The sequence below is a fragment of the Pholcus phalangioides genome, unplaced genomic scaffold (assembly GCF_987345545.1).
Source record: "Pholcus phalangioides strain wild (caught in Gottingen) unplaced genomic scaffold, Ppha-v1.0 ptg000001l_1, whole genome shotgun sequence".
In the NCBI taxonomy this organism is placed as follows: domain Eukaryota; kingdom Metazoa; phylum Arthropoda; class Arachnida; order Araneae; family Pholcidae; genus Pholcus; species Pholcus phalangioides.
The window spans coordinates 7,769,581-7,841,669 of record NW_028301594.1 but is presented as its reverse complement, the minus strand read 5'-3'; the positions used below and the strand labels follow the sequence as shown (position 1 = coordinate 7,841,669).

At 35.0% G+C, this 72,089-nt stretch overlaps 2 protein-coding genes and 1 non-coding gene across 3 annotated transcripts; 1 reads left to right on the top strand and 2 right to left on the bottom strand.

Moving 5' to 3' along the window:
- Positions 1-2,178: 2,178 nt before the first annotated feature.
- TRNAT-UGU (transfer RNA threonine (anticodon UGU)) lies at positions 2,179-2,251 on the bottom strand. Its single transcript has one exon. It is a non-coding gene; the product is annotated as a tRNA-Thr (tRNA).
- A 24,749-nt stretch (positions 2,252-27,000) lies between these two features.
- Ski6 (exosome complex component Ski6) lies at positions 27,001-34,425 on the bottom strand. Its single transcript, XM_089248091.1, has 3 exons — positions 34,216-34,425; positions 32,470-32,676; positions 27,001-27,404 (listed from the first exon to the last, which is right to left on the bottom strand). The coding sequence occupies exons 1-3, from the start codon at positions 34,384-34,386 to the stop codon at positions 27,027-27,029; spliced, it is 756 nt and encodes a 251-aa protein (XP_089104217.1). The 5' UTR covers positions 34,387-34,425; the 3' UTR covers positions 27,001-27,026.
- Positions 34,426-34,857: 432 nt separating this feature from the next.
- RhoGAP1A (Rho GTPase activating protein at 1A) lies at positions 34,858-71,385 on the top strand. Its single transcript, XM_089248026.1, has 23 exons — positions 34,858-36,489; positions 37,886-37,965; positions 39,542-39,655; positions 40,081-40,266; positions 40,685-40,792; positions 42,258-42,303; positions 42,513-42,565; positions 43,271-43,390; positions 43,503-43,636; positions 48,185-48,252; positions 51,500-51,606; positions 51,752-51,808; positions 51,948-52,086; positions 52,200-52,264; positions 54,346-54,385; positions 55,678-55,752; positions 55,875-55,972; positions 57,931-58,089; positions 59,917-60,026; positions 63,963-64,102; positions 64,261-64,395; positions 65,905-66,010; positions 67,150-71,385. Exons 1-23 carry the CDS (start codon positions 35,157-35,159, stop codon positions 67,367-67,369), a joined length of 3,693 nt encoding a protein of 1,230 aa, XP_089104152.1. The 5' UTR covers positions 34,858-35,156; the 3' UTR covers positions 67,370-71,385.
- Positions 71,386-72,089: the final 704 nt, after the last annotated feature.

The window sequence follows — 72,089 nt, the reverse complement described above, 5'->3', positions numbered from 1 at the left end:
TCATTTCGATTATTCTCATTAGTATTTGTATACCTATTAGCTTGCGTCGTTCAACCATTTAAACATTTAAGATAAGAAATTTTGCATTTGCTTACGAGATATCTTGTACTAACAATATTTATATATCTCAGATATATTTCAGTTAAATCATGTGTGTTAGTTAACTTTTATTGGGTTGATCGAAAACCAACTGGAGATAGATAATTTCTCAATTATCTTCTGAACTTTCTAGAATGTTAATTATTTTTTTGTTTTCATTTCAACTATAGGTGTATCTTTTTAGAAGTCATTACTTCGTTATTAACAATACAACTGCAAAATAAAAACGTGAGGAGCAAATATTAAAAAAATCTTAATATAAAATGTTCGAAGTTGTTATCATTATTTCGAGTACTAATATCAAAAGACATTATAACTCACCGAGTATTTCTTGGATTTGATCCATTTCTTAGCTTATAGCTCATAAAAAGATTATAAAAACACCGCACATGCACACCAGCTACTCTAAAACAACACTATAACGAGAAATGTCTCATTTAAAACAGCAAAATAAGCAACTAAAATTTAAAATAAGGTACGTCAATATTAGCATGTTTTGTGTGCTGATGCCGTTCGCTAAAAAAAAGAATCATGACCATGACGTCACACAGCAGCTCCGTGACCACGCCCACTGAGCCAAGGTGGCAAGCGTGACTTCAAAGAGATGAGACAGCCATTACTATATAACCCTGGACAAAATCACAGCTGCGAGTTTTCGGGATCGTTTTACTGTTGAGACTTATACGTCGAATAGATGTCAAAACAATGGCTAACACGGCTGAGAGTTTCGTCTGGAGCCCCGCCTGCTACAAGCATATATTTGTTAGACAATGCTCACTGAATGCCGAGAGCATATCGGTGGAAATACTCATGGTCTATCGGTGGGATATAGTGTTTCACAGTATTTCGATCCATTATGTTACATTATGAAATTTATCTAATACGTATGGGATATAGTGTGTCGTGGAACAAAAATTAATGCATCAGTTGTAAACACCAAAAGCGTTTGAAACTACGTGGTTAGCGCCAGAAGCGTTAAACGTATTCCAAAGCATCATTATACGCAACTAACGATAAGTCATTCACGATCGGTGCTTCATATGAAAACCCTTCATATACAGTACTTAGCGAATCGATCTTCCATCGGAATACTATATGGTCTATACGCATGAAATTTTGCTTTATCACTCAAATGTAAAACATGGATTAATTAATCAAAAGATACGAGAGTCACTGACACAACATGAATAGATGCAACCTACATACACTGAATAATTCAATAACTGCGCTACGTTTATTGATGGTTATCCGGCGTTGCTCAAGTATTTCTGAAAGATCGATGAAAACAAACTTCATCATCAAACATTTCCTGTCTACAACTCAATCGATATCTAGATATTATTCGGATTCATGGCCTTTATCCGAAAATGGTATATAATATTTCTTTACCAAACAAATAATATAACAACGTTAATAGAGGGGGAAAAACTCAAATTTTTCATCTTTTTTATTACAGTATTATGTATTACCATTGCTGACTTAACAAACCATGAAATATAGATCTGTAACTCTAATCACGTACACATCGTACCCTCCAGGTATTACCATTAACTCGATTTCTTTCCAATCGCTGAAAGTTTGTTAAAGTAAATTGCTGATCTTAATTTTTCTTGAAACAGTAGAGAAAAAAAATCGAATATATCTTATTACCCCGAAATATTTTTGTAACAATCATGATATAATAGAATATAAGCTCTTTTTTATTGGTATTATTATTTTTAATACTGAAAAGATAGAGATTTTCTACAATTTCTGTGAAATCGAGCCATTCAAGTTAGGAACAACGAACGATTTTAAGATTTTATTCCAATAAAATTGGAAAGACCATATGAAAATATTAAAAATTAATCACTATTAAACAATTTTAAAATTTCCAATAAATTCTTCGATATTAATTGATTCGTTTGTTTGTAAAGGGTTTATTTCCAGCTTTTAAATAGTTGAACTGTTGTATTTCATATATAATATATAATATTCGAGAAGAATTTACAAAATTCAAAATTTCATTGACTTCGACTTATGTTGCTTTCTGTGACTACTTCACCAAACACCAACTCTGGCCAAAAAATTTGAGGAGATAGCCACCAGTGAGGATCGAACTCACGACCCCTGATTTACAAGACCAGTGCTCTAACCACTGAGCTATGATGGCGACGCTTTCTGAGACTGGCACAATATATATTTTGCTGCCCAAGAATATCACCGTTTTTTCCTGCGTATAATCTCATCTACGGATTAAACGTTACAAAAAGCATCACATCACATCAATCGACAAAACATTTTTTTTACTGTGGGGTATTTAGGTTCTATAACACTGGGTAAAATCTGTAGTTTTCTTTTCCCGAAAGAATAAAAACAAATGTTTTTGCAAATTAAAAACTAAAAAAAAAATACATTTTAAATATTTAAATAGATGGTGGACGCAGATGAAAATTCAAGAACGACGACATTTTTTCCTACAAAATGTTGATCAACAACACTCCCTTGTGTATTCTTTAATACAGTCGAATACACTTATAACATATCCTGGACGTAACATATATTAATAACATAATAACGTAACATACATTAATAACATAATAACGTAACATACATTAATAACATAATAACGTAACATACATTAATAACATAATAACGTAACATACATTAATAATTAAAATATGTTATAACACCGTGCGTATAACATACGGTTTGTAATCCCCGGTTTTTGACCCATTCACTTCTCCATACTTTTACCTCTATTACTACATACCCCGCTTGAAACATACACTGTGGATAGTAATTCGGTTAAACAATACACTATAAGGAAATAATTCGGATATAATATAACTCTAAACAAACACCTGAAAAAAAAGTGAATAAAAAAACACTTATTTATGCAATATTTATTGTATGCAGGGGATATCTTGGTATGTGTGTGTGTGTGTGTTCACAGAAAGTCATGGAAATTTTCACAATGACGAAAGATTTATTGTCGAACGAAATTTTTTTTTCACTGTATTGATTTACAACAGGGGTCTTCAACGCAGCTGTTTGATAGCATGTGCATAAGTGGCCCGCGAGCCTCATAAAAATGTCAAATATGGTCTGTGAACGATTGAAGACCCTGGGCTACAGCCAAAAAGGATTGGATTAGTAAAATCTTGTGTTATTAAAAAAACTTCTCTCTTTCTATGCATTTCTGTGAAAACTTTATGACAGGCATATTATACTCTTCAAATTATATTGAATGTTTGCTTTTTCGGTTACTTTTGGGTAACATTTGGGTGGATAGCTGTGATATAAAGATTCTTGTGATCGGGAAAAGCTAAAATCCACACTGTTTTGAAAGTACCAAATCCTACAAGTGTTGAAAGACGGTTGAAAAGCCCGTTGATTAATTTTAGGTAAAAATCCCGAATATATTAGTTGCTTTGTTTATTTTATTTATTTTTTATTTATGGTACAAATGTGACCACTTTGAATGAAAAACCAACCGCATATAAATTCGAATAATACCAATATCATAAATCAATTAAATTAAGAAAAAATGTGTGCATGTTCTATACATATCTGATATTCTTAATGTGTTGTATAATCCAATAAATTTTCAAAATTCTTCAAGAGATATCAACCAAAAACTATAATCAAGCTATATTAAATTTGAATTACGTGCTGCACAAGCTTATTTTGTCCTGGACAATGTCAACAATGCACCTATGCATAAATTCAACTGCTATATAAGTTAATTTCAAGACGTTGCTTATAACATACTCTTCTCGAATCACTGGGGGGGGGGGAGGAGTATGTTTAATTCGAACTCAACTGTATTTCATTATTGGGGAAGAAGTTCGCATATGCGGATTATATGTCACTGCAAAACATAGGAGGACAACTATCTCTTAAAGTAAAGAAATTCACATTTACGGATTACGCGCAGAAAATCAAAGTAGACTGGAACTAACAATATTCAGAGTAGATTCTGAAAGGTTTGACAAAAGAAGCGAATTTTCGAATTCGAATCCAGGCCTTAAAAAGAGCAAACGCTTAATTTATGAATTATTAAAAAACCAAAATGATCAAATATGCAGAGAAAGATGTGCTCTCCGCTTGTTAATACAAGATATAATAAGAACTAACCGTTTCTATGTGCAAAGATAGTTTTTTTCCCGAAAATCAGTTTCTCTATATAAACAGCCAGTTTTCACTATATTTTGCCAAATGATCAACTTGCCTGTATTTCCTGGAAACTACCATATATTGAAACTTTTTTTACCATTCCACCTGTATAGTACATAGTCTTCAATTGTAAAATTACATAGTAAATATTTCGATGGGATTTATTTCAAATCACTGTTAGTATTAATGTATTTTAGATGTTCCCTCCTATCAATTTCTGTAATATGAGAAAATATGAATGTAATATGAGAAAATATGAATGTAATATGTGTTCAATAAATTCCTCTAAAATTTGTCGTGACCTAATCTCCGATATTTTTTTGCTCTAAAGTTCATCACTCTGTTGTTGAAAAACCGATCCAATATTATCCATCCTCCTTTTGCTTTTCCTAAAACAACTGAAGTTGGTTCCGATTTCACTGCCATCTTTTGGGCAATTCTCAAACTATAAAGTTATAATATTTTTTTGTGATAGAGAGACGGCGTTTTTCTGCAATTATTCTCTTATCATAGCTCAACCAGAGTCGGGTTTGCCTTGGAGAACTAGACAGTTTTCTAGGCGGTGGGAATCCGTGTAACTCTAACATAAAATTGCGTTACATAAATGAGAGATAAAATTAAATTTCATTACATGATACGGTACAAAAAACAATAGCTAAATTTGATATCAACTATGACAGTCTTTCAAGTTCAGCTCAGAGTTGAAATGATCAGGTTATCAAAATGATAATTCATTAGTTTAGGTTTCTAATAAGCTTCTTGCTGAAATCCTGTGATATCGCTATTTAGTAACACGTCGAGGTCAAGTTCAGTTTTTGAAGTCGAAGATATTCAGTAGTCAAAAATCTAGAATGATATAATTTATCGTTGGCATGTCTCAGTTTCCTCTGACGTATTTTTCGAGATTATTTTTGCAAATCGAATATTTTAGGCCGGGTTCGCACTGGCGCGATACCGCAAGCGTCGAGTTGAATGCTGCATTTGTTTGCCGTGTTGCACCAGTATAAACACGGCCTTTGAGCGATTTTCCCATTTTTACATCATCAACGTACCATTTAAATTAATAATTCTCTTTATATTTCAAGTGTTATGAATGTTAACGAACAATTTTTTTCGTTCTCCGCTATGAGTGTTTGTCATACTTTTATTATTGCGAAGTATTGTAATTTACAGTAACTTTACCGAAATTTCGTGGGGGGAAAAAAGACACTTCAAATAAATGAGCCGATAAATCCTTATCTTTGTCCTTCGGGCAAAATTTCATAAGTCAAAATTCTCAGATTTTTTTTGTGCCACCAGAAGATTCTTCACATAATGTTACCATGTTCTGTAAAAGCTGTTTATTTGTCTTTCTTTTGGTTATCCAAATGGAATAAAAAATCTACGGTTGATTCTAAAATTAAGCAATCCAAAGAAAGTGAGTAAAATTTATGCGCCTCTGTATTGTATTAAAGCGAATCGAAATCTCACCTTTTAGATAAGAGTCAAAGATTCAGTTAAAAGATATTTCGAGTGGTCATAGTGACGGACTCGCATTGCGAGGATCCGGGTTCGAACCCCACCGGCGTCACAGTGGTGGTCGGTTGAAGTTTGTTTTCTGTGGTTTCCAACTTCAAGGCGCAAATGCGAACCGATCTCCTCGTTAAAAAGGCTCGCCACAGACAGCAACAGGCCTACAACGTTACAAATATTCCATCATTACACTTCACTCACAATTTGCAGTATAGATGGCAGCACTGAAATAGCAAACACAACACTAGCTACACACTCAGACTGTTAAGGTGCACTCACTTTGTCCCAGACTCTGCCCCGAAGTTGGGCTGGAAGAGATCTCGGCAAACGGGATAAGTCCGGTGGCAGAGCCCCTGGCGTTCATTCAATTAAAAGATATTATTAGAGGTTAAACTACTGATTGTTGCCACTTTCGGTGTATTTTCAAACTTCGAAAATTTTCCAGCGGAGGACAGCGGAGAGTGACATCGTCCTCGAAGGTATGAATATTCTTTGAAAACTATTCAAAAGAAATGGTTTTGCGATATAGTTGGATAGTTGGATATAGATGGCATTGGATGTAGGTGGATATAGAGGGCAGCACTAAAAAATCTAACACAACACTACGTATGCACTCAAAAGACTGATAGGTATACACACACACAGTTACACTTCCGGCACAACTCACTAGGTAGTAAATCGCCCATAAACGGTGATAGCCCTGAGTTGTGCTTCGTTTGAAAGAAAGAGGAATGCGTACACGAAGTATATGTACGGTTAAGTAGTGGTGGTGGTTGTATTTTGATTCTCCCTCTCTCTCGTCATCAACTTCACATCGGAACCGATAACTATGAGAACGAAAATTAATCTCAATTACAGAGCAGAATTCTGTATGGATTTTTTGTTCTTTCAAATATATTATATTTGAATTTTGATAGGGAAATGATATGGTATTTCTTACCATTACAACTGTTATCATTTTCCAAAAAAATTTCAGGGAAGGTACTCTCTGAAGCTTAACATAGACTCATCACCCTCAGGTACTTTAATATTTTATACACACATGCAGATTCTATGGGTACCCCTGAAATTTTTTTGGAAAATTATAACAGTTTTAATGGTAAAAAATACCATGGAATGGTATGGGAAGAGAAAATGAAGATATACCGGTCTGTTTCAACGGGAAAACTATTATTTCACAATTTCTACGTTGCAGCTCTAATACAAATACAAATACAACGCCACAACAGGCAAATTGCCCAACGAGGTGACTGACTAAAGAACATCATGGATCCCCGACCATTTTTTGGAGGCCCTACCTACTACTGCGACACCACACATGGTCGACGGGGGCCATGGAACAGTCCGGCAGAAGTGATTGGACCAGAACCGTCCTTCAATCTCTTCTGTGTCCGAAATGTTCGTAAAGCTGAGGTAAAACAATCTTCACCAATAGGGCTTTATCCACCAAAAGTCAAGATCACAATGGAAACCTCACGTAAGCGCCAAAAACAGGAAAATTCAGAAATAAGCTCTTAATCGTTTTTTTTTCACCAAAAAATATTCCTCTTTGCGAAAATAGTTTTTTTTTCAAACCTCATTAAAATGTACCAATTCCTTCAAATTTCCAGAATTTTTAAACTATTTACGAATTTATGGGACACCCTGTATGTGCGTCATCCGTCAGATTCCGTTAGACATAAGAAAAAATCCAGAAAATAGACCACATTTACTATCAGGCATTTCATCTCGGACTTTCTCGATTCTTTGCGGAGGTCAATGTACTCTACAAAAGTAAAAACAGGGTGAACGGCGTGTTCTCATCAGACCTATTTTGTTTCGATAACTACCAACTTTCTGTCGTGATTGGAAATCCGGGAGGTTAAAAAAAGAATCGAGAGGGGGGTCTAAGGAAAGAAGAAAAAAATAATTCGAGAGAGGGAATAAGATTACTTCTTTTCTTTATTTCTGGATAACATTAAGAGGATTAAATAAATAAAAATCCGAAAAGAAATGAGAATCTACCTTCTTATCTAACAGAAGAAGACATGGAGGACAAAGTCACCTTTTTCTTATCCAAGTTTTTTTTTTTTTTTTTGCTCTCTCTCTCCAGAAGGGACAAACGAAATTCCTTTCTGGTAGAAGATCAGTGCCCTGTTACGTGTGCTATTCATGTATTGTATTCTCACAGAGACGGCAAAATTGTGATTTCTCTTTTTGTTTTTTTTTGGCTTCATTAGGTACCAAATTTACCGAACTTGCACTGGAAAAATTCCTTTTAGGCAAAAAACATATATGTATACTGTCAGTATTATTCTTTGCTCTTTGTGTCTTATATCGATAGACGAATTAGCAGACTCTGAACTATCCGGCCTAATGTCGTGGAAGGGCAGGACGGATAACACAAAAGCCGGGTAGGCCGGTGTTCCGCAGATGCTCACTTCCTACCCCTCTCATACCATCAAAAAACACCCTTTTTATTTCAAAACCCACTCTTATTCGCATATTCTGACCTCTAAGTATAGGCCAGTACTTTATAAATGTTATGTACTGTACGTTTTAAAAATTTAATTCAGGAAAAGGATGTCTACGTATAAAAATATGGTACGAATTTCATTATGAATTTCATAATGTCTAAATTAATTGCGGGAAACATAAAATCATGTACATTGCTCAGTATGAATACGTAAATATTTTTAAAATAAACAGAATACAGTGAAACCCTCTACAAAGATGCTCGATATAACGATAAATCCCTCTACAACGGTATTTTTTCAAATCTTGTTTGAAATAACCTGTAGCTTCCGATGCAACGATATTCTTTACTACACTAAACCCCTTTATAACAATATTTATTTGAAGAGATTTCAAGTCACAACAATATTTTTCAGTATTTCTCTCGAAATATACTTCGATTTATTTTTAAATTCGTCATATATTTTAGTTCTTCCGAGGACATCAAAAAATACCGGTATTTGGCACAACCGAAAGTATGCATGATGTTTTCGGTATCGCTACTCTTTGTGTGACACACCAAAGTGTATGGCAATGAACTTTTTTACAAGGGCAATACATCCAATTGAATTTTGTTTATTAACTAATCATTTAAAATTTTTCGTGATGAATAAATGCAGTACTCACAAGTGCATTTTTTGGTGATAATAACTATGCCGATTTAGATTAGATGCCAACAGAAGCATAAATTTGATGGCACGAGACGATAATGTTGTCTCTTTTTATAACGATAACTCCTAAATATCCTCAGCAATGTTTCTTCTTGATCCGCTGAATATCGTTATATCGAGGTTTCGCTGTATTAATGTAGGCTTAATTCTTACAAAAATTATTTAAACTTATATTTCACTGTTCATTGATAAATGATTGCACAAATTGATTACACTTGGAACACCTTGGCAAAGTAAATTATTCCTCATTTTTGTCATAAAGAATTGTTATTAATTGTTACCTAGTTAGACCGGATAGTCACGAGCCGGATATGAGGAAGAATGGAAATCTATATGGTTATAAAAATCTAAAAAAATATGAATCATACCGACATTTTCACACCTCAATTTTTAGCTTTTCTTCCCACCAAAATATGTCCTGTGAAATTCACGTTGCAATTTTCCTTTTCATCCAAAATATTTTATAGTTTGTTTACATTCGTGACGTGTTATTAGCATGCTGCGCTCAGATTTGACGCTGCGTAAGCATGACTCAGAAGAAACGTCAAAAAATTCACCAAATGCTAAAAAAACGGTTTTTTTTTTTTTTTTTTTGCTGCAATCAATGATGAGAGAAGAACAATTCATTCAAGCTTTTCATTTCGAATTTCAAAAAACTTGAAAAAAATAACTTTTAGTTTAGTTCTTGAGTTAATTTTCAAAAAAAGTCAGCATTAACTATTAATTATAGATCAAAATTAATTAAAGGATTATTAATGTAATTTAACTACAAAAAACTAAATTTAATAATAAATAGTAACGTTATGTTTGTTCTCTCCCTCTCTTGTGGTCCCTTTAAGGTGTCACCATATTTACTTAACTTATTTAGCCATGGCACATTACGCTACTGCTCGTAGAATCAGCAGAGTGAATATGGAGAGGGTCTCGACAAGTAATTGCTACTCGTTGGAACTTCTGTATCACTAATCATCGTTGGAACTTCTGTATCACTAATCATCGTTGGAACTTCTGTATCACTAATCATCGTTGGAACTTCTGTATCACTAATCATCGTTGGAACTTCTGTATCACTAATCATCGTTGGAACTTCTGTATCACTAATCATCGTTGGAACTTCTGTATCACTAATCATCGTTGGAACTTTTGTATCACTAATCAAGGTTTTCAGGTAAATAGAAAACACATTGTCGAAGGGTTGCGGGAAGGTTAATCGCATTGCACTGGGGGTGCGGGATGGAAAAAAGGTTAAGAACCACTGCTGTAGACTAAAATATCAGCGTAATTCAGAACATATACTTTTCTGATCGACAAAACCACTCTTACTTGATTATAACTTAATAATAGCTACCAATTTGTCAATTATCATGTGATTATACTTGAATTTTGGGAAATGTGCATTTTTCACAAAAAATCGCGTAACTCCGAGTTCGCATAAGTCGGGGTATTACTGTAAATAGATTGAATGTTACTGAGAAGTGATTATTTGTCAGGCATGGGTGCAGATCGTTTCTAGTGAAAATTCAGAATTCTAATATTTCACTAAATTAAGTTTTTCCTTCTCTCTCTCAACAATCATCTTTTTTTTTCTATAAAAACTTTCAAAGTCGTTTCACGATGCCATCTTTCAGCTGATGGACATTTTTATAAAACCATCTTTTCAACCTGCATAAATCTTCTCGAAAGCTTTCAAAAAAAAAAGTCTGATCAATTTACCAAACTTCTGCGGTAGACAGACAGTACAAGTAGAAAAAACAAGCAAGAAAGGAAATAGTTTTTTGTATTGTGTGTGTGTGCTTGCGATTGTGTGTTTACGGTTCAGTTCAATCGAACTCGATTTCTCACTCAACTGAAGAAATGGAACTTGCTTGAAACTTTCCGTAAAAAAGGAATTGTTTTTTTAACAAAAAAAAAAGTTGAATATATTTTTGAATGAAATTCTCAACGCGATCAGGAACAAAAAACAAAATCATGTTTAATGGACACATTCACGTAAGTGTCATGTTCAGCATGGTCGTTGTTCTTGGGTCCAAAAAAATTAAAAATTAAATTATCAATTAGGAAGAATTAATTAAATTCTCTAATCTGATTAAATTGCATTTTCGGATGCAACAAACTACGGTATTTCGATACAAACCAAATATAAAGAGTATTTTGCTATTTTTATGTTCTAAATTACAGTAAAAGATACGCGGGGGCATCTCTAGCAGTTCATTATAAGGGCAGAAAGATGCACATGCACAGTCCCTCTAGAAAATTCCAAGAAATTCAATTGATATTCATAAAAAAAAATTGTTTATACCATCACCAAGTGTTATATCAGCGCGCCGGGCCACCGAAGGGCCACATCTCCATCATTGGGATCAGAATGATCTTAACAAATAAGCGTTGCCTTTTGCATTGCATAGGCATTGTATTTTTTGTTTAATTAAAAGAGCAAGTAAAAAAATTTTTAGAAAGAAAACTTCAAAAAATATATTTACTATTAATCTATAATTTCCTCTTAACATTTTTTTTTTTCTTGTGCAGATGTGTTCAGTACTACTTGTACTAAAACGAGACATGTTTTCAGTTTAAATCAATGATTCCCAATCTTTTTCAGACCATGCCCTACCAAAGCATCTCTGAAATCCTGATGCCCATCCCACCGTACTTTTGTGATGGGGGGTACCCGCCCCCTCCGATGAAAAATTTCATAATCCCATAACTACGTTTTTTTTTTATGAGAGAACCATTCTTTTTTGATTTGCCTTCTTAAATTTTAAGGTGCGTGGGGGCTTCCATTTCTGTCTACTTATTCAAAAGCAGCGATTCGTAATCAGGAGTCCTGGTGGACACTTCGCTTTGTCCTTGAGCATGGATAAGAACACAAACTCTCTTTCATTGCGTCTAATTGAGAATAAGGACTTATCGGTCTGTTAGGTCGTAGTCAGCTATTTCTTTCAAATGTTTCTTCCGCAGCTGTGATAGGCGTCTTCACAGGTGAGTCTGGTACTATCGAGTGCCGACGACACCAATCTATATCAAGTGAAGTCAAAGAAGTTCATAAGATGGGCATCTCGTCGGCACTCAGCAGTGCAAGACTCACCTCTGAAGACGCCACCACAGCTGCGAGTGAAACATCGGGAAAAAATAGCAGACCTCGGCTTAATAGCCCGGTATAACTCCTTATTCTCAATTAACTCATTCTTTGCACATTGCTATATACAGAATACTATTTTGTAAAGGAGTTCGTGGGGTTCATTTTATGGGCATAGGAGGGCTTGACAAAGCATTAAGAATCCTTATAGTCACACCTCCTCCACTAAAAGAGAGAAATAAAAGAAAAAAATTATATAAAAATTAAAAATTGGAACTGATATAAAAAATGAAGGGAGTTTGGAAAATTCCAAAAGCAACTGAAATTGCCCCCCATGTTCGTTGGGCCATGCTGTGGAGGATCGGAGGTGTCGGACGCTCGCAAGAAGCCCCTAGTTGCTCGCGGGCACCCCGCTCCCTCAGGTACCCTCAGTTTCTCTCACAGAGTTAGAATAATAATTATATCTTTAGTCTATGGTTTCCACTGCAAATCAGTCTTCATACTCCCACTCTCTGAGGTTGCCCTTCTCTGCTCCCTTCTGGTGGTCTTGTTGAATCATTTATATATACACCCGCTATCCGACTCCTAGTACTGACACCCCGGGACCCCGATCAACACCTGGAACGACGCATGCGCATCACTCTAAGCAAGCGCAGCCAGGGCAACCGCCTCAGCGGTCCAGGGCACCGTCAGCCTTATTCAAAATTTGAAGGAAATTACAGGGGCTGGCAGCGCCTCTGAAGAAGTGCACGTGTGATCTACTGCTAAACAATCATGGATCTGCAATTTAAAAATCTGGTAAAGGAATCGTGAATCTAAAAGAAAATCTGCTATTGAAAATATGATGCAAAAACTGAGATTCAGTTTGATACAGGGAGCAAGAACGGTGTGGGGTACGAACAATATTGAAGTCATGATGCAAAAAAAAAAATTTAAGAATATACGTTGGGAAAACTGTGCTTGATGAATGAAGAATCGAAGACATGATGCTAAAATTAATACAGATCGACAAATAAAAGATGCAGAGCTGTGTGGGATGCATACAATGTTGTCATCATGATGCAAAAGAAAAATTGAGGAATACGGTGCGGGGTTCCTACAAGTTATAATCGTAATGCAAAAATAAAAATTATAAAAAACTAAACACATTGCGAAAACGTGCTGGGTATATATAGAATTGAAAACCTGATGCAAAATGAATGCAAATCGGTATGATACTAGGTGCAGAATGGTGTTGGACGCATACAATCTGAGATCATGATGCAAGAGAAAATGCCGGTGAAGAACAAGATGCTGCGCCATCTGTCTTCCACATTCTGAAGTGAAGATGGCAAGTGCCTCAACTTACCATGTTATGCAAGTATCCAAAAATTAAGTATTAAAATTAAGTATAGTATCCTGTTGAGGTCTGCCTGCACTCTGCGGAGAGGCTTTCAAATGGGAGACCGGATCAGGTTAGAGACATACTACTACTACTACTTCACCGTTCAGGATGAGAGTCCAGCTCGATGCTAACATGATCCGACGGGTTAGACATACTGCTCACATTATTCGCGTCTGAATTACAAGTTTTAATATGTTTTCTACGGGTTACAGACGTCAATATTAAAATAATTAGAATAACAATACGCATAAGCATTCTAATTGGTTGCAAGTTGGAATGAAAATCATTTTTACGTACCCCAAGACTTTGGACATATATACACAATACAACATAGCATGAATATAATAAAATACCAGAAATGCTCTTGCTCAAAAAGCTGATATAAGTTGATGAGCAAAAACCTTGAGGAAATCGCATTTGCACCATGAACGAAGTGATCTCCGGAGAGCATCAAAATTGGTATACACGATGGAAACGGAATCGAGCCATCCTCAGAATCATTCTTTCGTAATTGTTTTACCAAAGTAACGGTATACTCTGTACGCACAAAATTCATTCTCTTATCACGTAATATTCCTGGTATTACCTCCGGGAAATTTGCTGCTTTTCGTACACATGCATTTATTTCGCTCACAACTCTCGGTCGTCGTCGCTGTCGTATCCCAAGAGTTCTACTCCAGTGATTTCGACTCCGTATGTTGTATGTCTTCGGCATCTCTCATCTCATCGTTACCATTATTATATCCCGTACAGTTCCGTTTTATTGTTATCAACATTTCCGTTGCATCTTCATCTTATTGTACCAAGGAAGAATCTCTCACAAAACTTTATTTGTTTCGTATAACTTTCCGATGAAAATTAACTTTAGAGCCAAAAAGTTAAAATCCGAAACCCAAAGACTGCGATCACGTTTCATTCATATCGGACTGGGATGTCTCTTGACTTTACCATGTACAGGATGGCCATAATAAGACTAGCACTACCCAAAAGCTACCTGTAGCTGGATCTAATGACAGAAATTTTCCGCATTAATGGTGGTGGGATATAAAAAACATGGGAAGGATTCTGAAAAAAAATATTCGTTTCGAAATTCACCAACAGAGTGAGCATATGAAAATCTTACCTCCATGTACAGTTTTTTTTTTCCAATCTATAGTAATTAGCGCAAATGTTCTCTCACCTTCGCTGACTCGATAGAAAAATGATTGTAAGTCAATTGCCCTCACCGCAATATGTGAGAAAATCCACAATCATACATACACATCCCACTGCCCGCGGGCCAAATGTGGCCCTCTGTGCCATCTAATGTGGTCCGTGACATCATACTTAACTTTGTAAAAATGAACGAAGCGGTGCATTTCCAGATCACTTGGGTGACCCGCAGCACACATCTCAGATCACTTTAGGGACCCGCGGCATATTTACAGACCACTTGAGTGACCGGCGGTGCAGTTGCACATCACTTAAGTGGTTGGCGATACACTTTCAGATCACTTAAAAGGCCCACGGCATATTTGCTGGTCACTTGAGCAACCCACTACCCAGTTATAGATCATTCAAGTGACCCATGATTGAGTTCCATATGACAAGTACACTCGCGCTATATTTCCATATGACATCACCTATGTGACCTGCGGTGCTGTTTCAGATCTCTTAATCCTTTGAAGGGCGTCAGGACAGATGGTGTCCCACCTGTTTACATCCTTTTCTGTGGGTTTTGGAAAAATGCCTGCCTTTCAAAGAGCTAAGTGATGACCAATAACACACATTTTGAAACCTATGTAGTGGCCCGTACTCTTTTAAAGGTTGAGCTTCCTTGCTCTATATCTAAATTATTATTAGGTGGATTATCCTTACTCTGACAGCAAGAGAAACTCCCTCCCCCTTTTTCCTGTTATAATATTCGATAGATGATGAGGGTACAAAGAGGGAGTTACACGAGTCCTCAAGTTTCATCCAAGACCTTTTTACTCATTTCTCAGACTGTTTTTTTTATTCTGCTTCATTTCGGTGGACATGGAGTTTGTTTCCAATAAGAAAAAAAATTGATTCTTTATGTTAATTATAAATTTTATGAAAATATCGCAAAACGCAAAATGTCTCAAATCGAGACGCACAAATAAAAAGTCCACACTAGTGAAAATGGTACAATTCCAATTCGGAATCAGCTCAATAAGCACACAATATACAATAATACTAAAACAAAAGTAGAAGGGAAAAAAAAGTATTTTTGAGAAATCATCCAAGTAAAACTTAAGGCTCCTCGTCATTCCGAAATTTCCAGATCCTGAAACGTTCGTATATAAAAATCGTATCGGTCAAAATCTTTACGTGCCTCGGGCAATCGATTTGTCCAGGCCTTGTTCTTCCATTCAAAACGTAATAAAAAAGCACTATGACATACACATTGGCACGGAAATCAAGTTTTTTTTACATCTATCTTCTATCTTATATATAAATGTGAAAGTATGTATGTATGTATGTATGTATGTATGTATGTATGCTCTTTATACAAATCTACAGTTTTAGACCGATCGTCGCCAGATTTTGCATATATACCAAACAGGTCCGGGATTGAACCGTAGGCTACTTTAAAAGTTCGTCAGAGCTGGGCAAATGCCCGAAATGGGCAAAAAACTGTCGGGCAACAATGGTTTTGGGGGCCTCAACAATCACTTTCGGAACGTTTACTTTGGTTACCGTGGTTTCCAACAATGCGTTTCAGACGTGTATATATGCCTTTAGAATGGTTTGTCACGCCTTTAACGCTGCCATCATTACAGTTTATTCCTTTATAATGGTTTGGCTCTTTTCCAATACTCCCAGTAATTGAAGAAAACCCTGGAAGCGCCAGATATTTTTGCTTGCATGCATACAGGGTGTCCTGTATGCATATGTGGCCTTTATCTCATCAACCACCCATCGTTGAGATATAGTTTCAATTTAAAAAGTGCTTAAAAGGAGTTTGAACAATATTCGCTGCAGAAGCTGGACATCTGACGTCACTAACAACGGAGAACAACAACTACGACGATAAAACAGGGAATAAAAATGTTCAACGCCAGCTGATGAACTCAATGCTTGCCTCAAATCATCAGCACTCTACTTCACCAAACACCAACTCTGGCCATATTGCTACATTGCAATTTACTGCCATTAGTGAGATGGGTTGGAAGTGAAGGTTCTGTCTATCGGTGGTCGCCTCGAGTTTGTTAGGACATCAACACTCTGGCACGAAGCTAAAAAATTATTATTATCCACCAACATGCGAGTTCAACTGCAAAATGACTCAGCACTGCTATCGTTTTCACATCAGTTGATCAAACTTGGCAATGGAAGAATTCCCGTAGACCCAAGCACTAGACTGATAACGTTCCCAAATGGATTTTGCCAGTTCTTATATATATAAACTCAGTTCAAGAACTTGCAGACAAAGTCTTCCCAAACATTCAACAAAATCACCGAAACCATGAGTGGCTTTGTGAGAGTGCGATTCTGGCACCGAAAAATGAGTGTGAACAAGATCAACGGAAAAATCCTAAAAATTATTCCGGGAGACTCCACATCTTACAAATCGGTTAACACTGTCACAGACACAGCGCAGACAGTTCTGTATCCTGCAGAATTTTTGAACTCCTTTGGATATTCCGGGTGTGCCACCACACAATTTGACCCTCAAAGTCGGAGCACCTGTCATGCTTTTAATAAATTTGGAGACACCGATACTCTGCTATGCCAACAGACTCTGCGTGAAGAAATTGCACAATTACATCATTCAAGCAACGATTCTAACTGGATGTTACAAAGAAAAAGAAGTCTTCATTCCACGTATCCCACTCATCACCGAAGAAATGCCATTCACTTTCAAGCGGTTACAGTTCCCGATTCGTTTAGCTTTTGCCATGACAATAAACAAAGTGCAAGGCCAGTTGTTAGCAGTGGCAGGTATCAAGCTACTTGAGCCCTCGGACACCTTTTCGTCACCTGTTCGTGTGTTGGTAATAGCAAAAATTTGTACATCTACACACCAGATGGAAAAAGAAAAAATATTGTGTATCCACAAGCGATTGCCTGAAGATTTTAATTAAAATATTTAAAAATAAAAGTAATTTTTTCTTACTTGATGCAGAAATTTTTTTGATTAAGAAGTAATTAATAAGCTATACATATATAAATTTTTTACGGGGCGGGCAACGTCGCCGGGTATCAGCTAGTCTTCTATATATATAAAATTGATTTTCTGTGTGTCTGTGTGTGTGTGTGTGTGTATGTTCTCTATACAAATCTACAATTTTAGATCGATCGTCGCCAAATTTTACATATATACCAAATGGGACCCGACTTGAACGATAGGCTACTTTAAAATTTCGTCAGACCAGGGCAAATGCCCCAAATGGGCAAAAAACTGTCCGGCAACAATGGTTTTTGGGCCTCAACAATCACTTTCCGAACGTTTACTTTGGTTACCGTGGTTCCCTAGCGATGCGTTTCAGACGTGTTTATGGCTTTACAATGGTTTGTCACTTCTTTAATGTTGCCAGTTATGTAAAATAGTTTATGCCTTTATAATGGTTTGCCACATTTTCAATACTCTCAGTAATGAGGCTTTTTGAATAGACGTCATAATCATCACCATCATCCCTTTGAGGGTCAGGAAAAGGGTGATCCTCATAGAAATCACTATTAAAATTGCCGATTTAACTGCATAAATACGGAAATTTAGTGGGGGGGGGGGGTTCCCTGCCATATCAATAATTTTAAAAATTAAATTGAATTCTCTCTGATTCTGAATTCTCTTTGATTTTTGAAATATGGAATTCACTTGGAGATACGAAGCCCAGAAAATTAAAAATATGAATAATTTGCCGGATCTACTTTTGAGTTGGATATCCATGTAATAACATTGATTTCAACTTTTTATTTATATCTTCTCAAGCATGAAAATTAAATTCTCCGTATTGTCTTTTGATATTTATTTGCATAAATTCATATAGTTTAGGATGTTTTTAAAATTAGTTATGGGCCCCGTAAAGTGCATCGAAAAAATTCCACAGCTTTAATTAAGCATTTTTGGAAGCTCAAACAGGCAGAAATAGATAACTTGAAGTTCAGGGGGAGGGAATCGAAATACCTAACACCCATAAAAAAAGGTGGGGGGATTATTCATTTCTACGTTCCTTTAAATTTAGATTTATTTCTTTCATGAGTCGCGCAGGACGTCGCCATATTGGTTAACTTAGACACGGCTTGCATGTCCCTCAAAGAAAGAGGGAGATATCACGTGTTTCTAACAGCCTCATTGAAGAAAACCCGGGCAGCGCCGGGTATTATAGCTAGTTATTTCATAAAAGGCTCATGAAAGCAGAAAACACATCGTATAAACCGATTCTGCACCGTATTTCATAAGTGGGCCCGACTTATCGGAATAATCAAGTATGCTTCAGTTATTAAGAAACTGATTTCTCGGATAAAAAACGATAGAAAATCGAAAAATATGACTGAAAACTATGTGTGTGAAATCAGAAAGTATTATCTAAAGTCAAAGATAGATGACCCTAAAAAACGGAACTACAAATTCATTTTGGCAAGCACAATCACCGAAATTGAATTCAAACAAACAAAATTTGCTCATCAGAATAAAATAACAAAATAATATGAACCAATATTTGACTGTACTGTACTAAATTTTTGTATACAGTGGAAGTCCGATTAACGAGCTTAATTCGTTCCACCAACGAACACTTAATGCAAATCACTCGTATTTATCGAATCACACTTTCCCATAGGAAATAATGGAAACTCGGATAGTTCGTTCCACAATTAATCCACATAAAAATTAGTAATAAAAACTCTGCTCCAACCAATAATACAACACAATATATCAACTTCTGGCCATTTTGTACTAGTTTTTGAATGTTATCCTCATGCACCTCCAGTTCTATGGTCTTCCCCAAGGACACAATCTCTTCGACAAATTTGGCTCCTATTCATGAGCGAGTCCCTCAAAGTCACATTCAATAAGGCAATCAACCCACCGTTTTCTCCGAGCAGAATGAAAAAAAAAAACTTCAAGTGTACCATACGCGTGGTTACAATGCTACATCTAGTTTCGTATCGTAAACAGTCGTGCTCGCACGTGTGTTCTTTTTTCAAGTGAAGCATGCTGACCGGTGGCTGTAGGGGGAGAATATTACCGACAATGTGGAGTGGTTTTTAAATTGCACTCTGTTGCCATGAGTGTTTATTTTAATTTTAATTTTTTAGTTGAATAATTTGTTTTCCATACTAATTTTTTCTAGCATTTGCCAGAATGGGGCATTTTTTTGATTGACTCCCTGGTAAATTTTTTCATTTTTTTTTTTTCTGTACTTTTATATGGTAACAATAAATTTGATTTGAAAAAAAAAAAATCTGTAGTACGTAAAAGAGAGGAAAGCGAAAAACCATCAGCTCGGTTGTGATAACGTGAAAATAATAAACAAAAGGTAAAATTTTTGCTCGTAATGCGAATCATCACGCGTTAACCAAGTCAATATTTGTTCACAACTTTTGCTCGTTATGCGAATTGCTCGTTAACCGAAGTTCCACTGCAATTGAGCTTAGCTATAAAAAATTTCATCAAAATTAAAACCTACAATTTTCATTAATGAAAAAAAATATGTATATATATATAAATATCGCTATAAAATGTGCATTGATTCAGATATTAGTGTTTCAAGTCAACAGCGGACTACGCTAGTAAAAACTTCTTTTTTTTTTGCCACGCGCATTAATCGAAACAAACGATTGAATATGTTTATATATTCGAGAATGATGTCCATCTCCGCTATCCATACGAAGGTTCAGTGAATTTTCTCTTTCCTAAATTCATCTTCGCATCGCGAGCTGTTAAAAACCTACGTATGGATAGTGGACAAGTGGCATCATCCTCGGATAAGTCGTCATCTGGTGGCAGTGTCAGCAATTGTGAGCTTTGGCCTAAATTAGGTATGAACGTCCATGTACAGACCCGTTCAGTGCACACGAGCTTTAAGATTGAGATATTTGTTGCCCTCGTAGTCTAGTGCGCTCACCCGGCAAGTGAGGACGTGGGTTCAATTTTATCCTGTTCCTTAATTAATTTAAATCATCAGCCAGCTGTGAAAAACCGTGCGTTTATATAAAAGCTTAATACCTTTGGTTACACGTTTGCAAAACATTAATATTAGCACCAGTGCCGTCTTAACGCATTGGCCCGGGGGCTTCACAAAAATGAGATATAGTTGAAATTTTTCGAGGTATATGCATATAAATTTGCCTGATAAGGCCTCAGAAAAATTACTTGGCCTGGGGGGGCCCATAGCGCTCTTAAGACGGCTCTGACGAGAACATAGTGTCACAAACCACGTTGAGAAGGTAAAAATCGCGAAAAACGCATGCAGGTTTCGACGTCACGCAGGAACGACAAAAAGTACCATAACTACAAAACGATTTATTTGATTAATTGTTATAAGAGTTGTTGGAAGTGGCGGCCGCTGACGTCATTGCACAGTCTACAACGACGTGAAAACGATTCCCGGACGCGCTGGAAGATACCTGGTATGCTGCGTGTGTAAAGTTAGCGCCGACTTTTATACAAACGATACTCATTGAAACAGCCAACTAACTGCTACACGATACCCAAACACCAGTGGAATAAATTCTAACAAGTCCTCTGTATTTTCTTTCCTGTTCACCATCGCGAAGCTTTATAGTAACCCTATTATCCCGATTATCTATGAAGTTGCTTTTTCTCTTCCTCCCTTCTTTATGTATCTTTCTACGTATGCATGTAAGAGCAAAAAAGAACACGTAGGGTGAGGATGAAAAAGGGAATCTAAAAAAACTTATCTATATGTATTATTTATACTTTTCCTTTTTTTTTTTACAACGTGGTTATTTTAGTACAAGGTTACCATGTTTATCACCCACTCGTTAAATATAGATTATCCAAATTCCTAGCCAAAACTTTGTACTGGAAGCGGTTAACAGAAATCAATTATATAGCACGTAATGGTGTTTTCTCTCCCTATATTCCAATTTTCTAACAAAAAATATTCAAAAATATTTCTAATTTTTGATCTACTTGGTGGGGGGGGGGGGGGACAAATGTTCCCTATGCCCCTCCCTGCGTTTGTAAAAGTTCCAGAACTTTTTACACGTCGTTGAATATTTCGTCAATACTTAATACAATAATTCACTCATGCTTGACCATCATTCTTGAAATGTCAATATGTTCTTATCAAATAGCATCGAATATGATTTCAGCTCCTGCTTGTAGAAAGGGAGAAATTTAATACACCAACGTTCTACTAAGTGGAAAGTAAAAAAACTTTCTCATAACATCACCGCGAGCTTCTAGATCCACAACCCCCGCCCCCCAACCATGATGAAAGGTCTACTTCTTTTTCAAGAACTTCCATTCGTATTTGGCGTGGAATCGCATAAGCCTGACCTAATAGCTTTGTCCAACTATATAGATGGCTTTTCAATTGAGAACAATGGAAAGGAAAAAACAATTTTGTGCAGCTTTCAAAACGGAACAAAAGTTTCGCCGTTTTCTTTCCTTATACATTGATGGTAATAACTTTTGTCATGAAGTCGAATCGCTATACTACTCTACCATTATGGCTAGAGCGCGCTTCAGAGCTCCGGGTAATAAGATCTTCAAAAGACATTTTCCTTTTTCTCCCTTTCCTCCGTGATCCATTTTTGTGACTTCCATGGTAGCAAAACTTAGTTATACTGCATCATACGTTCGGGTAATCAACTTCGGAAAATTGACCGCAAAAGAACTTGCGCGTTCACATTTTTTTTTTTTTTTTTTCTTCCAGATTCTATAGCACGAAAGTCTTTTTCAAAATATAAAACCAACTTTTACACATTATACACAATGTTCACTTCTGCGGAAAATTACAGTGAATGACATGACACTTGAATAGACACTATGATTCGCGAGGCCTCAAGGAAATCATTTAAATGACGATTAACAAAAACTGTATTTTTAACTCTCCCAAACTGTGCTCCGCCAACATTTAAGGTTTGAGGTTGGGAGATTTTTTCCAGAGAAATGACAGTTGCACACCGACAAAAATCATTTCATATTAATATAAATTGATTGAGATAACACACAAAGGCATTCTTTTTTTATTATTTAATTTTCTAACAAAAATATTTTTGGGTTTTTTATGTATTTTAATTTTTTGTGTTCCTCCATGTGTATACCTCTGTGTTCACACTTAATGATATTACTTAATGATCCTACACTTACAGGAACTCTTGAAACCTTATCAGTTAGCGTGTGAAAAGTTAGTGTTTGGTTCAATCAAGATACAATTTATTGCTTCGAATACGTCATACAAATATAAACTATAAATAAAAGAATTGAGAGTATTATGAGAATATTATTGAAAAAAACAATTCTTATAACAAACATGTCTATGACGCCTATAAACAGCCTTGTAGGTTCCCCGCGAGCCCGCAGAAGTGCCGCAATACGATGTGGCATGGACTCGGCTAATGTCTGAAGTAGTGCTGGAGGTAATTGACACCATGAATCCTGCAGGGCTGTCCATAAATCCGTAGGAGTAAGAGAGGGTGGAGATATCTTCTGAACAGCACGTTGCAAGGCATCCCAGATATGTTCAATAATGTTCATGTCTGGGGATTTTGGTGGCCAGCGGAAGTGTCTAAAGTCAGAAGAGTGTTCCTGGAGCCACTTTGTAGCAATTCTGGACGTGTGGGGTGTCGCATTGTCCTGCTGAAATTGTCCAAGTCCGTTGGAATGCACAATGGACATAAATGGGTGCAGGTGATCAGACAGGATGCTTACGTACCTGTCACCTGTCAGAGTCATATCCAGACGTATCAGGGGTCCCATATCACGCCAACTGCACACGCCCCATACCATCACAGAGCCTCCACCAGCTTGAACAGTCCCCTGTTGACATGTAGGGTCCATGGATTCATGAGGTTGTCTCCATACCCGTACACGTCCATCAGCTCGAAGCAATTGGAACCGAGACTCGTCAGACCAGGCAACGTGTTTCCAGTCCTCAACAGTCCAATGTCGGTGTTGTCGGGCCGAGGCGAGGCGTAAAGCTTTGTGTCGTGCAGTCATCACACGAGTGGGCCTTCGACTCCAAAAGCCCATATCGATTATGTTTCGTACGCTGACACTTGTTGATGGCCCAGCATTGAAATCTGCAGCAATTTGCGTAAGGGTTGCACGTCTGTCACGTTTAATGATTCTCGTCAGTCGTCGTTGGTCCCGTTCTTGCATGATCTTTTTCCGGCCGCAGCGATGTCGTAGATTTAATTTTTTACCGGATTCCCCCATTACACTCGTGAAATGGTCGTACGTGAAAATCCAAATTTCATCGCTACCTCGGAGATGCTATGTCCCATCTCTCGTGCGCCGACTATAACACCACGTTCAAACTCACTTAAATCTCGATAACCTGCCATTGTAGCAGCAGTAACCGATCTAACAACTATGCCAGACACTTGTGTTATATAGGCGTTGCCGACCGCAGCGCCGTACTCTGATTGGTTCCATATCTTTTTATTTGCATACGCATGCCTGTACGTTTTTTTGGCTCTTCAGTTTACATATAGTCTATATAGACTATAATGTAAATTTGTTATAATGAAAATGAAACCCCATCATGAAACAGAAAATGACCATTATATTTCGCCATAATGATCTCATGGGAGATCATTGTGGCAAAAGTTTGAAAAAATTATCTTCTAAAGAGAATCACATGTTTGGACAGGGGGAAAAATACAGGGTGATTCAAAAATAATCATGAGATTTCAAAGTAATATATTTCAAAAAAGTATTGCAGATAGCAAGATGTATAATGCCTTGTTTTTTCCACTAATAAATATTCTATGTGTCCTCCTTTCATTATGTGTTACACATATACATGGTAGCCCAATGCATCTCGATACTCCATATCAGTAGCCTATTGATGTCCATAAAAGCAGTGGTAATTTGATTTTTGAGCTCATTCAGAGTGGCTGGCTGTGGAGACACGTACAAAGCATCTTTAATGAAACCGCAAAGGAAGAAATCACAAACGGTAAAAGATCAAGAGGCCTTAAAGGCTCGTCTCTGATGGGACAGTGACTGTGCTCCTTATTTTCTTCATTCTTCAGTGCTCTCATTGCACTGAAAGGAGCAATGAAGATGTCACACACACATATTCTAAAATGCAAAATACTTTTTTAGTATTGAATGTGAGGGAATAAAAATTTAATCTTTGGTTCTTCATACCCCGTTTACTAATAAACAGTACAATTTATGTGTTTCAAGTTATACTTTTTCAAAAGCTGATTTTTTTTTAATCACCCTGTACATATTATTCATTTTTGTTATAATATAAGCAGTTGCAATGAAAATGTATCAAGTTAGAAAATAATAAAATTTTATTTAGTGTTGACGGAAATCAATATTGTTTTGAATTGACTATGGTTTTTTCAGCCACCTCGTTGGGCATTTTGCCTGTTTTGTAGCACTTGTATTTGAATATTTGTATAAAGATTAAAATTACTTCAGACATTTGAGAATTCATGTAATAGAAGTTTGAATCATCAGGCACTGATCCAGAGAGAGATGTGTATGGAGGACCGACTTATTGGTAGGTTTGTGGAGAATTCTTCCATGTTTTACAGGACAGACCAATTTCTCCCATAGAATCTGGCTATTCGGAAGGACGATTGCCCCCCCCCCCCCCATTGTCTTTTCCTAAATCTGTGCCTGGTTCAACTGCACTTTCTTAGGAAGACATGGGAATATTTCAAAGCAAATGTTTTGCATTTCAGCACGTGTTGAATATTTCTATATACAGTCATCCATTTGTAACAGAGTCGAAAAAAACAGTGAATTTGTTTGTTACATGCAAACTCCCTTCTTTCCGTACCAACTACGAAAATGATGTGTTCAAACAAATTTGAAAGCACATACACTTATTTTTCAAATAATATAAACATTCTAAAAATAGATTAATATATTTTTAAAAATGTAAGCAATTTGATTGAAATCTTGAATGAATGAATACCTGAACAAAAATGTGTTAACCGTTACTAGATTTGTTTTCCTTTAATATGATTGTGGACGTTAAACATCTTGTGTTATCTTTTCCTAATAAACAAGCCAAATGTAAAGTCTTTTTTTAGCAAGGTCCTGGTCAATGAACATTGATCATTTTTGTCACATCACTGTCATTTTTTGCACAAGGGCTAATTAGACCGGGGCCTACAATTTATTGGAGATTCGAAACGGCACCTTTTCCTGTACTCACCAAGAGGTTGGTGTGCTAACTCCTCAGTGTGGGACTCTCTGTGGTAGCAATTTTCTTCTGTGATCACATCGTTGTTTTTGTTGTACCCCTGCATCAGCAAAGTGTCTTACATGGACAAACCAGGTATCAAACTCGTGATGTCTCTAAACATTCTTTGGTTATTTAGGCAAGTATCTTATCAACCTGAGCTACTGTGCCCCTGGTCAATGAAACATACATATGCTCTCGTTTTTTTTCCAAACCATTTAAAAAGATCTGCCTCGGTATCAGCACAATCTTTTTTGGACTAGTTGTCACATAATTAATTTGACCGATAAGAAAATAGCATCCTAATCAAAGTGCCCAAGACCTAGGTGCGTCACACACTTCTCGGCAGGAATGTTTAGGGTAGGGAGGTTCAGCTCTTCCTGACTGAGCTGACCTGGATTACTTTGAAACTCAGTTTAGAATGTAATAAAATAGAATAGAAGAGTTTCCCTGCCACAGGGTGCTCCGAAAGGTAGAGGATCATGGTGGGTTAGTGTTTGCATGAGCGAGTTTTTAGTGGCTTTTAAATAAGTTATCATTTCATCTTGTGTTTGTCAATTTTTATTATTGGAGTAGGTTATAAGTGTAATTTATAATTTTGCCAAATAAATTGTTTAAAATGATTTGGCAGAAGAGTTTAATAATATTTTAAAATATTTTTGAAGTGAATAAATGACTGAAATTAAATGTTTACACAAAACGTAAATTTCTCTAAAATTTCTCTTACTCTGATTTTTAATGTTCATGGCATGACCCCCAACAGAAGTTAGAATCATGATTAAGTAACTTTTCTTTTCTTCCTGATGTTTTCTTCAAGCAAAATTGGATGCAATGGAAAACAGTAAAAAAAATTAAGCAAAGAGGATTTTACAGTAAATACCAAAAACGCCTTAATTGGATGTCTTCCGTGAAAAGAAAGAGTGGACATTATCAGTTGTAGCTGAGTATTGTAGAAAGGTAAACTTTCAGATAAGATTACAAAGAAATTCTTGACAATTTGTGTTTGAAAACCTGTTGAATATTTGTTATCAACATACTTTGCTGAAATCGATGTTGATTGTAAGCAATCAAAATAACTCAAATCTAACAATGAAATAAATTCACGGGACATGGGAAAACTTTTTTATTTGTGAAAATTTGTATAATATCCACATTTATTATTAAGCGAGTCCGGCTGTAGATAAAACAGAAAAAATTGTAACATTCGTGTACAAAACTATAAATCATACAGAATAAAAAAGAAATGTTCCTCAAAGATGCACTAAAAGTTGTGTAAATTTTTATTAAGAACTTCCCTGAGCTGACTTTTTCAAGCACGCTACTTTTTGACTTGCATGCTTTTTGACCGTAGCATTTAATATTGCATAAATGTCTAAGCATCCCTTGATAGCTGCTTCTAATACTTTGACAAAGTGATCCTTATGGAGACGGGCAGTCATTTCTTGTAAGACTATTTCCTCAGAATTTGAGAGAATGGCTACAGTTAGTTCAGTGCCACCTAACGTTTCCTCCAAGTGATTGATATCAACCAGAGGAACTTCATTGACAAAACCGGCATTGCATGCGCAAACATAATTTTTAATCGAAACTCCAGCATCTATAAGTGCTAAAGTTCCAGCATTGATGCACGCAGCACAATTACCACCATCTGACTGCAGTACCTGGAGAAAAATATAATGGGGAAAAGAAATAAATTATTGAAAACACCATAATAAAAATTTCAGTCACATTCAAATAATCATAATTTGTTTTCATCACCTTATTACAAGGGTGCACAACCTCTGGCCTGCGGGCCAAATGCAGCCCGCCAAAGGGGTACTATCAGGCCCACAAAAGATGTTCTGGTAGAAAAGTACTTTTCTTGGATATGAATGTGTGTAATACTTATCACACACATTAAAGATGATAAATATCTAGGCTGACCATATTACTTTCATAAAAATATGGAAATCAAGATCCATTCAGGATATTGCTAATTATCACCAAAACATCAAATATAAGTAAGGTTGTCAACAACCACCAAAAAAATTATTAAAGGAAAGTAAAGTTGCCAATCACAGCCAAAAAAATTTTTCAAAGGTAAGTACAGTTGCCAATTACAGCCACAAAAATTATCAAAGGCTGGTAAAGTTGCAAACTGTTGTTAAAAATGCTGAAAAATCGTGAATGGTGGGAATAGAGGGCTAATGCAAGTCCCAGTGGGTAAAAATATAATTCACTTAAAATATGTATAGGCCTATACTGTATTTGAAAAATATGTGAGATGAATATATTTATAAGATAATAATTAAAATTAATGAAAATAATTTTTGTTTTTTGATCACAAAAATATAAGCAAGTCTTGCTGAAAATGAGAAAGGAAAAAGAACATTTTATAAAACAGTTTGGAGAAATGAAGAATATTACAACATTGTCCCATAAAATACAGGTCACATGGTCACCAGATATATATATGCATAGAATGTTTTTCTGGCCTGTGAGATCATAAATAAAGCAAGTCATAAAAAAAAGAAAAAGTGGCAAAGGCAAAAAATCAACATAGCCCAGTAGTGGGCAAACTTTTTAGGAGCGGGGGAAAAAAACAAAAATGCAAAATTTTGGCAGGTCAGACATATTTGGCCATTTATTCATAATTGGAATTTTTATGCTTAGAAATGAAGTGATGGGATGTTTTCTATACTTTGAAGGCTATCATGGTTTCATTGCAAATGAGACGCACACAATGGTTTATCCTTTACAACTGTGAAAAAATAAATATAAGTACAGCATATTTATTGCATATTATGTTCAATTTTTTGCATGTGTGTGTAAAGATCTTTAAATAAATTTCTATTTAAATTCTCACAACTATAGTTTCCATAAGCAAAAAATAGAACAACACCCTGAATGAATCTCTTAAAAGCACTGAACTGCTAATTTATTTTCAAATTTTCAGCGAGGCGGACAGAACCTTTACACAGGTTCATAGTTAACTCATCACTAGCTTAACCAAAGAAGGAAAACAAATTAAGAACAGAATCAGAATTTATAATTTATTCCGTCATTTCCCAGTTTTAATGAGGCTGTCTGATGATTTATAAACAGTCTTTCTGAGATGTTGTGAAGAAGACAGACAAGTTTGTACATGTATGCGTAAACCATGAGTGTGTGTTTGCTTAGAATAAACAAAAATCAAGTCCAACATCATGTCCAAAATAAAAATGCAGTATACGCTCTAAGAAATCAAAAATAGGGGAAATATTAAACTTGTCAATAAGGAAAACCTGTTGCTGATAAGCAATGTATAAATCCTTTTGTTTTGCCAAGTTAAAGTTTGTTCATTGCACACCCCTCCCCAGCTTCACGAATAAAGGACATAATCTTTATCTTGAAAAGAAAAGGGCATTCAGAGAATACAAAAGTAGAAGAGATCACTTGTCATCATTTACTGAAAAAAAGAAGGGTGTTGAAGAAAGCAATAAGGAACAGCAAGGACATTGAATCTAGGTTGCCAGATAACATTGACTCTGTCCCAAAATCATTTTTCAGGTATGTCAATAATGGATGTAAGGGGACAGTTGGCCCCCTCTCGATAGGAGGGGTCTAGGGTAGAGAGCAATGTAGGTATGTGTAGTGTTTTCAATGTCTTTTTCGTGTCAGTCTTTAATAGTGAAGGCAATATACAAAGTACTAGTGTGATATAGGGAGACAAAGTGCCGCTGTGGTGGTCGAGTGGTTACAGTGCCGGACTCGTGATGCGAGGATCCGTGTTCGAACCCCACAGTGGTGGTCGGCTGAAGTTGGTTTTCTGTGGTTCCCAACTTCAAGGCGCAAATGCGAGCCGATCTCCCCGTTAAAAAGTCTCGCCACAGAGAGCAACAGTCCTACAACGGTAAATCATTCAACCATAACACTTCACTCATAGTTAGAAAAAAAAAAAACTGGGGGCAGATGGCAGCACTACACATAACAAGCATTACACCGAAACAAACTTTACGTCAGGTTGCACTACACGTACACTCACATTCCCGCATGTACCGGTTCGTTGGGGGGGTTCCGCGGGGGGGGGGGGTGCATGTGTGGTGTAGCAGTAGTAGGTAGGGACTCCAAAAAATGGCTCGGGGATCCATGATGTTCTTAAGTCAGCCACCACGTTGGGCAATTTGCCTGTTGTGGCGTTGTATTTGTATTTGTATAAAGTCCTTAACGAAATTCAAGTCCTAAACTTCCTACTAAAAAATATATGAAGATATCGTCCCAAGGGATTGGAAGCTTGCTAATGTGGTTCTGATATTTAAAAAGGGTAGTAGAAAAGCTGTGTTCAATTATCATCCAGTGAGGTTGACGAGCTCCCACTTGAAAATTTTGGAAAATTATTATCAAAAGGCAATTTGTGAAGTGAATAGACGAGAATAATGAATTGTAAGATAATCAGCATGGGTTCAGAAAGGGGAAGTCATGTGTAAGCTCTGCTTCTATGATCACATGACTAAGGGGTAAGGGACAAAAAGGTCTCTCCCCATTCTCCTAAAATGGTCCTTCCACTTTCCCGGGCTCAATTTGTCCTAAATTCGAGTATGCCATCAGGTTTTGGAAATCATACTAACGGGGGGGAGGGGATTAACTTGATTGAGGGGGTGCAGAGAAGAGCCATGAATATTCTTGATGGCACACGGGGCTTAAGCTATAAAGAAAGACTTGATCTTTTGAAAATTCTTACATTAGAAGTGTGCAGGTGTTGGGCGGGGGATATAATCAGTGTGTTTAAAACTTTCAATGTGATGGATAAAATGGACCTTGGACCCATGAGTTATCAATACATTATCAATCAACTGCTTCGACAAGGGAACAATAGTATCGATTGATAAGGGACAATTCTAGGTTGTAGTGTCGCAAGGAGTTTTCCTCTAATAGGGATGTGAATAAATGGAATAGCTTACCTTCATAGGTAGTAAATTCTAACACAATTGACACATTTAAAAAGAAATATGAGGTCATTCAAGTAATACACCAGCATCGAGAGGGGGGTTTCGGATTTTCTGACTTTTGATGACAAAAGGGGGGGGGGGGGTTTGAAAGTTGCTTACATCATCAACCACCCTTTTTTGAAGATATGAAATATTCTAAGCTGCTGACAAAATTTTGCTGACGTGAGGGGGGTCAGTGTTTTGCTGAATTTTGCTGACAGTGGGAGTCATTTATTCATCCATAACATTTACCTATTATTGATGCTTTTTGATTTGTGGTAACACATTAGCCGGAGATCACCCACAATGACTCACCCACTGTTACTATTACTCATGTGGTTACTTACTTATTCTATTACTTTGTCACTCATAAAGTTACTCACTCACCAGCATATTCATCAGCTTGCTCCACTCTCATTTGGTTACTCACACATTCACTCAAATACTGAATCACTTGGTCACTCACTCACTAGTTTATTCATTAGCTCATTTGGTCACTCACTCACTAGTTTATTCGTTAGCTCATTCACTCACTTCAAGTTCAATCACTCGATGGTCACTCACTCATTGGTGACGAACTAAAAACTTGTCTATGAATTTTCCCATCTGTGAATTTTCCATGAATCATTGGCCCCTCGATCACTTAAGGTCCTACCTAAACTCATTGAGATAGCCCTGAATATGATAAATCTCATATATAAATGTGAAAGTATGTATGTATGTCTGTTCTTCATACAAATCTACAGTTTTAGGCCAATCGTCGCCTGATTTTATATATACACCAAACAGGACTGGGAATGAACCGTAGGCTACTTTAAAATTTCATCAGAGATGGGCAAAAAAACTGTCGGGCAACAATGGTTTTTAGGCCTCAACAATCACTTTTGGAACGTTTACTTTGGTTACCATGGTTCCCTAGCTATGCGTTTCAAACGTGTATATGCCTTTACAATGGTTTTACACTTCTTTAATGCTGCCAGTGTATGTATAATAGCTTATGACTTTATAATGGTTTGCCACTTTTTCAATCTTCCCAGTAAGGAGAGCTTTTTGAATAGATGTCAGAATCATCATCAGCATCACTTTGAGGGACAGGCAAAGGATGATCCCCATGGAAATCAGTGTTAAAATTGCCGATTTTACTGTAGAAATGCGGAAATTTGGTGGGGTTTTCACCACATCAATAATTTAAAAAATTGTATTGAATTCTCGATTTTTGAAATATTGAGTTCGCTTAGAGAGTTATACGAAGCCCAGAAAATTAAATATGAATTAATTAGCTGGACCTATTTTTAAGTTTGATATCCATGCAATAACATTGAATTCAACTTTTTATTTAAATCTCCTCAAGCATGAAAACTAATCTCTCCATATTGTTTTTTAATATTCAACCGCATAAATTCACATAGTTTTGGTTGTTTTAAAATTAATTATGGGCCCATAAAGTACATCAAAGAAATTCCACAACTTTAACTAAGCATTTTTGGAAGCAGAAACAGGCAAATGGGTAACTTGAAGTTCAAGGGGTGGGGGGAGAAATTGAAATACCTAGCGCCACTTAAAAAAAGAAAAACTATTATTTCTATGTTTCTTTAAATCTAGATTTGTTTCTTTTGTAAGTCCTGCAGGAAGTCGCCATATTGGTTAACTTGGACACGGTTTGTATGTCCCTCAAAGAAAGAAAGAGGGAGATATCACGTGATACAAAAAGCCTCATTGAAGAAAAACCGGGCAGTGCCGGGTATTATAGCTAGTGCACTATATAAATGAAAATACTCACAGTGAAGTACATATCAATTTGTGATTGTGGGTACAAGCTCGTTATTATTGCCGCCTTGAATGTTTGTTGAAGATTCATGCTCATCTCTTGTGACCTGCGATCACCTCTAGCTCGTCGTCTTCTCTCCCCGGTACTGAATGTTGCCATGCTGTACTCACAATTCACAAACACTTTGTCATGTTGGGCTTTACTCCAGGTTCCTCTCAGCTATGGATTTATGAAACATAAATTAGAACTTTAAAAACAACATTTACACATCAAATTTTTTCAACCCCCTCCATATTCAATTAAACATACAGGGTTGTTATTGAATGCACAGAATGCATGTTATTGACAATAACAACCAATATGCAGGATATATATGATTACCAGATATGATGTGGGGATGAGTTTTCAGGGAAACAAATCACTACCTCCTCACCATCTAGGCAAATGTGTTAAACCACTATGCAATATAAGTGTAAATGCTCATCAATTGTGCATAATAACCAGTTATTACATATAACAACTTTATTTACCACATTTAGCATAACATATATGCTGATCGCAAGTTGAGCACAATCGCATTTCTTCTTACCTAGTTGTTCAGTACTCAACCTTGTATTTCCTAGAACGTTTCATTTTCCCATTGGCATGAACTTATAACTAATAACAAGTAAAAAGTCATTTCTAAATCATGCCTAGGCACTTGCTTGATTCAGGCTATATACAGGATATATTTTAAGAATTTGAATTTTTTTTAAGAACTTGTACAATGAGCTCGAGGTTTAGAGCATGAGTTTGCTACTGATTAAACAATGAAAATGACTTGGCAACAAAAACCGAGCTGCAATAGCAACCCCTGAGAATTTTCTTCTTCTTTCCCCCCCCCTCTCCACATCGAAATGGACCCTCTCCACAGACGGGTGTTTCGAACATGCTTCGGAACAGGTGCAATATAATCCAGACCGCCAAATTAGTATAATCCAGATTGCCAAGGGTGCTATAAATCACCAACGCAGTCGTAATGGCAGTGAGTTACCGTTTCTCCTCTCTTGCTTCTAGAAGCTTACATTACAGATGTTCTAGAACCACACATTATAGATGGCGCTTGAAACACAGGCGATTCAAACAGATAACCGAATTTTTTCCCTTTGTCCAGTAGCGTTATTTCGTTTCCAAAGCGTATTTGTGTCATCAATAGGATTATTCCCAATTACCACGTTGTATTTTTTGACACATTTCTTCTTTTTTGTAATTACATTTTTGTTTGGCATGCCTTCCACCTTTAGTGTCATAAAGAAATATCATTATTTTAGATTATTATTTTAAAGTCTGGCTACCCAGCCTTGATTATTTTTTGAAAGAGAGTTCGGGGGTTTTATATATTTTGCTAAACCGAGAATATCTGCATCATTTATTATATTGCTGGTTTCTGCTTTTATGTTTTCAATGCTGTTGACTTTTTTTCCGGCGACAATAGCATCCATTTGGCCTTGGCGACTTTCGTCCGGGCCGTCGGACGTGTTTGGCACCGAAAAAAAGTCGCCAATCTCTGGATTATACAGCACTTGTTACAGAGGGTTTGCAAAGCCAATAACTATTTTTACTACACAAAGTTGTACTTTATGTAGCGTTTCATAAACATAATACGAATGTTTAACAACTGTACTAGTTAGCTAGAACATAATGAGGTAAAAAATTAAAAGATTTAAACGTGTAACAATTTAGGAGAAACCAACACCATGTAATCATAACGCGTGATACCTTTCGAGGACCATATACAGCGCAAAGTACTTTGGTGTTGCCTTGCTCGATGTAAGCAGAGCCATCTGGAGCAGAGAAAATTCCCACTTTGCATTCGATCCTCCGCAGCTCGTGAGGTCGACGGCCATCGTTACGAAACCCTTGCGCTGATAATAGCTCTAGGCCGGACATGTTTTTCAATTATCCCGCGAGTTATGACGGCTTGGACTGAGCATGAAAAACACTGTTGCCAAACCATCTAAAAAAATATAATCAGAAATTATTTTACTTAGATATGCAATCTGTGAATTTTTGCAACACTCATTTTCATAGTTCGATATTTTTAAACAATGCTGATCAGTAATTTATAAGCTTTCAATAAAAACTCAGTGGTGAAAATTATACAGGGTTATTGCCTTAATGGTCATTACCTGTCGATTGAAATTGATAGAAGCACAGAAGCGTGTTTTCCAATCCGAATAAATTATAAAATGTGATCAATATAAAAAATAAGGGTTTATGTTTCCTAAAAATTCTGGTTTGTTTATTAATGTTGATCTGTTTTTAATAAATCTAGAAGGTGTGGTCACCTCCGTTGACGTCAATAATGGGTGGAGGGACCCGAGATCCTGAAGAGTTCTCCGTTTATTGCTCTCTGTGGAGTGGTTATGGAGGTTTACCTCCTGTGTGTATGACCTGGATGTTAATATTACTTATAATTTTAGATTCAGTGGTTCATGAGTTTAATGACGATCATGTGGAGGAATTATTTTCGTTGTAGAAAATATATTAATGAGTGAAAACTCTATGATGTATAAATCATTGTGTATTGCTTTAATCGCCCCTGTGAAATGATCAATCTAGCATGTAAAATTTAAGCTTGTTCTTGGTTTGTCATTTATAATTTTTTTTTTCTTATCATTGAGGGTAAAGGTTTTGTTTCTCTTTGAAGTTTTAAAATCATGAGTGCGTTCACTGATTTCCAAAAAGCATGGGCGTTGAGATTCCCAGGTTGTGAACTGCCCAAAGCTTGGGAAGATGATGTTAGAGCTAACCTTGACAAGCGTCGACAAAAACTGGCAGCCCTGAGAAAAGAACTCGAAAAAGAGGAATTCTATGTTGAGTATTTGGAGCAACAACTGGCAGATGTCGAGCGGGTCAAGAAAAATTCCTTCCCAAGGAACGAGTACGGTGATCATAAAACTGAAGGGTTGGCAAGAAAAGACGTGAAGGAAAACGGTGAGTCATCAACGAGTCAATTGGGAGAACTTCAAGAAGTTGACGGCAAGCCGTCGCTTGTCCCAGAGCCAAAATCAGCAAAAGGAAATGATGACTGCAACAGTTACGTAACTGTCATCGAAGTTGGTGGTTCGGTATCGAGTAATTCAACGGCAACAGCGGAGCAGTGTGATAATAAAGCAAGCTCGAATAATGTTTCAACTGCCATCAGTAGCTCTCTTGAGGCCAAAGATGTCGAACAGTCCCCTCCATCATCTTTGCAACAAAAGAAAAAACCACCTGCTCCTCCAAAAAAGCCCAGAAAGTCTATACCAATCCAGGCAGTGCCGCCAGTGAAGAAAGCATCAGACTCCTCTCCTGAAGAAGTCAAAGGGTCAAAAACGGAATTGCCTGATGGATCACCATCAGTAAAAGAGGCTGCAGAAAATTCAAATCTAGTCAGTGAATCTGCAGACAATGAAATAGTAAATAACAGTTTAGTGGTAGAAGAAACTGAAGAGAGGAAGTCTGAATCCGAAGAGCAAATTGATTTGATGCCAGAAACATCAGCTGTTGACAAAGAGCCTGAAGATGAACAGCCAAGAAGTATGCAAGAAGAGTGTATTTCATTAGACTCTGCAGAACTTGAAACAGATTCATATGATGGAGAAAATATATATGACACAGTGGCTGATGAAGATACAGAGACCGGTGATGAGACATTGAAGTCCGAAGACAATGGTGACTATGTTGTTTTCTCTGAAATATCCCCTGAACAAGCAACGCCGAATGATACTCCTAACCCATGTCCGCCTAATCGCCAATTCAGCATGCAGAGAAGTGTTGATGATGAAGAAAACCCTGAATATGCTACATACATGAACATTGATTATTTTCTTCGAAATAAACAGGCGCTTCCATCGCAAGGAGAATCTGATGAGGAGGAAGCCTATTTGGCTCAATCATTCTCCAGTGATCATGAGATGGACTACAGTGCAGCAACAGAAAGGACAAACAAATCTAATGACACAACAAACTCTTCAGGAGGTGGTGATGATGTTTTTGAAATGGATTCCGGTAATTTTATTTGGATTTTTTTCAGTATATCTTGGTATTACTTTTTCATAAATTCATATTTTTCATCTTTATAAATGTGCATTCAAAAACCTATTGAAGAGTTAGAGAAATTATCATTTTTTGTTGAGACCATTTAAAAGTGTAACAAATGTTTCGTGCGGTAAAAAATGCCTATGATTATTAGACGTTGACTTACTTTTTAATGTTTATATGATATAATAGAGCTCAATCAAACTGTACCTTGATATCCTACAGAATCTGATCACTGGGACTATCAATGTCTTTCATTATTTTATGGAATTGAGAAAAAAAACTGCTTTTACAAGCGAACTTTGTAATGAACTCAATACACTGTATCTATCCTGTAATACCTCGCCTAACAAAAATGATTCATTCTGGAATCACATTTGTTAGCTGAAATGCGATTTGCCATAGGTTTCCATGGAAAATCACTTAATTAAACGTCCAAAATCTCGAGATAAGTTTTTTTTTAAAACATCAGGAGGGGGGGGCAGCACTATAAAGAAGACAAAAACTGACCAAAGGCTATGTGAACAGCTTCAAAATTAGATAGATGATAATTTAGAGGAAGATGAGGTAACAGAAAATCATTTTATTCTACACTATGTATATAATAAATATGAGCTTTATTCTATCAATATAACTTTGGTCCACTGAAGCTGGTGTTGGCACATCCCAGTCGAGTTCATAGGTGTTGAACGCCATTTGTGTCCCCATCCATTTGTGATTTAGTCAGCACATTTCTGTGTCTGATACATGCTGATGGAAAAAGATAAACTCTTAGGATGTCTAGACTGTTCAGTTTGATGCTAAGTGTCTTGCACTGAAAGAATGCCTGCTCTAAAAACATACTCTCTTTCTCATGCATTTTCTATTAGATGAATCTTTCATTTTGCATGAAATGGTTCAAAAATTTTCAGAAAGAAAAGTGGAGGTACATTTTGAAAAATATACAAACAAGGGCAGAAGTTTAATGGGCTCAAATGTGGCAGTAATGATTGGCACTATAATTCATCTCTCGCAACGCAGCTGTTTTATGTTAGTGTGTTCATCCATATCAACTAAAATGTTCACTAGCTGAATCCACGTTTGTTAGCTGAGGTAAAAAAATCACAGAAAAATCTTAGCTGAAAAATTTGTAAGCTGAGTTATTCATAGTAAGGGACAGGTATAGCAAGGCTGTATCGTGTTAAATGTTGTTTCTCCTTGCATGAAATTCAATTACTCAAAATGTCATCTTCATTTGAATGATTCCCAATATCAAAAGCTATGAAAAGTTGTAGGTGTTATTGAACTCTAATAAAATAATTGTTATTTTTGTGTTATATACCTTGTGTTGTAGGTTTTTGTAAATTACAAAGTTCTTTTTTTTTAGGTGTGTACAGCAGCTCGGTAGAATCCACTTCATTTTTAGTGGGAGCAAGTACTCCTCCTTCTGCCAAGAAAAATGAAAATGTAATCCGAAGCTATGTACAGTATATATTTACTTATTATATATATATATATATATATATGATTGTAATGATCAGATTTCAATGAGTCAAAATTTGGTCCCTTCAGCTGATTTTTGCAAATATTACTTATTTAGGAGCAGCAGTATGATACATACTGAGTATGAACATACAATAATACATAGGCCTATACCAAGTTTTATTATGCTGACAGAGCTCAGGGATCATCCTGAACACCTGGATTTGCACTGTGACTGACTGCCCCCTGTCGACCAGAATATGAGGTCTCCCTATGACTTTCCTCACGTGGGGATATTGATGTTGCTGGACACCAGAAGCTTCAGCATCCATACAACCCAGCATATGACGCTTAACTCCAAAATATTTCGTTATATTTGTAGTGCACACTTTCACATATGAAAATAGTCCACTGTTTCCCATACACCTTGTAAAGTTAACAAGGTATAATTTTTTAAATTATACCATGTATGCAGCTGTTCGTTTTCTAGTTAGCTTATAGCTGATTTATTTATCGATGATTTGGTGTCAGGATGTCTCCTTATACCTTTATGGTGCACTAACGGTCAAGTTTTTAATAAATGTCTCATATGTCTCCTCACTCTATGTGGCACCGACAAATAGTCTTGTGAGGATGAGGAAACTAATAATAGCCTTTTTTTTTTACTGTCTTCTGGGTTTAGAAGTGCTTTTAAGTACAGCAAACTCTATAATCTTGTGCGTCAGTCCAGAACAGGTAACTGTCACTTTAAGGTCAAGTAATCCAGCATTTTTAGGTAGATTTTCTTCAAGTATAGAAGAGGAAATATGGCGCTGAATGTATGTGTGCAGAAGTTTACATTACTTAAATAGGTTTTTCTAACTAACGTCTAGTAATCTGGCACACCCTTATCTGGTAGGTGCCAGTTAGGATTGATTGGCTACTCAGGATTGATTGATAATGAATATCTCAACTTTATATACAACCTAACAATTGTACAACCGTAAGTTTCAAGAACCAAGGAGAGGTGATTTCACCCTATTTTCAGTGGTGTCACTGCTGCAATAGTTCATCGATTAAATCAGGTTTTGAATAGGTTATACGTATAGTAGAGTCACCTTGATAATGCAACTTTTTTTTATGCTCTGTTTATATGTAATATCATGATTCCCAATGACGTGGAAAGTTAGGGAAATGAAAAATGGTTAGGGAAGATGTAAAATATATTTGCCAATTGTCAAGGAAACATGTAAATGTTCGATAAGTCGGGGAAAAGTCCTCTGAAGAGAAAAAACTCAAACAACAAAAGTTTGAAATGTTAAGGTTTTGAGTTGTATTTATTTCTTCTATAGATGTCAGGAAATGATGTCAAGCAGGTTTTGATGGGAACCCCGTGAATATATACATTACAGTGACCAATGATTGAGATTAATTCCTATATTAAATTTCTTTAAAATATCATTAACTTGGTGTTGTAGGAGTTGTGTTTCATTTAAATTTCTAAAGGTTCACTTTTTTTTATTAAAATGCTTGGAAATCACTTCATGGTTTTGGTAATTTTCTTTAAATATTTTGTTTCTAGGATGCTGAAAATTCCAAGAGTGAGACTGAAAGGATAACTATGTATAAATGCATTCTTAGTAGCATTTTGGAGAGTGAAACTGTCTACGTTGAATGTTTGAACATGCTATTGCAGGTAAATTTTCTATCACTCTGAATCAATAAATGCTCATGTATTATATATCTAGCAATGCCTCATGTCATAGGTGAATAATCTATTAGCATCGCAATGTAAAAAAAATTTTACTTTGTTTATCGCCTATGGAAATAACAGCTTACTTAATCTTTGATTGCTATCAATTTCTTGACATTGTTAAAATAGATAGTTTTTTTCATTTCCTTTGCTTTTTTCTGCTATTAGCCAGCTCGTTGGATTAGAAAATTTAATTTGTTAATGGCTTAAAATGAAGATATATCATTCTTTAAAAAATATATATATATATATGATTTATATATATATTTTCTTTTGGCTCATACATTTATTCTGTCGGTATATGTGGTTTAATCTTATTTATGTGCTTGTAAAATGTTTCAAAATTATAAACAAAATTTTTTTTCCAGTATATGAAAGCTCTGAAGTGCACGATAGGTACCCCCAACCAACTGTTGTCATTAGAAGACTTCAATATAATATTTTATAGGATACCAGAGCTACACGGTCTTCACCAGACTTTTCTCCGTGGTCTTGACAAAAATGTAAAGAATTATGATGGGAAGCAAAGTGTTGGAGATGGTTTCAAAGTTCTGGTAAAATTTTTTTTTTATCCACTCAAATGTTCTTTGTAATTTTTCATTTTCAAACTTGATACATTTTCAAAAGATGCTGTATATAATTTTTCAGGAAGGTAATTTGTTTGGTTAAATTTTCCAAGTCATGGGTCAAGGATTTTTTTTAAAGACGTTTTTGCTTTCCTAACACTCTTTGAAGCTGGTTATACTGTGCTCATCAAGAGTATTATATTTTCCCGTTATTTCACTGAATTGTTTAAGAAATTCAAATCTTGTTTTTCATCATATTCTGGTTAGGTTATAATGCTATGATTAACCAAGTCTGTTGATACAACAGCATTAAAAAAATCCTGAGTTTTGATTCTACTTTTTGTGCATTTTCTATTCTATCTTATATGTTGTTAAAGTTTTTTGCTCTTGCATTTTTCGTTTTCAGGCCAGTAAGCTTGGTGTGTATGGTTCATTTCTTCAAAATTATTCAAGAGCTATTGAAACAGTCAGGAAGTGCAGCGTAGATAACTCAATGTTCTCTGGTATCACAAAGGTATGATAAATTATTTGAATGTTACCATCGTATGGATGGTTTCTGGTATAAAAGATGTACTCTTATTAGACGGCTTTTAAAAATATTGTACTTGAACACTTTGTAATTTAAAATTATACTTGACGATTCTGAAAAATTTCTAAAATCTTTGATTCTGCAAAATTACGCAAGTTTTGAAAGTGTGCATATAACTTCTTTATATTGTGGGGAGCAGATTAAATTAGTCAAATGTTTGATGGTCCTTATTTGAGATTATTCATCCTTGATAGGAATATGTAAAAATTAAGTGTTAAAAAAGACATCTTTGTTATGTTGTATGAGTTTTGTAAAAATTTATTGGAATTGCAACAATAACCATTCCGGACATTCACTTGGACTGTGCTCCTTCTCTTTAGATAGTGGTAAAAATCTTTTTCAAATCAGTTGGAATGGAATGATAATTTGATATATGTATTTTGATATCTCAAAACTAATGAGAACCAGGGCGTGTCTGTTCCTTTAATACAAATACAAATACAACGCCACAACAGGCAAATTGCCCAACGACGTGGCTGACTTAAGAACATCATGGATCCCCGAGCCCTTTTTTACCCTACCTACGAGCCCTACCTACTACTGCTACACCACACATGCACCCCGCCCACAACCCCCCGCGGAAGCCCCAATGAATCGGTACATGCGGGAATGTGCGTGTACGTGTAGTGAAACCTGACGAAGTTTTTTTGTTTCTCTGTAATGCTTGTTATGTGTAGTGCTGCCATCTGCCACCAGTTTTTCAAACTATGAGTGAAGTGTTATGATTGAATGCAGACAAAAAATAGTTTGTGTCAGGGCTTTTGTTCATACAAAGACAAAGCAGCATCTATTTATATTTTGATTGTTTTTTTTTTATCAGCTTAAGATTAATACAAAAGAGCTAGGCTATATCGCAAAATTCATTCTGCATAATGTATGCAGAATGAATTTTGCGATATAGCCTAGCTCTTTTGTATTAATCTTAAGCTGATAAAAAAAAAACAAAATCAAAATATAAATAGATGCTGCTTTGTCTTTGTATGAACAAAAGCCCTGACACAAACTATTTTTTGTCTGCATTCAAGTACAGCAAAACCTAAGTTTTGGACAGCTACAGTTCCATTAAAATCCGTCTAAGTTAGGTGTTCAAGATATGGAGGTATAGTATTGTGGATATTCTGTGTTATAGGATTATGATCTGCTGCATTCAAAACTGTCCAGGATATAGAGGGTGTCCAAACTGAGGTTTTTCTGTAATATGTATTGAATTTCTTTATTGCTTAGTTTTCTGGCATATAAATTATTATTTATTTATTATATTTTTTTTCTCAGTAAATTATTTCAACTTGTAAATAAGTCATAAAATTGATAAGGTCATCTCATATTGACAAAAAATAAATATTTTTAAAATTTACACATTGTTCAGTAACTTTCAATGTTTCTGTTACAGTCTATAAAACTGAAAGCATTGCAAGGTCAAGCAACAAATTTGGAAGGTAACAGTCATTATCAAATATACTTGCTTTTTATTAAAAAAATGTCTTTCTGAAATATATCTGTTTCTTTTAATATGTCTCTTTTAATATGTTCTTTCTTAAACAAGGATATAAACCTGATTCACATCAAGTGGCTATTGCTCATTGTTTTTAATAATTAATCTGTTTTTGAGTGGGTTTTTTTTTTTTTTTTTTCTTCTTATTCACAGACCTTCTTCATAAACCAGTTGCACGAGTTCAAAAAAATGCCTTAGTCTTGCATGTAAGTTACCAATTTTTTTTAAAACAAAATTCTTGATTTGAATGGTGTTTTCATTATATGTCTCCATAAACATTTTTTGTATGTGTAGAAAATTTGGTTTCAGGAAAAAATATAACTAATAAATAATAATTAACTAAATAAATTTAAACCCACATTTTTCACAATTACCTGTTTTTGTTCTCCTGAGGGTATCTAAATAACATCAGTATTTTGCAGTACCTGATCACCAAAAATGTTTATTTAGGTGTGAGTATTGTGCTACTTTTTATGCAGCAAACTGTTTATTAAGTGCAAAACCTACAAATGAATTTTAATAATCAATTATAATTTTTTATTCAATAAATACTTATAAGTGCATTTTTTGTTGGTGCTAACAACCATTTAGTAGAGTTGTCAATGACAGCATAATTTCAGTGGTGAAACATGATAATGCTGCATTTGATATAATGGTAATCTCTGTGCAACAATTTTTTCTTGATCTGCATAGTATCTTTATATTGGGATTTCATTGTATATCCAAGAGAAATGTATAAATGAAAGATAAGAATATAAGATAAAAATATCCATTGTTACTTGTCAGAAAATGTAAAAAATTATGTTTGCTGATAAGAATTAGTTAACTAAAAATATTGTTTAGTATGATTTAGCATGATAGACATTCATGGGAAATTATAGATTTGAAAAAAAAATATTTCTTCATTTTAGGATTTGTTGAGGTACACGCCGGAAAATCATCCAGATCAGAAAACTTTGAAAACAGCCTTGAAAATGACCCAGTGTTTTTTAAATGACATCAATGTGTCCGCAACTGAGAGCATGTTTCCTGTAAGTTATATCTATTTTCAGACGCTGAAAAGTACGTTTTGTGTTTCCTTTTATTTTTTTATAATTCTGTTGCTATAATCTTGAATGATTTTCCCTTATCATATTCTTACAGATCACAGATAGAGCACAAAGACATTTAGTGAAAAACAGCTTCATAGTTGAGCTTTCTGAGAACCATAGAAAACTCAGACACCTCTTCCTTTTCAGTGATGTCATTGTGTGTGCCAAATATAAACCATCCACTAGGTGATTTTTTAAATTTCAATGTGAATAATGAAAAATGTGTGTTTTTTTTTCAATTGATAATATTATTAGATATACTGTATTTTAATGTGTATAAGGGAACCCCTTTTTATTGTCAAAAATTGGATTTAAAAAATAGGAGTTTCTTATACACTGATAATATTATAGATATATCTTTTGAAATTTTTTAGCCCAAAAAATTAGCGGGTTGCACTCTTATAAACATTAAAATACCGTAAGTCTTGTAAGCATTTTTTTAATTTTTACTAAAATATATTGATCCTCTGTTCCTTAGACGATACCAAACAGTAAACAGATCCAATACTTTCTGCTACACTGTCTCTTCAACCATATAACAATATTAAACAGATATTCTAGTTTATATTATTTTTAGTCGCAACTTTTAAGATTTGGGTGGAATCATAATGAACAAAACAAAGCTTGCAAAATAACGAAGGCTTTTATACAACATAAATAATTGTTAAGTTAAAACTACATGGTATAGACTGATTTGCACAGCCAATGGAATGTGTCGGCATATCAGTAGCCTTCGTATTTATACAATAATCGAGACATGCACAATAACATAATACATAATTTACATACGGAATATATAGTCTGGACGTCACAGATCACAACACTCCTTCCTCCTTGATCACATTATATCATCGATATCTAGGCATTTTGACTTGATGATATTCTGCCTTGGCCTGGACGAAGCAATCAATGTTTCTACCAGAAGGGTCTGGAACTTGATGTTTCACCGGAGAAACTGGAATCTTCTGTTGAGTTGACACCGACTTATCCAATTGCTGTGGAAGAGAGCTTTCTGCAACTGGAACATTTTCTTGCTCTGCGAACATGCTAGGGGTTGAAGTGCTACTGCTTCAGGAACTTGTTTTCTCATCTGGTCTGTGTGGCATCTTCTTACATTACCAGACTCTGTCATTTCTTGGTAGGAGAGAGGACCTGAAGGTTTCAGGACCATTGCGGAAACCCAGCTCGGACCTTGAGAACAATTCTTGACATAGACTGGATCATCAGTAGAGAATCAACGAAGTGTGGTATTATCCTTCTGAAAGGTCAGTTCCTGCTTTTCCCATTGATCCTTCAGGAAATCTGTATGGAGTCTGTCCAGACACGTACTGAACTTCCAACCCATTAGTAGCTCAGCTGGACTTAACCTTGTAGTTGTAGATGGCGTGATGTGCTGGTGCAGAAAATATTGGGCTATCCTCTTCTGCTATGGTCCATGTACAATTCTTTTCAGAGCATCTTTAGCTGACTGAACAGCACGTTCAGCCTGACCATTTCCTGCTGCTCTACGAGGAGAAACTAAAATGATGCAAATAGCATTAGTGTCAAGGAATAGTTTATATTCTATTGAATTGAAAGGTGGACCATTATCAGACACCACACTGTCAGGAATGTCGTGTGTTGCGAAGACTTCTCGTATGACATCTATCGTAGAGAAAACATTCGTCTATGTCATCAATTTCACCTCCACCCATTTGGAGAAAGAATCGACCAATATGAGGATTGTACGTCCTTGGAATAGTCCTGTGAAATCAATATGCAGTCTTGACCAGGGAACGGTTGTTACCTCCCACGGATGCCAGCATTAGAATTGAAAAAAAAAAAAAACACTAGTCCCACAGATCAGTGAATATGAGAACCAACTGGTCTGCAAGCATCATGACTGGTTCACTAAATGAAATCTGTTCTAAATAATAATTAATTTCTCCCAATAAATTAGCATTTAGAAGAGTGATATATCACAGAGAGAATGCAGAAAGCCATAAAAAATTCACTGTGGATCTGTGATTCTCCGATAGGAGATTCTTCTGTGAGCAATGTATCACCACGAGAAGTTTTTGCGCTACTGGTCCCATGGACCACAATTTTTTCCTCTGTGGTTCGATTCTTTAATCAGTGGTCTTGGGCCTGTGAACCACCAATGATTTCGAACGCTGGATGCACTGGTGTACGCTGAGGATCATTTCTACTTTTTTGGCACTTTGAACAGGTGGACACAAATTTGTGACTCAAGTCCAATCCTGACCACCACACATAAGAGCGGGCTAATGCTTTCATTCGCTCAATTCCAGGATGAGCCATATGCAGTTCTCGTGAAACGAGTGAACAGCCCAACTCGGGTATTATTACTCTGCTGCCCCAAAGTAAGCAATTCTTATGAATTAATGTAAAATCATAGGAATTTAACATTTGTGATCATCGAAGCATTCTGGGAGAAAGAATTTTGGGAGTTGCCCTGGTTCCGTTGTAGAGACCCAATAGAGGTTGGTGGTCAGTTACCAAAAAGTGAATTTCCATCCATATAAAAAATTATAGAATTTTTTAACTGCCAACGTCACAGCTAGTGCCTCTTTGTCAATCTGAGCATAAATTCGTTCAATTGATAAGTGTCCTCAATGAGATCGCAATGAGTGCCCCACGACCATTTATAAGCTGATGGCTCAACACCCCTCCAACTCCGTAGGGAGAAGCAATACACATGAGGATTATTGACAATGACTCATCACACAAAAGGCACAAGCACCTTTGAGGAAGAAATCAAATTTTTCGAACGGTTGAAAGAATCCGAGTGTTTTTTTTCTCCATGCCTATGATGTGTTATTGTCCAACAACCTATGCAAAGGCTCAGCGATGGTTGCTTTATTTTCCAGGAAGCTATGGTAAAAATTCCATATTAAAATTCCAGCAAACCCAGAAAAGCTTGTTAGCTGGAATTGGCACTGCTTGAATCTCTTCAACCTTTGATTTTGCTGGGTGTAACCCTTCCTTATCAACACGATAACCCAGGAATTCTACTTCTTTCACACCGAAGAGACATTTTTCTTTTTTTTCATGCAGTCCGACTTTGTTTAGTTGCTCGAGAACCACTCTTAACCGACATGCCAATTCATTTAGATCCTCCGCCCGAACCAAGACATTATCAAAATAGGGCACAGCCCCTTCCTTGTACATTCACTCCAAAGTGTAATCGGTTCACTTTTAAAGCAACTTTGTCCATGATTATTGTTTGGGCCTCTGCCGACTCTCCATCAATTCGGAGCTGTAAATAGGCGTGAGCGAGGTCAATTTTTGCATAAAAGCCATCTGCCTTTAAGTTTATTAACAAATTATTTATAGCTGGAACCAGATAAGGGTATGCAGCCAGGACCCTGTTGAAGGTGGTTTTGTAATTGCCACAAAGCTTCTCCTTACCAGATGGCTTTGATACGGGTACCACCAGCGTCGCACACCTGGAATTCTTGATAGCCTCTATTACACCCTTTTCAAGAAATTCCTTCAATTCCAGCTCAATTTTGAACTTCATCGCGAGTGGCACATTCCTAGCTTTACACCGGATAGGGAGAAACTTAGGATCTATAGGCAATTTTACCTAGCATAAGCACCCAGACCCTCTCTGGACACTTCAGAAAATTCTTCAAGAACATCGTGGATTGGATCAGAAATCAAATTCACATCAGTTAATGAAATTCCCAATGGTTTGAACCTTGAAAAACCAAGAATGTTGGTGCACTTCAATTTTGCAACCAAGATTTCCAATTTTGGAGAAAAATTTCTGAATGCAACTTGAACTAAACACTTTCCTACAAGACCAACCTTGTTTTTTTGAAAATCAGAAAGTTCAAGAGTTATAGGCAGTATTTTAAACTTTATTGGATTTAGTAATTTTCTTAAGGTACCTAGTGAAATAATAGTCATCTGTGATATCATGTATGATTTATTCCCGTTTTCAATTTCACAGATGATCGGGGATTGAAATGGTCAATCCCCTGAAAATCATACTCAGATATTTTAGGGGTCCTAAAAAGGACCCCTAAAATATCTGAGTATGATTTTCCATTGATTGCGCCAGGTGCAATAAGTGATCGAATTATACGGCTGTTTTAATCCTACACACAGTGATCAACGTAGCACTTTTTTTTTTTTTCATCATCCATGATTTCATTTACTTCCAAGTAGTGACTAAATTGTTTCGCTTACAAATCCCATGAGTCATGAACCAATACATCAAATTCTGAAATTGAACTTTCAAAAATAGACATTTTTTCCTTAACGACGGGAACAAGGACTGGATCCAACATTCAATTGCTAAAATTAAAATTTTCGCCTAAACAAAAAAAAAAGTTTCTAAAAACTTGAATGAACATACCTGATCGTTGGGAATGCCCCTAGCCTGCAAAAAGGCTTCCCACGCAGTTTGAGAACTCATCGCCAGTTTTAAGATTTGAGTGGAATAATGATGAACAAACTTGCAAAATAAGGAAGAATGTAATACAACATAAATAATTGTTAAGTTAAAACTACATGGTATAGACTGATCGGCACGGCCGATGGAATGTTGCAGTAGCAAACATATCAGTAGCTTTCGTATTTATACAATAATCGAGACATGCACGATAACATTATACATGATTTACGTGTGGAATATAGTCTGGACATCACAGATCACAACAACTGTGGTATAAAGATTATTAATATGGACAATTCTCATGCATTTCTTTTACTTTCTCTTCACAGGCAAAAGTTTACATTTGAAGTGAAATGGTTTATTCCATTGACTGAAGTTGTTCTGCCAGATGTAACAGGTAAAATTTATTATTTGATTCACTGAATAACATTAATTTAATTTCAAAAACTTTCAAATATGAAATTTTTGTCAATTAACAGGGTTGGTTGGTTTAAACCATGGTTTACCATGGTTTAAACCAAAAAATTGGTTAATTATTGGTTGTTTGGTTTCTTTCAAAAAATCAAATAAAAGTTGCCTAAATATCATTTTTTCCCTTGAAAAATATCATATTGGTTCATTATTAGCCAAAATGTTTCATTTTTACCACATTTTATATCCTTGGGGTGCATTCTGATGGTATATCTTTAGCAAACTCCTGAATGAGGATAGCATCACACATCTAAATGTAGTGGTGTATTATCTCACAGGGTTTCTTTTTCCCTTTACAAAGAAGCAGCAACAGTAGTGACACCATCATGCTAGGGGCAGGTGGTCCTATAATCCAATAAAGACACCAGCTGTCCTTAAAGGTCAAAGACTAGTGTACTAGTAGTTACATTACCTCACATACATTTTCATTTTCTTTCCCATAAGAAGTATAGCACATCTCCTACTGTATATCTCCCAGTCTTAATATTCAATAGTTGTTTTTTTTATACTTTCACACACACACTGTTAAGCCCAGTTAATCAAGGTTCTACTGTATAGTAGTAACAGATTTATGAAAAATAATCAGCTATATACAGGGTGATTATAATTTGAGTTTTGATTCCAAAACTATACAATGAGTACTGGTCGGAATGACTTGAAAATTTGCATACTTTTTTAGTTTAAGTTTAGTTTTAGTTAAGTTTTTCCTTAGTTAAGTTTAACTTATCCTTAGGATAAGTTTCTTTCGCAAAAGGAAAAAAAAGTGCAAGTGGTGCAAAATGTGCAAGTAGATGATGCTGTACTTGGCCAGCAGTATAATCTATTTTCTGCAACCACATCATTTCGGCACTTCCACAGAATCAGTGTGTGGATAGAACTTCTATCAAGATGCACATTGCAATACCAGCAAAGCAGCTGCTGAAGAAAAATTTTGACAGGATGCACCTTAACCAGTCAAGTGGTTACGACGCTGTTTGCCGTCGCTGCCATACGTAATGGTGTTGCCTACGACGGCATTTGCAGACACACAGACTTTTCTGTCTTTTTCACATAGAAATGACGAAATAATTTGTCATACTTGAGCTGCTATCTCTGTACAGCCATCCTTCTACTTTATTATCTCATCACTAGATGGAGTTGACAATTATATTTCAAGGTCTGAGATTATTATTACTATTATCTTTGTCATGCTTTGCAAAGCTGCATCCCCACCGTTTTTGTTTCAATTTCCAACTCCCTTGCGAAGATGCATCTGTTTTATTACTCATATATCTTTTAACAAAAGTTCAACTACTATGGTTCCACATAAATCCATCAACAGCATTTCTTTTAGTCACAGGACATTATGACCACCCCTCCCCACTTTTGGGGTGTCATATTATGTCTCGACACATTCAGGCTATAAAAAAACATGCTATAAAAAAATATTTTAATATTTCAAACTTCCAAGAAAAGGGAAAAAGCGTGCACATCTTCAAAAAAAAGTGGGCACTGCGGGTAACGCTCGGAGAAATTAATTGGACAGTTGACTGGTTAACCCTTGCAACTTTTGGCTGTGGGGGTACCTCAAAATGTTATAAACAGTGGTCAGATTGCAAACTTTGGTGAATTGCAATCTCCAGCACATTCCCTATATGTTAGAAGTTGCTCAGGAATATTAACGGGGGGGGGGGGAGCGTTTGGTTTAATAAAGCTGAATTGCAAGCACATCCACATTATGACCATGGCATACTCCGATTCTGTTGTTGAACAAGCACATGCTTTCAACCTCATAGCCAGAACACGCAGTGGACAACATATTTAACATTTCTTAAGTAAGTTGTAGTTATTTGTTCAATTACTTCGTGTTTTGTGATGTTTCCATGAATTATGAAATCGTGAAATGCTATAATTAAGGTATCATTCTGCCATGACTGGCTATCGTTTCCATTCTGCGAGCAAATTTCCCATATGCATGATGTCATTAATTTTACATTTTTAAGTATTTTTTCCCCTTTATCAAATAAAGTTGAATTTTTTTCAGGAATATTCATGTCAATTTTCAAGTCATTCTGACAATCGTTCTTTTTTTACAGTGTTTTGAAATCAGAACCTTAGTTATAATCACCCTGTATATCGTAAATCATTGCTAATTAATCTGCATTATTTATGCTTCATTAAATACATTATATTCACCTAATTTTTATTACTTTTTACAAAATAGCTTCCTAATTAAGTATACTAAAAGTAACTGGAGAAAAACCTTTATATATTATATGATTAATAATAACATTAAAAGAATTTTCAAACACACAGTAATCCATTGAGTTAAACAAAAAATAATTAAATTGCAAAAGTTGGTTTTTGTTAAAATGTAATAAATATTTATTGATTAATTAGCATGGGAATAGTGTTAATTACATTAATAAACATTTTATTTTAGTTAATTATTGGAAGTTTGAATGATTTTTCAGAAATTTCATTGCTTTTAATGTTAATACTATTTAAAATAAAAAAACCGGTTTAAACCAAAAAAACCTGGTTTAAACCAAAAAAACCTGGTTTTTTTACCAACCCTGATCAAAACTGACTCTTTCTAACAATATTTCAGGAATTATTTTTTTTATAATTCCTAACTGGCATTTAGTTTGCTATATTTTCAAGAATTATAAATGCTGTGGAGAGAAAGTGAGATCATGAAGCATAATATGTGGCGCTCATCTTTTGCACTATTATTTTTTAATTCAATTGAAACAAAACATTCTGAGGAAGGATATAGTGAATTTAATTATTGTTATTACTAATGATTTATAATTTTTATGGTTTTCTCATCATTGATGATTTTAACAATACACATTGTTAACAGGTAAAATGAGTTTGCTTAACAAAAAACTTATCTGCTATTATATACCATAAAATATTTTAAATTTACTCGAGTCTAATGGTAAACCCCACCCACCCAGAAATTGAATATGTTTGTAGTTAGTCTACGCATTCGAATTGATAAGAATTCTAAGAAAAAATATTCATTTCCACAACTCAGAAATGTGGTGGTTGTTACATTAGTGTAAATATGATTTGTTTTGGGTTGGAGAATGACTTTCTTGTCTTATACCAGATTTGTTTCAACATTTCCAAATGAAAGCTTTTTTGTAATTCCCATTAATTCAATTAGAATTTATTCTATTTTACAGCAGACAATGAGCTAGTGAAAGAAAATTCTCCATTTGATATTTTATCTCTGAAGTCAAGAGCTAGCAACGTCAGAGACCAGATATTGAAAGAAGAAAAGTCTTCACAGGTAAGAAATTACCATGCAAAGTGTTTTTGAAATTTTTTTTGTTACACTTGCTGATTTGAGGTTTTAGTTTTAATATAAAATGTTTCCACTTATTTCTTATTACCATATTTTCCTTTTATCATGTGTGAATTATATTTTATTTTAGAAAAACCGGGTATCTGGAAGAAACATTGATAAGCATAAGAAAAAGCTTGCTGAATTGGTTAGTAAAGCTATTCCAATTTTTAGAAAAAGTCAATGCTTATGCTCTCTGAAAATAGCCTGTTTTTAAATTAAATTTTTCTACCATATCTCTTATGTGTTCCCCCCCCCCCCTTTTTTTTTCTTCATTCTTTTTATAGGAAGCCCAGTTAGTATTGGCTTCCCCAAATTTAGTGTTTAGAATCGGGCAAAAGACTGGAAAGACCTACACATTTTTCTTGTCTTCAGAATTTGAAAGATCGCAGTGGATTGAAGCCATCAGTATATTACAGGCATCAGGTTTGAAAATATTGATATTCAAAGTTAAGCTAGATTGAGTACATTGTGAAACTAAAATGCTTTTACATTGATCAGTCTATTTATAGTGGTGCTGATCCATCTTTCTCTTTCAGCACCAACATCTGTGCTGCCCATAAGTCCATATGAACTTCAGGCATGGTTAACTTCCTGTCGAAAGGTTTGTTGAAACTTTCTAGTCCTAAATATGTAAATATTTTAACATCTTGCGTTTAATTTCTCAGATAAAATTTTGCTTTCAAAAAAATAGCATTGTATAGTTCGCTGTAGTGTAAAATCTGTGTGAGAAAATGTTTCATTCTTCAATAATGAAATCTTTAGGAAGGAGGTGGTTTGTCTTGTTTTTGTTTAAAATTTTTTTAATTTTTTACTGTCATCTCTCTTCTCTATACAACCATCTATTAATCTTTGAAAAAATATTTTTTACAAATTAATTTCCTATCATTTAATTTCTATTCCAACCTCTGGGGAAAAAAGTGGCAGATCTGCACCAACTGATTCCAATATTTATTAAACATATAATCTGCATATTAAGAAATATACATCATATTATTTAAGAATCACATTTTTACGCAGGAAAATATGGTATTGGATTCAGAATTTGAATCCTGAATAATGTATGATACAGTAGAACCTCCCACAATAGACACTCCTTGTTAGCAGACACCTCCATTAACGGTTGACAAATACTACTTTTGAATATCGTCCACAGGCTTCAATGTATTTTACTGCTTATTTATAGACCCTTTTCCCCCATTAACTTTTTTCTAAAAATTGCATTCTGATATTTCATTTAACAATAGTTGTCATATGAAACTTTTTGCTGATACAAAAGTTGTAAAATAAATAAAACAACTTGGTTGCCATCTGTTAGTTGAAACTCATTAATTTTTCATACCGGTGAATTTAAAAACTCCAACCCCATCAAATGTACCTTTTGTTCCATCTTTCTATCTATTACTGTTTCGAAATTGTCATTTCAAAGTTTTATTTCTGAAAAATCCTGTATATTAGGCATGCACCAATTCGTTAGAAATTTCTTGGAGGAATGTTTACCAGCTGCATGTGCAATTAGTATTTAATTTTGATCATGAAGGCAATTTTCACTTGCAAATGAATCATACTAATATCTCATGCAAATTGTTAAATCGTTGGCGATCAAGTCATGATATCAAAACCTCTTTCAATTGATATGACATGTTTAGTCCACTACCAGAGGTTCTCAAGATGTGTTCTGCCATCCTTTGTCTGAGGCGCCACTGAATGGTGATGCTGACAAAGGTTTTTTGAAGCGATGCTTTGTTACACAACTCTGGGGAGCCGTGGATTAAGGAAAGGGATGTCGTAGGTGAAAAAAGTTTGAGAATCCCTAATGTACTACCAGACCTGCCAACTCTTCCGATTTAGGTGGGAGACTCCGGATTTTTTATCCTTCCTCCCGCTTTCCGGATTTGTTAAAATTTCTCCGGATTTTGGCAGAAAATTAGATTTTACGCAAACTTTCACGTTGTCGTGGCGTAAATGGTTGCCGTTAGGGAAAACACCCATAGAGGATAGCCGTAGTCATTTCCATCACACACACACACAAGCAGCGGTAAAAAAGTCTCTGTGACCGCATTTAAGCAACTGGCAAAGACGTGACTTTGTTTTCGTAGCGCTTATCTGCAATCATTTATCAGGGGCATGACCTTGGTTGCCAAAATTCCTGTGTAATCGTTATTGTATTCCATTAACAGCTGTGCGGTAAGCACGTTTTTTCGTCCGCAGCTTTGTAATTTGAATTTTTTTTAATTGTTTCTTGCGATTAAACATCTTCAGAAAGAAGATATAAAACTTTAAGCTATATACAGCTAAATATAAAGCTTTTAAAAATTCATATACCCAAGATTATCAATCACTGATAGCATCCACGGAAGGAAACACTCTTCTCAGGGGCAATGCAGAACCTGCCTTGGGGGGGGGGGAAAGAATGTAACTTTTTCGTAATTTATTTTTTAAAAAAAAATTCGGATTTTTTTATTAACTTTTTTTTTGATCAAGTCTATGGGGGGGGGGGGGTACCCCCCCTCGGGAGAATCTCCGGATTTCTGGATTTTAAAAGTTAGCACGTCTGTACTACTTATAATATATAACCAAGTGGGGTTATTTTTACTTGAAATTTGCCTTAGTATTACAATTTATTTATGTGTAGTTCTATAACTTTATAGTTATCTGTCTATAACTTTTTGTTTTTTCCCCTAGCATTTTGGCACAAACCTTGGCACTTTCCTGCTTCGATCAGGTAGTAGTTATTTTTTTCTTATGAGTATAAGAAATACTTAATCTTTACAATCAATTTAATCTTCCCACAGTTATCTTATTTTGTAATCAAAGTGCTAGTTCAGCATTCAATTATTTTCTTACTTTTTTCTGAGAAAAAGTGTAAAAAAATTATAAATAATTTTTATGTTTCTAATGAATTCCTATTTAATCCCTTTTTTTTCCCTCCATTACATTGTGAAGCTCATTAATGATTTGGGATTAGTGATAGTCTAAAAGCTTATATGCTATTACATATACATAATATTTCTGTTAAATGTGTTTCATTGTCTCTTAATCTATAATTCCCTTTTGTTTTTTCTCTCTTATTAGTTTTACAAAATAATTTTTCTTACCAATATTTATCTGGAAATAGAAAAAAAATGAAATACAAAAATTGCAACTAGCCATACAGTATGCTAAAATTTTCATATTCATTGGTATCAAGGCCGTGGGAAATTTTTACATTCCATCTTTTTTTTTTACTATTCAAAATTTATGGAAATATCAAGACTATACGGATGCTATGGTATCTGTTCAACATAGTTATAGTTTTTCTATATATCGTCACCTTATAATGAAAACCTCATGCATCAATTTTTTTGAAAATGACTTTTTGACAGTTTTAGATTAAGAACATGTATTGCCTATTACAGCTTTTAAAAAAAATCTATAACAATCTGCTCTCTATAGAGAGCAGAGAAAAAATTAACCTCTTTTGTGTATTATTCAATGGGACACCCCCCATCCTTTTTTTGCTCTTCCTGTAAAGTTGAGAATGTTTGATGTATTAGGTTTTCATTGTAAGGTGAGGATATATCCATTCATATTAACCAAGTTTTTGCTAGTGGTTATTTCCATTTAAGTTTTCTTGGTTAACACTGACTCGAATAAATGCATAAATAATTAACTTTTGTTACTGTAATTTTTGTCCATTTGTGCTGACAGCATTTCTCAATTGTACTTCGGTTTCAAAAATTTATAAATTTATAACTCTAAAACAGTGAATCATTGAAGAAAAATGAAAACTAGAACATTTTGTTTTTAAAGAAAAATAAATTTTCACAGTTTTTAATACTGGAAGTTGGTAGTTAATCTTGCTAATAACTTTTGTTGTGGAAGTAAAGTTTCCCTGTGCTTAAATGCCACAATCCACCAATTCAATAAACTTTTTCCATCAGGAGTTTAATTTATAAATAAAAAAATTTTTAAGCTAAGGAAAATGATTCGATCAGAAAGTTCTTGCTTTTTCTCATAATCTATTTTTTGCTATAGGAAAAGATGAAGATCTTCTTGTAGGGGATTTGCATATCATTGTCCATAGGTTGCATGGCTTGACCAGGCCATCGGGTAATCATATTTATTTATTTAAATCTTTAATGTTTTGTGATATCTATCAAAACTGCCAATATTGTCTTTGTCATTAATGCTGGTATGCATAAGTTGTTTCAAAAAGCTTTTTTTTTTTGCAGATGTCTACCTTTGTTTTGAAGTTGATTCTTATGGTCATTTTTTCAATAAAGTAAAAACAAAGATTTGCGCCAACACATTGGAACCTGTTTTTGAGCAGGTCAGTAGAGAAATGTCTTTGGTGGTTGTTTTTTTTTTCTTCTGAAATATATTATTTCTTATTTATTTACATAAGTTACAAATATAATCATAAAATTAAAATCGCACCGTTAGTGATTGATATGTGTAGTGGACTTGGACAATAAAAATAATAATTTGAAACATGTTAGAACAATCAATTTCATTGGTGTCATTTATTTTACTGAGCCACAAAAACGTCCACTTGGACTTTTCTTTTTTTTCACATTTATTTCCAAATTTCAAAATAATAATAGCCAGGAATTTTTATAGCCACGGTTTACTGTCATTCACATGGGGGTTTTTTTTTAATCTATGCCAACATTTGTTTTTCAGTCACCTCATTGGACATTTTGTCTGTTGTGGCCTTTGTATTTGTATTCTTGAGATTTGGCTTATGGATCCCATAAAGGCTGTGAGCTCACACTTGAGGGCTCATGGATCAGTCATATGCTAATATATATTTTTAATATTTTTACATCTTTTGGAAGATCAATATGGAGGAGAGGGGTCCTATTTAACCAGTCATATAGTCAATTAATATCTTTTTTTTTTTCCTTTTTTTAGGTTATAAGCTAATTAACATTTTTTTATGAATACATTGAAACTGAATCCACATCATGCTTTTTGCTGTTTTTCAAAATTATCAACAGAAACAAATTTAATAATTGAAGTAATAATTAGTTTTATAAATTGTGCAGAAAAATAGCCTGACATGCTATCCCGTCATAATCAGATGTCTGGTTAAGGAGGTAAACATATGTCCCTTCCACCTATACATGAAAAATTAATGGTGTTTAAAAAAATAACCACTGAGTTACAATTAGGGTTTTTGTAAGCGGGAACTTGTCTCTGTTCTTGAGAATTTTTTCTTAACATTGTATTGTGAAATGAAGGAAAAATTACTCTTTCAACCAGCATCCTCAAGTAGAAATAAATGAAATACTTGTAATTGTTAAGAAGTTCATCTAATGCGCAATTTTTTTATTACTGTAAGCATATGCTATGCATAATAATGTGTTTTGTACCCTTATTATAAATTGTAACAGATAGAGAGGTTTTTACGCTTTGCATAATTCTTATATCAAAATATATTTCATATGGGCTGAACTTTATTGCTTATGGTGAGAAGTGTATGTTACATTATGAACTAGAGGTATGGTATGCTGAACTGCTTACTTTATCTGTCCTAGCCATGGTTGTCTCTTTACAGCTTTGTTTTTATTTAATAGTCATTTAATACTTATACAGTGAGACCTGTGTAAGACGACACTGTATGAGATGGAAACCTACCTTGAATGAAATCAAAAGATAGTTCCATTGATGTGTATTGCTCTGATGAGCACCTCCACAAAAGGGAAACATTTAGAAAACGGAATATTGTTTGTCTCTTGATGCTTCGTTTTGAGCAGTTTCCACTGTACTCATAGCCATGAAAGGTGATGAAGCTCAAGCTTGAGACCTTTTTCTTTATGCACTATAAATTTACTACAAAATTGATATAGGTGACTCACCAAAACTAAAGAAAAAATGGCTTTGAAGAGAAATGTATTGCTTTATTCTAAATTTTCTATGAACATTGAATGAAAAATACGTTTTCGAGAATTCTCTGGAAATACAATATTCGTAGAGGTTCCAGAATGTCAGGAATTTGCAAATTGTAGTTGAAATTTATGTGACAGGTCAAGAACCTTTTTGATAATTAATAATACAGTGAAACCTCCATACAATGATACTCTGTGGACCAAGAAAGGTTATTGTTGTAGAGGGATTTTAGTTATATTGAGAGGCAGCAGTTTAACATTGTGGTATAGACATTTCCAAACAAGACTTGAAGAAATGTTGTTTTAGAGAGATTTTTATTGTTACATCGAGTATCATTGCAGCAAGTTTTCACCATAATTTAAATGATTTTAATTGTTATACTGATTTTTGTTATAGGATTTCATCATTGATTTGGAAGGATCGCAAACTTTAAGGATACTGTGTTATGAAAATCTTCCAAACGAAGGTGCTGTTCTCAGAGGCAAAGGTGCATTAGAGCTGAGCCGGTCGTGGCTGACTGATAATATCCAAGAAAAGTCTGTCAGCCTGCAAGATGTGAGTAGTTTCAATGTTCATGCTGAAGTTTTCTTTGTTGCAAAGAACTAATGATCTGTAATTTCCTGTGCATCATCCACAGATGCCAACTTTAACGAGGAAAATTTTCATTGTATGGTCTACTGCAGCATATAATCCACATGTGATTTTACGCTGGAAAATATGATATATAATATGTTCAAACAGAAATTTAAATCAATTTTTCAATGTTTTATAGTTGTTTTTTGTTGCTTCAATTGTAGAATGTTTTGAAGTGAAAATTATAATTACATGCATGATTAGTTTTCTTGCTTTTGTTCAGCCAAAATAATGTACATTTCCTAAAATGATATCATGCAATAAATACTGATGAAATGTCCAAGTAATTTGTGTAAATTAGCAAAACATTTATTTTTTTTATTACAAAATGTGACCAAACACAAGTTATATATATGTGGTAGATCCCTTACACATACATTATACACTGAAGAGCCAAAAAAACTGGTTCACCTGCCTAATATCGTGTAAGGCCCCCCGCGAGCCCGCAGAAGTGCCGCAATACGACGTGGCATGGACTCGGCTAATGTCTGAAGTAGCACTGGAGGTAATTGACACCATGAATCCTGCAGGGCTGTCCCTAAATCCGTGGGAGTAAGAGGGGGTGGAGATCTCTTCTGAACAGCACATTGCAAGGCATCCGAGATATGTTCAATAATGTTCATGTCTGGAGATTTAGGTGGCCAGCGGAAGTGTCTAAAATCAGAAGAGTGTTCCTGGAGCCACTTTGTAGCAATTCTGGACGTGTGGGGTGTCGCATTGTCCTGCTGAAATTGTCCAAGTCCGTCGGAATGCACAATGGACATGAATGGGTGCAGGTGATCAGACAGAATGCTTACGTACCTGTCATTTGTCAGAGTCGTATCTAGACTTATCAGGGGTCCCATATCACGCCAACTGTACACGCCCCATACCATCACAGAGCCTCCACCAGCTTGAAAAGTCTCCTGTTGACATGTAGGGTCCATGTATTCATGAGGTTGTCTCCATACACGTCCATCAGCTCGAAGCAATTGGAACCGAGACTCGTCAGACCAGGCAACATGTTTCCAGTCCTCAACAGTCCAATGTCTGTGTTGTCGGGCCGAGGCAAGGCGTAAAGCTTTGTGTCGTGCAGTCATCACACGAGTGGGCCTTCGACTCCAAAAGCCCATATCAATGATGTTTCGTTGAATGGTTCGCACACTGACACTTGTTGATGGCCCAGCATTGAAATCTGCAGCAATTTGCGGAAGAGTTGCACGTCTGTCATGTTTAATGATTCTCGTCAGTCGTCGTTGGTCCCGTTCTTGCATGATCTTTTTCCGGCCGCAGCGATGTCGTAGATTTAATTTTTTACCGGATTCCCAATATTCATAGTACACTCGTGAAATGGTTGTATGTGAAAATCCAAATTTCATCGCTACCTCGGAGCTGCTATGTCCCATCTCTCGTGCGCCGACTATAACACCACGTTCAAACTCACTTAAATCTCGATAACCTGCCATTGTAGCAGCAGTAACCAATCTAACAACTATGCCAGACACTTGGTTTGTTATATAGGCGTTGCCGACCGCATCGCCGTACTCTGATTGGTTCCATATATCTTTATTTGCATACGCATGCCTGTACCAGTTTTTTTGGCTCTTCAGTTTATTATCAAGAATAAATTTTGTGGGTCCTTTCTTTCTTAACCTTTTGTAATTATTACTATAGTCAAAGTTTTCTACAGTTAAATTACATGAAATTACTTTTTTAATGAATTTTTGTTTGCTATCTGTGAATTAAAGATAACTGCTTTACAATTTCTAGTTGATGTTAACCGTAAGTCTGAAATACGAACCACCTGAACTATCTTTGAGGAGAATTCCATCATCAAAGTCTGGGGGTGTTTTTGGTGTCAAAGTCCAGCAAGTGTGCAAGTATGCTTTTCCATTTAATTATAATTATATGTGTGTAACGTGTCTTTTTTTCCTAAATTTATAGTACCATAATAAGTAATAAGAATCTGATACCTTGAATATGACAGTCAGCAAAATAATTATCTATTACCCTTTCTCTCTGTCTCTCTGAAGCCTCTTCCAATTCTTCTATCCCTTTAGGAATGCAGGTGTATATCACTACTTGTCATACTCTAAAAGTTTCTATGTCATTGCTGACATCTCATACATTGAGGATAAGCTTTTCTTTTTTTCATTACACAATTTTCTTCAAGACATTGTCTTAGACTACGGGTACTACCAAACTTATGCAGTCTCTAACATCAGTTTCCAATATGCGCATGATAACTCATCTTTTCTAGGATTTTTTAGATTGTGGTTGATTTTTAAAAACTGCTCACATAAATCTTCATTGCAATGTTTTCATCCTTTGACCTTCTACTTCTCACTCATTGTTAGTACCTGATGCAAACACTATAAAGATCCAAGGATAGAGGCAAACAACAAGAAAAACTACTGATCCCAACTTGTTTCAACATGCTATAGGTAGAAATGAATTATCTTTTGGTGGCACAATACTATTGAAAGGCCAACCTGTGTAGACCCAAAATTGCAAAAAGGAACCATAGCTAAACGCGTTTCGGAACTATATGACATCATCAGTAGCAAAGAAAGAATAGTAAAAATACTCCTTATAGCGGAAGTTACTCACAGTTGTAAACAAAGAGTCCGATTCAAAAGGAACCGGCAATAAGAGCAAAGGAGGAGGAAAGAAAAGAAAAATGGCAGAGCCAATCACAAACGAAAACGTGATAGTGATGCTGATGGTGGAAAAGTAATTATTGTGGGAACTGTTGCCAGATTTTTGAAAAGGGTGGTGTGCTAGTTAGGTGGTCATTGACAAACTGGTTTGAGTTTTTGTTGAAGTGGAATGATTTGAAGAAGTCCAAGTCAAACAGTGAGGGGTATTTTTGAATAATTTTGGCAGAAGAAAAGTCAAATATATGGTCAAAGGACCAGCAATGTTGGGCCATGTGTGAGCGGCTAAATTCTTGGTGGTTTACGTATCTTTTGTGCTCGTTTAAACAGTATTTTAGGGCACATTTAGTTATATCTATATATGATATTCCGCATCGCCATGAAATGCTGTAGATGCCCCAGTTGTTGAGTTGGTCAATGGAATCTTTTAGTTTAAGTGTGTTACACACTATAGGTGTTGTTTTCAGAGTATATATGTTACGGCAAAAATCTGAAGTCGGACCAGTTTGCGAGTTCAGCAAGAGTTTTTGGCCAGCAAGTTTGTGAACTGGCCTATTTCAAGGTTTGGCCATAACATTTATACAGCAAAACCTGTCTTTAATGGAACCTGTGTTAAGCAGAAACCTGTCTTCAACAGAAAAAATTATGGTCCCGTGATTTCAATGCCAAAATATACATGTAAAAACCTGGATTAAATGCAACCTGTCTAATGCAGAAGCGGAAAGGAAAATTTTACCCTTTAGCAAAAAATTTTCTCATCACAAACACTGAGTATTTGGCAACCAATAGTCCAAAGGATCATACAAAATATTAAGATGTTCCACTGAAATTTTTTACACAATCTATGCTTGCAAATGTGAATTTTACATATCCTTCCTTAGATTAGCAAAAATCATTTCTGCACTTGATACTGCAGTTTTGATAAGCCATATGTAGTAAAGCAGTTGCTCTCTGAAATTGTGACAAAATATTTCGGAAAAGTAGGTTTTTCCACGGGAGAAATCATTGTAAGTGTTGGATTTCCAAATGATGTGCAAGACTTACAAAATTGTATGCGAGCTGTGTGCAATCCATGATTGCAAGGCTGGAATTAATTAAGAGGTAACTAGGCAGGTGCACTCGCACAAGGCCCACTTGGATTGGGGGGGGGGCAGAATAGGCCTAAATGCAAATTTTTGCACTGATGGCAAAATTCAAAGGGTGGCAAATTTTAGATGGGAAATATAAAATCATCTGTTATAAAATCATTGAATTTTACTATGATTATGATTTTTTTTCCATCAGATGTGGTAGGCGCGGCAAAATCATGTTGCTTTTTCCCTCACAAAAATCCTAGTTACAGTCCTGATGCTGAGGATTATATAAACACAGACGATAATGTGCAAACCCCCTTGACATGACAGATATTGACACCCCTAATTAAAAAATTTTCAGAAAGTTATAAAAAGAACGTAAATATAGTTATTTTAGAATAAAAACAGTGTAGGTAAGAATTTTATACAGATACTGCCAAAACCTAAATTTTTCTCTGAGAGGCTTCTCCCGGCCTGCCATTAAAGTGAATGTGGGGTGGCAACTCAGATATGGTGCAGGTATTTCAATTCACTGGATGTGCAACCAAAGGGCCATTCAGCTTCAACTAAATAAAACAAATTCTATTGACAAGATTGTTTCTTGCATAATTTTTGGATGTGTTTCAGACTTGCATGATGTTCCTTTAAGGGGACACAGGACTGTTGAACCTTCAAAAAATTACTTTATATGTATATGTGTGTTTTTATTTTTTACAGGTTCAATGAGGTTTGGGTAAAAAAATAAGCAAACTCAAAATTTTTACATGAAAAGTAAAGTCAAAAACCCAATGATGTTTATGTTAGTACAACATCTATTTTAATTCAGCAATTAGGGCATAGAATTCAAAGCTTTATACAAAAAATTATTCCCCCATTTTTTAATCAGGGGAACCCTAGTGCACATTATAATGCACTGGAAATACTTAGTGCAGTTCAGCTCAGTGCTAAGTTCAACTCCCTATATTTTTCTGAAATTTTTCCCATGCACAAAATCTAGAAATAGAGCAGCTTTCTTTCTGCATTGTTGAATTTTCCGAGTTGAATCTAAGTTTGGTCGGCTGAAGTTGGTTTTCTGTGGTTCCCAACTTCAAGGCGCAAATGCGAGCCGATCTCCCCGTTAAAAAGTCTCGCCACAGAGAGCAACAGTCCTACAACGGTAAATCATTCAACCATAACACTTCACTCATAGTTAGAAAATTTGGGGGCAGATGACAGCACTACACATAACAAGCATTACACCGAAACAAACTTTACGTCAGGTTGCACTACACGTACACGCACATTCCCGCATGCACCGATTCGTTGGGGGGTTCCGCGGGGGGGGGGTTGCATGTGGGGTGTAGCAGTAGTAGGTAGGGACTCCAAAAAAAAATGGGTTGGGGATCCATGATGTTCTTAAGTCAGCCACCTCGTTGGGCAATTTGCCTGTTGTGGCGTTGTATTTGTATTTGTATTTGTATTTGTTTGAGTCTATATTCATCCCAAAGATCTTCTATACTTTTAATTGTAAACTTTACTGCACATCAGCAACATGCATACCATACCAGGTTACTTCAATATCATTGAAGTTATGTAAAGAAAAAATAAAATTCAAATTTTGTGATTTAAATCAATGATTTTTTTTTTTTAAATCAAGTGATTTAAATCAAGCTGATTTTAAATCATATCTTGAATAATAGGATAGAGCTGATAGGATGCAGGGGATATTTTTATTTATATACAATTTTTTCCCGAATTTTATTGCTAACTTTTATGTAATACATCATGCACGCTTACCTTAGAACTTAGAGACACCTTCTCCTGGAAGCCATCTTGAAAAAAAACTGAATTCAACTTTATGTGCTTCTCTTGGGGAACTCCCCAAAGTTCACATTGGACATGTTTCTAACTCAAAACATCCACAATCCTTCAAGAGGGGTTGAACCACAAATGAGTTTGTGATTTTTTATATGATTTCTATAAATCAAAGATTTCATTTTTATTATAATTTAAATTTTATGTTTTGAAATATTACAATGCACAAAATTTAGTTCCAAACCAGATTTTTTTCCTACTAGAAACTTTTTAATTCTTTCTCTGTTTAAAGGAAAGAGAAATCCCTGGTCCCTTTCATTATAATAAGCTGTATAAGAGAAGTTGAAAAACGTGGAATGCACGAAATTGGAATCTATAGAGTATCTGGTTCAGCATCTGACATTCAGAGGCTCAAAAAAAGTTTTGAAACAAGTAAGTGTTGTTTTTCTTCTAAAGTTTTCATAACAATCTAGTAATTTAATTTCAAAATACTTAAGCAGTTAAATGAAGTAAATCTGTATGTCTTAATTGTAATGCTTTTAGTATATTTTTACTATATGTGTAGTTTTCTGATTTCTGTGATGTTTCAGATGTTTACGAGGCTGAGCAGCTGATGAAAGAAGTAGACATTCATTCTGTGACTGGATTGTTCAAAATGTACCTTAGAGAATTGCCAGAGGCTCTTTTTACTGATGCTCTCTATCAAAAGTTGTTTTATGCTTTCAGTAAGTCAAATTTTTATTAGTATTATCTCGAATTTAATTCAGAATTACATTCTATAAAAATAATAAACATTCAAGTAAAGTTTATATTTAATAAAGGCATTAAAAATATAAGTATGAGTGTCATCTGAAAACTTTCTGGGGAATCAAATTTACAAAAGATGAATAAATCCAGATTTTGATGGGAAAAGTTTCATGTTAGCATTTAAACCTTTGAGAAAAAGTATATTACACTAAAAGTCTATAACAGCAGGATGGGTATAAATAGGAGCATCCTGTTCCTACCGTCCCATATCTACAGGACCTCTTCAGTCGCTGCATCGCCTGTGAGAGATACTAGACAGCACTGTAATAAGCATCCACCTAGCTAAATGAAATTCTCACAGAGACCTCAAAAAATTACTTGTAGATGGTAAGTCTCCTGAATTTTCTGGGGAGTTCCTGAATTTTTATTCCATATCCTGAACATTCAAAAAATTCTCATATTTCCAGAATCTTCCAAGTAATTGTAAAAAATTCCTACCTTGAGAAGAAAAAGTTATTCCCAAAGAATTTACTGGGAAAAAGTATGTTGTGTGGCCTGTGGTCCCCCATCAAAATGACACTGCATGCATACTTTAAATTGGTACTATTGCATCAAATCACGAATAAATGTTTCATTGTGGCAAGGAAAAAAATTTGACAAACAGCCAGCTTTGGATTGTTGAGATGACTTCGACTTAATGAGACTCATGGTCGTCGATGGCATGTGTGTTCTCTTTTTTTTTACCCTATGATGATTTTTTTCACTAATGTAATTTGATTTGAGTATAGTAATGGCAAGTAATTTTTCCCACTGTTTAGTGATGATTAGTGAATTTGTGTTAATTGCTGAGGACTCGCACAATCAGAGCTGGAACTTGAGGGGGCAAAGAGGGCAACTGCCCCAGGTAGCAGTTTTAAGTGAAAACAAAGAACACCCTCATAAAATTATTGAATTATAAAAGTTGTGGGAGGTGGGGCGCGCAAAAATCCTAGTTATGGCCTGAGTACAATGTCACATTTTTCCAAAGAAAAAATCCCTGAAGTTGTATTTCATTCATTAAGTATCTCTACTTGGTTTTTCAAAACTCTTTTCTTATATTTGTTTTTGTGCAGAATTCGGATCCGTGTGAAAATCTCCCTAATTCTCATTCTCCGATGGTGGTGGCTATGAGATGCTGTAAATATTTTTGATAGCTCATTCATACTCATCTGTTGGTGGATACTAATTTTAGGCAGTACCACAGTTAAAATAAGTGTAAAATTAAATTCAGTTTTTCCATCAGGACTGAGGAAGATATACTTGTTAGATTTAACTATGATATAATTTTATTTTCTTAAATTTTAACAATATAGCAAACTGACTTAATAAAATACATGTTTTAAATGAGTTATAATTTTGTGTGATGTGGAATCAGATGCAGAATTAGTGGATTTTTTCTTAATTATTTAATTTTCACTAATAATTTCACTTTCAATAATTTCTACCAGGCTCAAATGATCAAGAAGGCAAAAAGAAGATTCTTCTCCAACTTTTTAGTGAGCTTCCTGAAATAAATCAGAAAATTATTGAGTATCTTTTGGATCATATGATAAGGTTTGTCGAAATCTTTTTTAAAATTAATCAGTGAAATTACCGCTGGGATAGCATACTGATTAAAGCTACCATGTCTGTAATCAGTTAGCTTGAAAGTATAAGTCACAGTCTACTCATATGCAGTGTTCATAAGCATAAAATGAGGCTTATAAGAATTAAAAATTATATGCATTTCATATTATTTGAATATTTTCAGTTGAGTTTGCTCATAATGTGTTTAAGTTTCAAATTTGTAAACCACCATGAAGGCTCAGCTACATTGCTGAATAAAAATGTTTTTATGTACATTGAAACCTGTCTTGAACAGAATCAAAAGATAGTTGTTTTGATGGTTAGTGCTTTGTTGCACACCTTTATAAATCAGCAATCTGAAATTAAATATTATTTCAGTCTCGACATATTTTTTCATACAGGTTCCACTCTAAATCATTGATTTGGCCTAGGAAGAATATTTTTTTAGCCCATTCATGCCCCCCCCCTAGGTTGGGATCTTTCGTGAATCCTAGGCCAGATTTTTCACGAGCCCCTTCTAGAGTAAATTTATAATGTGGAAAAATAAAAATGATGATAGTGGTCCTGGAGCCCTGTTAACCCTACCCATGTGGGGCAATGAGCTCATCTGGATGTAATCTATACTGTTGTGTTTGGGAAGGAGGTAATAGCATTTCATATGTCAACTCAGGATTCTCAGTAACCTGGAAAGTCAGAGAAAATGTAAAATATTTGGCGAAAGTCAGGGTAAATATTCTGTAACGGAGGGAAATGAACTCTAAAAACAAAAATTTGAAATTTGTAAAAAGGTTAATGTAAAATTTTGAATTATATTTATTTTTTCCAGTTTTAGTCAGGGAAATTTTTAAGGTTTAGTTAAAGAATTGATCAAACAGATTTTGCTGGGAACCCCTGTAATTTTTAATGCTCATATGTAAAACACACATTATTGCTGTCTGAATTAGAAAAAAAAAATGTTTTTGTTTCCTTATTTTTAATAACTTGTTTTATAGTCTTAAAATAAGTTTCAATATTCTGCTAGTATACATTTTACTCAACTCCGTTAATTTTATAACTATTATGATTATGATTTTTAATTATAGCTATGATTGATTTTCATCATTCATTTTTATCTTGTGTTATAACAGGATAAATCAACACGAGTCTTCAAACAAAATGTCGCTGCATAATTTAGCAACTGTATTCGGGCCAACTGTTCTAAGACCAGGCAGTCGTTCTTCAAGCTCTTCTGCTGCGGATCTACTCACAGCTGGAACTGTGGATGTCATGGCTCAAGCTGGCATCTTCTATTTTTTCTTGAGGCGGCGAGCTGCAGGCCTGCCTTTAAAACCAGAAGTGCAAAATTAACTGTTTATGTATTAGTATTTCATGGTCACCAGTTTAAATTAGACATGTTTTTAGATTTATTAAAAACTCTGACACTAAGAGTGCAAATTTTTTAAGGATAAAAAAGAAAGTATAAATTTTTTTTATATAATATATTAGTCTGTGAAAGCATAGACTCATTCCATAGAGAGCTTTTGGACATTTTGATTAGGTATTTATTTATGAATGTGTATGTATTTGTATCTTTTTCTTTTTGCATTTGCAGTATAAATAATGTCCATGATTGAAAAGAGTGTATATAAGTACATCATTTTAATTTGTATAACACCAGACTAAGTACATTAATGAGAGGTCTCAAACTTGTAAATAACTTTTCATGCTTTCGATATTCATTACCCTATCAGAAAACAGAAAAGATCTTTATGATTGTGAAATGAAACAATTTTTTTCACAAAAAGCAAAGAAAAAACACATTTGTTCATGTGCGTTCAAAATTATTGAGATTTCTCAATTGAAATACTCTACATGAGTGTGAATTAGAAATCATGTTTAAGGTCTTCTCTTGATACATCATAAATTTCTGTGTTTTAATAGTAGTAAAAGTTTATGCACTTATAGGATATATATATGTATATTTTTTTTTTTTGAGTGGCAGCTTATGTGAATCGTAAAAAGTTATGTATAGTCCAGATTTTGGATATATAAATAATTTTATGATAATCCCTGTGATGTACAGTGTACATGAGTTTTGCAATTTAATTGTTCAGTTAGTCATATCTTTTTTTAGCCTTATGAAGAAAAATAGTTGCAGGGCAAACTTGTAATTTTTCGCCCATCAGTAGTAGTCATTGCTTGCTAATCAAAAGCAAAAGTGTAATTATTTTTATTTTATTGTTGAATAAACAACTCCCTAATGTGCCATTTGTGTGTACATATAATTTTTTTAATATTTTTAATTCTATTGATATTGTAACTTCCTTTCCCTTAGTATGTTTTTTCTCATTTTTTCCCTCATTAAATGTAATAAAATGTCTGGAATTTTGGCTTCTTTTTTATCTATGTAAATATTTTGAACATTTCCATTATTCTTTGCATTTCATAAAAGTTCAATGCATTTTATCTCATTTTAACCATGGATGCAGAAACTTTTTTAGCTTGCTGACCATATTTTTCAATGTGTTACTCTATGGGTGATGTAACAGCTAAATTCATTCTTCAAGGGTCAGACATGAATCAAAACCATTGATAATATCAATTAAAACATGTTTTTATCTGTGCAGTCTTTTCTGCATCATTTTTTCCCAAATGTTTACATACTCCATGTCTCCTATCATGTTTTAAAATTGTGAAATGCAGTAAAACCCTGTTATACCACCGAATTGGAGCTATTACGAGCACTGGCCACATCTCTCATTATTTTATTGCAGAAAATGAAATTTACTTTTATGCTGCAGTTAGGTTATAATATGGAAGTAGATGATTTCACACAACATCTGCTATGCAACAGAGTTCTATTACATTTTTTTATTTGCTTTTATGCAGTACGAAATTTTCAAATGGCCTGTAGGTCAAAGTTTGTGCACCACCATTTATAGTCATACCAACGGATATGAAACTATTTGAATGGCTTCATTAATGTATCAGTATCTTTGGGAACAATATAATGTCAGAGCTTCTTTGTAGCATTTATTATATTATATACACATATATATACACTGCATATATACATATTTGTATTTAAATGTTTTGTATTTAATTTTTTTTATATAAAGTTTTTCATAGAACAGAAAGATTGCTCTTAGCAAAGCATATAGCAATACCTGTTTACTTTATTCAAATGACATGGTGCTGTTTCACTTAACAAAGTCACTGAGTGTCTTAACTAATATATGTGTAAGCTGTATTTCTATGTTTATTATATCACATAATTGTAGCATGTTTGTATTCATTTGATTTTTACAAGTTGTTGCTTGTTTTATGTATTGATTAATAACTTCAATTTGTACAATGACTTTTCGGCATTTCAAACTTGTAAGAAGTTGTTAAAAAAGTTCTCATTTTCATAGAGGAGAGATTCAGTTTAAGCAGAGATTTTTTAAGACAAGTTAAGAGATTCAGTTTTTCTTGTAATAGCCTATTTTAATATATTTTGAATTATGGAATTTGAATTTCATTCAAAAAAAGGAAATATACAAATTTTGCTGGAAAAACTTTTACCTTACATCATGATTTAATTTCAATATGGTGTTTCATATTTAAAAAAATGAATTATAAAAAATACCAGAATACATTCACAAATGTTTCTTTTCTGAGGTCAAAAATAATGTCCATTGACCTTGGTCCATAGATGAAATATTGGAAATTGATAACTTTTTTCAAGTTTGCAAAGTTAATGATATTAAGTTTTTGTTTCAAAATACTTAAATGTTTGGAAGTAAAAGTATATTTTTGAAATGTTTACATCATTATTCTTTGTCTGCATTTATTAGTTCAGAGATTTAGCAGGGGACCAAAAAAATTCCATTTTCATTCATTATATCTTCATTATTTTTAAGCCATTTTTACTATTGCTGGGCTTGAATCTATGTAATTATTACAATGGAAAAAAAAATGCAAAAGTATTTTCCAATAAATGTTTGTTTGTAGAATATAAGAGACAGTGGTCATGTCGAAACATTTTTTCCTGAAAAGGTACAGCTCTTTTTCCGAGAAATGCTGTGCATCTTTGTGTGTGTGTGTTTTATATGCTACCGTCATTATAGATTAAATCATAGGAAAACCTATGATGATTTTGTTTATTTCCTGGTTTTGTTTAATGGTATTTCAATCAGAATTATGTGTTGAACACTCTCTTCATTATTTTACTCTGATGATAAAATTTGTGCCCAAGTAGCACAGTAAAACCTCCCTCATCCACCTAAGACCATGGGTCAGGCAGTCTGGAGCAGTAGGGTTCTCAACTGGTGCTCTGTGGCTGTTCAAGAAGAATAAAATAAATCAGTAAATTTGATGAGTATGAAAAGTCTATGGCTCGGTGAGTCAAAAAAGGTTGAGAACGCTTGATCTAGAGAAAATTTAGATAAAGAAGGGAGAGATCATAACCATCGCTCAATTGATTATGTATTTATTATTCATCAATAGTAGTAATCTACTTCATAGTGAAGTATTATCTTACGTATTGCTATTTAAAAATTAAGTTAGTAAATTACAATTTAAAAAAAAAAATTATTGACCCAATAAGGACGTACATACTGCAAGTTAATGTATATACATAATATAGAAACATTTTAAAATAATATCAAGTGTATAAGGAATATAGTTCTCTTTTAGGTCAGTTTATCAAAAGGTCCAGTTTTCAGAGGGCTGCATAAAAGAGAATATCTGCTATGTGTTGAGGCACAATCTGTTATCTTGTGAATGATAATTTCATTGGATTAATTATTTTCATTGATGGATATTCCTACTAAAAGGATAGAGCCTTAAATTTTAAAAATATTTCATTCATATGATGATTATACTCTATAATGCACTTGAATTTGTTTGTTCTGTACGATTAGTGATAATATTGCTGTTTAAACTGAGTACCATAAACTCCCAACTATCTGGCTTAATGTGGTGGGAGGGCAAACTAGATAGGCCAAAGTTCTATAAACACTTGCTTCTTATTGGACCACAAAGAAGTCGGATTTGCCAGAGTTGAAGAGAGTATAAATGCTTGCTTGCTGGTCCCCCCACCCCAATACCTTTGGAAATACCTTATTTAAAACCGAACCTGCTCTCATTCATATTTTCCAATTTCTTAGGACAGACCAGTAGAGAAAACAGTGGATGACAACTCTGCACTCATCAGTGGTACTCTTTCCTCTGATGAGTGTCCTACCCAAAATATATGTGCTGGCCTGCCAGCGAAACATCTGGTGACCACTCTCTGTGGAAAAATTTGATATTTTCAATTATACAAGTTCTCCTTTTTCTTTGTTGGGTCAGGCAAAACCGGTAGATATCGGATGTTTTGCAAAAAAATATCGTGCGAACAATATGCAACCACACGCTGCAAAGAAACTTCATGTCACCAATTACAAAAGTTACCGTATGTTTGATGAGGTTGTGGTGAAAGTGTAGAGTAGTTGACTTGAAATTGTTAATTAGAAACTATACTTTAACCTTTTCGTTCTGGAGGTACACATATTATGCACTCTTCATTTTAACAGTTTCGAATGGTTATCAATGATCTTTTTTCGAGTAAAGACAATTGAACGTGGGTGCATGTATGCATGCCTAACTCAAATGGTCCTAGTAAATATATTGATCCAAATTATAATTATATTAGGCATGCGTTTTGGCATCTCTGTAATGCTGAATAAGTTTTCAATGAAAGACAAATGGTGTGACGTTTTCCTCCTAAAGAAGTTCAAGTTCTCCGCACAGAGTGCAATCAGGCCTGACATAACTTGCCAAGGCATTTGTTTTTGAATTTAAAGACAGATAGTGGCACTTTTTGAACAAATAGGTATTTATCTAGGGTTACTGAAAAAGAAGGGCATGTGCATGCATCTTTAGTAACGTCATTTTTCCCAATTTTCACAAAAAATGATGCCACTATATTCTAATAAAACTGGCTACCACAATGGTTTTTCCCAACTCTAAAACAGCAGCTAAAAAACGCAAAAATAAAAAAAAGTTCTGGGAATTTAGACGACTATTGGTGAATGCATGTGGGGGAAAAAAACATTCATATCAA

Coding starts and splice junctions, on each gene's coding strand:
- Ski6 (XM_089248091.1), bottom strand. CDS start 34,386: ATGTCCGGCCTAGAGCTATTATCAGCGCAAGGGTTTCGTAACGATGGC. Junction 32,677..34,215: donor CTGTATATGGTCCTCGAAAG/GTATCACGCGTT, acceptor ATAAATCCATAG/CTGAGAGGAACCTGGAGTAA. Junction 27,405..32,469: donor AAATTGATATGTACTTCACT/GTGAGTATTTTC, acceptor ATTTTTCTCCAG/GTACTGCAGTCAGATGGTGG.
- RhoGAP1A (XM_089248026.1), top strand. CDS start 35,157: ATGAGTGCGTTCACTGATTTCCAAAAAGCATGGGCGTTGAGATTCCCA. Junction 58,090..59,916: donor AGTCTGTCAGCCTGCAAGAT/GTGAGTAGTTTC, acceptor TACAATTTCTAG/TTGATGTTAACCGTAAGTCT. Junction 60,027..63,962: donor AAAGTCCAGCAAGTGTGCAA/GTATGCTTTTCC, acceptor CTCTGTTTAAAG/GAAAGAGAAATCCCTGGTCC.